The sequence below is a fragment of the Stegodyphus dumicola genome, chromosome 5, assembly GCF_044657685.1.
Source record: "Stegodyphus dumicola isolate Sdum_Otavi_A_Nest chromosome 5, ASM4465768v1".
NCBI classification, from domain to species: Eukaryota; Metazoa; Arthropoda; class Arachnida; order Araneae; family Eresidae; genus Stegodyphus; species Stegodyphus dumicola.
The window spans coordinates 8,294,268-8,366,356 of NC_140772.1; positions in this window are offsets into that span (position 1 = coordinate 8,294,268).

A 72,089-nucleotide genomic window follows, 5' to 3' on the forward strand; every position below is an offset into this window, starting at 1 on the left:
GCCCGGGACGTGCAGTCCTTGGGAAGGGGGCAGTGTTACGAATTTGGTATTTAAAAAGCTAATGTTAGTTCAATTAGAAATTAAATGGTTTTATTTCTCGCGCAGTGCAGCGCGTGACGAATATTAAAAGAAAGCTAAGCCGGAAAATTGAAAATACAAGAGCGCGTGCATTAAATAAATAAATATCTCTTTTTGATTTCGAGAAAGTACTGGAAAATTCTAGCGCGTGATTTTAAAATCTTATAAAAGGAGGAAAACATCTCAGTTTGTAGTAGTTGCTTAGTTTGTTGTTGTTTAGAAAACTACTGTTGTTGATTGTAGCGAATTCGCGGATTAGCGTTCTTTAGCTGTTTTGAATTACGTTCTATTGGATATTTGAGTAGTTAAAAGATAACTACTGTGAGATATTGTAATACTGCATGATAATTTGAGAAAATTTAAGCATTTTTGTTGTGATAATAATAAATTTTTGTTCATTTTTCATCGGACTTGTGCATTCATTTCATAACGAACCCGTACGCACGCAACAATATTAAACAATGTCTCTCTGAAATGATTAGAAAGACGAGATTTGGAATCGGCAATGGTCGCTTTAAAGAGGTTGTTTTATATTTAACTTTATATTTAGATATTTTTATAAATGATTTAAAAATATTATTACAATTTTCCAAAGACCTTTTTTTTCAAAAATTTTTTAATTATTGTTTGAAGTTTTACAGCTAAGTGCTCAGTTAGCCATTTCTTTTTACGACCACTTTTTAAAGTCACAAGTATAACTGTAAAATTTTGCTCTCAAATTTCATCTTTCTACGATTCCCCCATTCAGGAAATGTTTATCACTGCCTTGTGCGAAATAAAGGAAGTATTGTAATTACGATAAATTTCAGGTACCACATAACTGCGAGAATATCCATTTTGTTTATTTCTGAATCCATTTGGACGATTTTTTGTGTGTTATCTCATGCGGACAGAATAAAGGATTCATTCTTTCCAAAATTAGGTTTTAAAATGAATTTAAAAGATACTTTTTCGACGACCGTCTGTGCGTATGTAGATATGTGTGCGCGTGTGTTTGTGTATCTCGCATAACTGAAAAGCGATTAGCGTAGAACGTTTAAAATTTTCTAAATATATACATGCAGTTGTTCTCCTCCCTTTTATATTGCACACAGCAGTACCAAATGTATATGATATACACACTACATGTACACCCACAACTATTATTCGGCTTCAGTTTTATCGAAATGTTTAAAATGACGAAAATGTTGATGTTTTGGCAATGTCAGATATAAATTCCTTTTTTCCCCCACAAATAAGTAAATCCAAATTTTAGTGCAGTCTCCCGGTTCGTATACTCACATTTGGGAGTGTTTTATGCTCGTTATAAAAAAATAAAATTAGAAGAAATTGACACCACACTAAAAAAATTGGGCAGTATATTTAATTTCAAAATCCGCAATTTTCGATGTCCTTTTCAACTTTATTTTAGGGATCAGTTATTCAAGTTAAAAAGTATAATTCGAAGAAATAAGTTTAAATGATGTGCAGCAAGAAGTGTGTATAATTTAATAGGCCGTACAAGGAAGTTATGTGGTGTCCGCATCAGAACATTTACGGTAGAAAGCATTAAATGTTTCGATTTTTTTATTTGAAAAAAAATTCAAATGTTTCTTATATTTTCTTAACATACAGTGAATTATCTCCTAAGGGAATTTCCAGAAAGTGTTCAATAATCAGTTTGGATACATATAGACATTCTCAAACTCTGGTTTCCTCCAGATGTAAATTACCTGCTTCTCAACCTAGCCCAAATAACGTTTTACATTTTGTTAATTGCAAACAGTCACTCGCGTCACTGCATAGTTAAATGGGAAATGTTCCAAAAGATGGTTTGGTTAATGGTTTATGTGATTACGGCAAAGCCTCGGAAACTATCTGCACAAAGGGATGGACGAATTCTTGGAGGACTGTCTAAGGAAAACTAGCTCGTATACATTTTACGCATGGCGAAAACCACGAAAACGTCCATGAAGCCAGCGTTCTCGGGGAATTTAACTTAGGACCGAACTACCTGTGTTCAGCGGCTTTACTGCTCGGCGCAGGAAATCAATTAAACATTTAATAAATAATTAAATTCTAGTCTCTAGTTTCATTTGACTAATATTAACGTTTCTACCGCGAAAAATTAATAACAGAATTTTTTTCATCGAAATAAATTATTTAATTACTTTAAAACTACTAAATTTAACGCAAAATACCGTTAAATTAAATGTCAAACACACAAATAGAAAATATAAAACTGGAATATAGATGGACAGAAATAATAAACAAACAAGAAAGAAAGAGAGAAAGATAGAGAGAGGTGAGACTAATCAGAGTAAAATTATTTATGAGGAATTAAGATTAAAAGAATTATAAAATGCAATAATTCAGCAACCTAGTTTTATTTATCACTATCAAGAAGAAATACCTCATATGGGGAAAATATTATACTTGATAAGTAAAGTGCTAAAAGCATACATTACCATGTTTTTACTATTTGAACATTTTTAAAGATCTGAATGATAAGTTTATATCAGTCAAATACTTTATTAGTTACTTATCTCAATCTATCTGTACATACGTATTCACTGCTGGACACTACATATCCATGCTCGATGTATAGGTCCACCGTCCCACTAAAAGAAAAAACTTTCACTTATGAAACTTACTAGCAAGTCTGCCAGAAAAATGAAAATAGGTTTTACATCTAAATCTTGCACATTTTCATGAAACATTAAGATTTTTATTCGGACATTTATTTTTTTTTATTTTCTCTTGAATTTTATTCAAACAATGTCAGAAGTCATTCCTACATGTAAATGCATGTTTGTTTCTTGTAAACCTGAGGCACACCATTGATCATGTGGATAAGATTGCAGAATACTGGAGGTTTTATCGAACTTATCATCCGAACTGTAATTTCCTTTATTTAAATACAAAAACGTTTTAGATCTTCAGCTCGTAACTGGTGATAAAAAACAATGTACAATAACGAAATGTTACTGTACGATGTTTACTATCGCTTAAATAAACAACATTCTGTTTTTGCTCAGCCACCAAATTTTCATTTGAATTATTATTAGTATATTATTACATCATAATATTAGTTAACAGTGGAAAAACTAGGTATTTAAAAAAACCGTAAACTAGTTTTTTTATAAAATGACAACAGTTCTCCTTTGGTCACGTTTGAATTATCCATTTGACATTAGGTATTGAGATGGTTGCAAGAAGCCTTACTGTTCAAGGAATGATTAATACTGGCAAAATTTTACAATAATATTATAAGATTAGACATAATAAATTTGACAACATGGATACATTATATGAAAATAGCACGGAATTTGCATTCTTATCTGTAGAATGTTATGCTATATTCTCGATTATCCGTATGAAGAATACCCGTCCTGCAATCTGGACCTAGAGGCCGTCGAAGCAATCTTACTCGACCAGCGAATATATTTTCATTCAGTTAATTTGCAGAAATTTTAATCTCTTTAAGTGGAGTCTTACATTATTTTGATTACCAGTAAAAACGAACATAAGTAACTCATCTGAAAAATCTACAAATTGTCGTAGAAATCATATTCAAAGATTTGAGGATACAGATGAGACTAATTATATGACCTTTTGCCTTACAATCGTTATTAGGATATTTTATTTTCAAAATTAAGTTTTTGCTCTTATTGAAGCTTGTATAATGATCAGTGAAATCGCTGGAAACTTCCGGTAGTAAATCAGTGCAAACATTGATTACAGACTTGTTAATTAAAAAAATTAATTTAAGAAAACAATCATGTAACAGAATACGGATAATGTTTTTTATTCAGAATCAATTTTCCGTACCTAGTTGAGTCATTTAAATTTGTGATAACGCTTTACTAACATTTAAAAAAATAAATGAAACTTATACAAATTGGACTGCCAAATACTTCAGAAAATTATTTCTTAAATTTAAAAAAAAAACTGATTTTTTCATGAGATATATCTGACATCGAAACAGGTTCCGATTCGATAATGCCATGGATTTTTAAAATTATGATTACAGTTTGAAATTATACTTGTTATATGAAATATTTTAAATAAATGTTTAATGACTAGTTTCCTCGTAAACTATTGTATTGTATGAATTTTAAAGCACAAGAGAAAAGTTGCAGATCTACTTCTCTGATTTATTTACATCAAACTACACTGCTTACTAAATGCAGAGCGGTGGCTTTCAAATTAATTTTAGTTTTCCTTTACTGCTGTTCATTGAAAAAGCTTTTGAAAACTTATTTCACAATTTTGATTTACAGTGTGTGTCACGATGTTTCGACAATTGATACCAAATTGACGTCATTTTAAAGAATTTCCAAAGTCCTTATCTAACGATGCAATCAAAAGTACATACGTAAATCTGATTCTTTATGTAAAAAAGAATTAGAAGTTCCAAGATTTTTAAAACTTTCAAAAAACATTTATTAAGCTTTAAAAAGTTGAATTCAGGAGCTGGATTCATTTCATTCAGGTGATCTTTTCTTAAATCCGACAGAAAGGTTATATCAATTAAAATATTTCAGCAATAGTAAAGTTTTTCTGCTAAACTTTCAGATGTTAAAACTGTTGCAAAACATTTTATAGCCTCGAAAATTTCACAACAAATTAATAAAAATAGAAGGCAAAATGATTCTTCTTACCTTGTATCCAGCGCAGCATCAAGCGAGATCATACCTAATTAACAGTACAACTTTGAAATTGTTCATAGCCAGGCAAATTACACGGTAATACAGATGGCTTGAGTCGTGCCCTAGTCTAGTGACTGAATATCACTAGTGGATAAAGAGTAAGGTAAAAAGTAATGAAAATGATTTTTGTAGAGTTTTGGAATTATATTTGTGTAGATTCAAAACTGTTTGCATTGTGTGTTTCATTTTAAAAAAATTGTTAGAATTAAATGTTTTATCTTAAGTATTAGCATTGTGTAAAATTTGAGGAATATGCTTTGTATAAGGCAGACATTAGGAGTAGTTTAAATTATTTTTGTTGTATTTATGCGGTTATGTTATCTAGAAATAAGTGCAGGGTAATGTAACTGGCTTCTCTATTATCACTTAAATGGTTATCACTTGTGTTTTGAAAGCAGTGAAATGTATTTAGAATTTTTCCTTCCATACTCAAGAAAAATTTCTTTATGAGGGAAGGAGTTGTGATAAGGTCACGTAAAAGAAGAAGAGACTGAAGATTAATAAGGACAAGGATTTCTCGTGAGCATAAGCTGAAAATTATTATTATTTAACTTACAAATACGTTTTCAATAGTTGTTAAAATAGACTTTATTAAAATAATTAAATCGTTGGCAATGTTAAAAGGGCAAGCTCGAGAGCCACGAATTGCTCTCGCACGTAAAATGTATAGAATTTGATTTTAAGGAAAAGATTTAGGTTTTTCTCTTCTGAATTGTACGTAGCCATTTTTTTGGGCGTTCAATAAAATTTTCATGTGGTGTTCCGTCATTAGCGTTTTCATTGGAGTTCAACATCACACCGTTGAAGCATTAACACTACACCACACTATGTTTATTGTTCTCAAAAACACTGTTCCTCTTAGGGAGGTAGTCACCAAGAAGGTTCACTGCAAGTATACATTATTTCTAAGAAACAAAACAAAAAAACAAAACAAAAAAAAAAAAAAAAACTGCGTGAAGATTTTCGTGATTTTCCTAAAGTATACTGTGCAAATGAACCAGTTCCTGAGCATGTACTCGAAGTAATCCCACCCTTTAAGCAGATAGCCGTGTTTTCTTTGGCATAATCTAATAAACCCTACTGAAATATCATATAGCTGACTTTCTTCCTAACTAACAAATCGATATTCAAGTAACTGACTGCACGCTGTGCATGAAAATTTTAATGACATTTTAAGAATAAACTGAAACAAACAAGAAATAATTTTAGCTATAAGTGTATTAGATTAACAAAAGTGATGAAAATGATCTCAAATTAACTTTGCAATTTAATTTTTTTATAATTAAGATCATGCAGTTACTTACCTTCCTTTTTCTAATCTTTTTAGATGATATTTTTCATGAAAAATTGCCAGTAAAAACTTTATAAAAATGATTTATTAATGCCTTTTGTTAGTTAAACATGTCGGTTTAAAATTCTGTGAAATGCTATTAGTTGCATTAATTTTCTATGCTCATGTCTCCTTCTTACGTTTTCAGCAAATATTTATTAGTTTATAAAAAATATGTAAGTAAAAATTATCCTTCTTTCCATCTTGCGCTTACAAATCACTATGGGAATATCTATTTACAGTTATAAAAGTCTGAAAAGAGCATGCCTGCGATGTTATCGTCATGGGATAATTTATAGGCACTTTATTTTTTGCCACGATATTTTCGACGACGATATTTTTAAACTGCGAAATTTTTTAACCGCTTTATTTTCGACGACGATATTTTGTACCGCGATGTTTTAGATCTGCGATGTTTTCTTTTTGCGATGGTTTCTCCCACAATGTTTTGTGGTACAACGTTTTCGCTTTGCGTTATTTTCTCTGCGACGTTTTCGTCCGCGAGGTTTTTGCCGCGATGTTATCGGCGGACATCATGGAACGAATAAGTGTGTAATATAAGGGAATAACATGAATTCATAAAACAGCTGAGAAGTCAAGATGTATAATGTACTTCGCGGGTGTTTCAATTGCGGAAGCTTAAAGAGACGGTTCCGGACACGTAAAATATTGGCTTTTGTTTCCGACGTACCTTACGAAGAAGGTCTGAGCTGATATTTAGCGTAAGAGAGAAAATGGCTGCAGTCTGTGAATAATATCAAAATGTGTTATGTGTGACTGTATCAAGGACAGGTTTCATATGCCTAAAAAGAAAAAAAAAAAAAAAAAAAAAAAAAAAGGTACTGCTTCCTTAAATTTGTTTTGTTCCTTGGTTGGGAGGAACTTTGAAGCCTACAGTCATTAAGTACACTTCATCTTTTCTTAGTTACAGAATGATTATGTAAATCTGAATCTTATTTGAATGGTAAATATTTATTCTGGAGTTTAGGATAAAGTTTTTATTTGTATGTTTATTGCGAGTTTAATATGTTATTGGGGAATATAAGAAAATATATTTTAAAGAGGGAAAAAAAAGGTGAATAATAGCTAGGATATGTGTTTATTTAGGAATATGGCTTTTGTACACGACGGATGGAGATAATGAACTGTAAATAGCATTATATTGATCGAACCTGAGTAATTTTATAATTACTGGTATATTGGCACTAAATTGTCAAACTGTTCATTAGCAGTAAGATTAAAAATTTGTAGTTCCTCAAAATTTTGTATCGGATTATTTCACAAATGTCATCGCAGCAAACGTTTTACACAACAAACTGGTGCCTTGACCAGTCGCAATGGGAATTGCGAGTATTATTAACTGTAACCTGGAGTAGACAGATGAAACGAATTCCTTATTTTTCAATTTTTTTTAGTCCAAAGGGATTTGAATCCCGAAGGACTATTAATTTCGTTTTGGCATTTTGCGTCGGACGGATAAATGTCGGTTCACTTTTCAAACTGTTGCCATAAAATGTTAGAGTCCTGCATTATATTTGAAGAAATTAAATAATGAAAATCTGCGTAAATGTATGTATATTTCTCACATTGTCATAAAATAACGGTACATAGAGTCATCGAATTTTGAATAGCGTAATCCTCCAACGAATATGAGCATGTGGAAGACCAAATTTGAAACTTGAAATTTGTTTTATGATCGATTTCCTATTTTTTAAAACTTTGACGAATTTTTGATTAACAAACTCAAGGATTTCAAAGCGAGCAATGGCAACGTTGTGCAGAAAAAACATTTTTATCTCCAGCGCGTGAGTCTCTGTATTGGAAATTCTAAAGATATGCTCGTTTTAAAACTATTTTGCGATATTGCTGTTGCACTGGATCTTATGGTTTAAGTGCGAGGAACATGATATTTAATAAAAAAAGGTAACACACAAAATGTTAAAAAACGCCCCTTTGGACGTAATTTAAAATCTGAAACATTTCAGATTTTTTTTTTTTTTTTAGTTTAGATTTTATAAAGATTATTTATTACTGGTTCTTATTCAATTGAAAATTATAACTTACTTATAACTATTGATGCTAATGAAAGTTAAGAACGGAAGTCTTCATTCATGCATTGTCGTAACTTTCGTTAATATATTTTTGTAACTCAAGATTTTATAATATTTCAAGTCAACAAACAATAATCTAATCTTTGTTCGAAACCAACCGCTTTCCTTCAAACAAACAAAGCAGTTTTATTTAAAAAAAAATGTTTTCTTTAGCTGCTGACTTTTTCTGACTAGAAGTTTTCAATTATTTATACCACAAGAGGGTACGCATAAAGTGGTGATTAGCAATTTTGCAATAAATATTTCATGTTAAATATTCGATTATATTTCTTTATATAATAGTACTTTACATCTTCGAATCAACATTGTTTGGAAAAATTCGATTTCGTAATCTTCATCCAAAGTAAAAGTGCATATCTCGTCTTCAAACTCAAAAAGCGAATTTTTCCCAGTTTTTCATTCACAGAATAGTATTAACTTACTTTTCTCTGGTAAACCGTTAATAATGAAAATATATATCTTACATCTTATGTATATTTAAATATAGAGAGAAAAATTTAAATTTAAAGCACTTTATTGGCTAAGCCTTAATGAATGACTTCACTGTCCGTAGAAGCTGGTGAGTTGTATAGTGATTTTGCTTCCGTGGACAAGGTAAAAAGGAAGTATTGTAACGGCGAACAAATTTTGGTATCATATTTCAATGAAAATATCGATTTTGACCGCTATCGAATGCAATTTAACGATATTTTGGCGTGACATGTATAAGGACAAAATCTGTAAGGACAGAATAAAGGTCTCTTTTTCCCAAACGAATTATAAAATCTGATTTAAAATGGATTCAGAAGACATTTACCCCCTCTGGCGTCTGTAACGGCCCCTGGCCCTCAGAACGTTCACATTTTGTATATAATGCTGCTATAGCACGTAGACGTGAGACTCGTATTTTGGTTGCAATCGGCTCAATTAAACGTATATATATACAGTGGTGGCCAAAATTGTGGACACTTTTGGAAATTTTTATGTTTTTGAACTTTGTATGCTTATAGAAAACGTTACTTTTCACAAAATGCAAACTCGTGTATATCATTTTAAAGAGAATTTATTACTGAATTCAATACAAAAAACAAAATTCAATTATTCGCAATACAAAAAAACAGTTAAACGATAACATTAGATAGTGATGATTGCAGTGAGTTATCAGTACTTAGTAGGGTACCCTTTATTTTTGATTATAAGCATCACATCATTCATTTCATTGAGCTAATAAGAGTTTTAAGCTCTTCTTCCGTTATTACATGGTGCCAGGAAACAATTATAGCCTCAATTAGTTCCCTTTTATTTGATGGGCGCCTCATTCGGACAGGAGTTTTCAAACGGTGCCACAAATTTTCGATAGGATTGAGGTTAGGACTGTTTCCTGGCCATGACAACAATTTAATGCTCTTTGTACGAAACCACTCTTTCGATATTTTGGCCGTGTGGCAAGGAGCAGAATCCTGCTGAAAAATAAACGAAGCGTTGTGGAGAAAGAGATCTCTGATGGAAGGTAGAAGTTTTGGTTCTAGAATAGTGTCAATGTATTTTCTGGCATTCAGTGTCCCATCGATGACATGAAGGCGACCAATACCATCTGCTGACATGCATGACCAAATCATAACACTAACTCGGTTCTTCACAGTTGCTTGAATGCAGTTAGTATGTAGCTCTTCTCCTATTCTACGTCTTACATATTTTCGCCCATCACTACCGAATAACGATATCTTAGTTTCATCACTCCATATAACTTGTGACCACTGATCATCTGTCCAATTAATGTGTTCCTTTGCCCACTGTAGTCTTTGTTTTCGTTGCTGAAAATTAAGATAAGGCTTTTTTTGTGGTATTCTACCCCTCAGTCCAACATCTGTTAATCTTCTCCTGATTGTTTGTGAATTGACAGAAACACCAGCATCATTCAGATCACTTCTGATGGCTGCTGATGACATTTTTCTATCTTGGAGATATTCTTCTGTCATCAATAGATGTGGTGCACCTTTTTCGGCCTTTTGCTTCTTTGTTTTTTTATTGAATTTGTCTCCTGATATCGTAAACAAAACTTTCGGACTCCAGATGTATTCACTGAACCACCCACCTGTCTTGCAATTTCAGCATAGGAAAGACCACTTTCTCGTAACATAATAATATTACGTCTCCTTCTGGGTGTCCAATCTACTCTTTTATTTGATGTCATTGCTTCTTGACTAAATATTAAAAATTTTTACAAACATTCCTTCCTACTTGTAATTGCAGTGTATAAGAAACAGGTCTTCCTTCTACAGAACAAAGCAAAATAATGAATTGTTTCAAGTGTAAACATGATGTCAGCTTCTACTGGCAGTTACTAACATTTGATTTGTTCTCAGAACGAGAACAGTGATTGGCCAGGAAAGCTAGACATTACAAACCATTTCATAACTGTTTTTTTATATATATTAAAGTACATATATCTTTTTTGTATTGCAAATAATTGAATTTTGTGTTTTGTATTGAATTCAGTAATAAATTTTCTTAAAAATGATATATACAAATTTGCATTTTGCGAAACGTAACATTTTCTATAAGCATACAAAGTTCAAAAACATAAAAATTTCCAAAAGTGTCCACAATTTTGGCCACCATTGTGCATACTACCTTCTAGAAGCAGTTCGAAACATCTCGCGCACAATAATAAAAGATTATATTTAGCCCAAAAAGGGTTATTAGTCTCGAAATAGGCTTTTGAGTCGGTTCACTGTAAACAGAGTATCACCTTTCAAATTGTTACTCTCAAATGTTAACGCCCTGTATTATTTTTAAAGCACTAAATAATGAACAATCTATTTATATGTACACTGCTAAAAAAATGGGACAGTTCTATTTCTCCCGTTCTACTGGGCCGATTCACGAAGTTCAAATTGCGTTCTTCCTGTCTCGAAAGCGAACTTAGGATATGTATTAGATTTATATATAGCACTATTCTAACATAGGTATTTTGAAACAAATCAAATCTCTGCCGGTGGTTGCCGGACTGAGCTGTGTCCGGGCAGGATGCTGTTCGTAAGGTAGCGGTGAACCCGTCTACCTCGCTGTATATCTCTTGCAGAGATATTAGTATCGCTCTACGCAGAGCGAAGCAAAAAATTGCTCGTGGCCGAGCTGGAACAAAAAACCGAGAGAAGGTTTCTCTCTCTATTTACTGCAACTAACTCTAACTTTTTCCTCTCTTTGAAAATGCGTTCCATGATTTTGTTCAAGTTGTCGGGAAAACTTCCAGGATCCTTATTTGTCCGTAATTTTTAGAAGCGCCTCTTAATTGGCGAGAGCACTTTGATTAAAAACTGGATATGATGAAGAGAGCCTGGGAAAAAGTCCGTGGGAAATTTTCGATTCCAACTGGGGCTCTCAAACCGGGTGGTCTGAAACACTGAACCTATAAACTGATGAAAGGGAACTGAACAATGTCTCCTTTCGAAAAACTACAAGAGGAACAAAAAGCTGAGATTGTTTTGTGACTGCTGGTCACTTCCTCTTTCCGAAGATTCGCTAAGGAATACTCTGTCCGTGCGAACTTTCGAGGTGGTCATTCCCTTTCTCAGAACTTCGTGGTGGTTGATAAAATAGCTTAAGATGTTATAATATGTTGAAGACGTATATTAATAGAGTTTTATAATATATGTTCAGTGGAAAAAATCTACTAACATATAACATGCATTAAAATAATTGAGTCACACGATTAATAAGAAATCATGGTTATTACCAAAATAAATAAGGACAATATACAACATAATAAAGACTACAGAAATGAATGAAGACAATGTTTAAAATAAGTAAGGACTATGTACAACTCCTTACGCTCTCACATCATCGCCACTACATAAGCATTAAACATGTTGCAACAATAAAATGAACAAGAAAGAGGGAGTCTGAGCAATTTGTATTTTGAAACAAAAGCGGACTTTTTCTGAAATAACATACCAATTGTTTTCCATATTTCGATTTTACAACTAAAATTATGCCAGAATACGAAGTTTTGTAAAAATCGTACGAGTAGTTTTTAAAATATTAGCTCTCGAAATTTCAGCTCCTCAATGTTAATTGAATTTAGCAAATATTTATTAACATCTCTTTTTTTATTAAACTTTTTTGATTTTTCCTTTCACATTTCGAAATTTAGGTTCATTCCAAATAAAATTTACCTACTTTTTATGTCCTATTTTTTAAATTTCTATTTTTAAATAATTTTTATGAATTTTTCGAAAAATATTTTGAATTATAACCTATAAAAATTTTACTCTCATCTTAAAGTAGGTGTATTTCTAAGCATACCTGCAAAAAATTAGACATTTTTATTCAAAATTTTCGAAGATCTACACGAATTTAGATATTTTCGCGTTTTGAAATTTGGCATATTTTGAGCGATAATAACGCCAAATGTGGTGTATGGATTTTAGTTACAGTGAATTGTCACAGCTATTTTTAACCTTAAATTTCAAGTAAAATTGTACGGAGAATTAATTATATATTAGATTTTTTCTCTCAATGATGCTTAATAAATATTTATTAATACTATATGAAAAACTATTTTTTTAAATTATAGATGATATTATACAAATTTTTAACCATTTTTTAAAAATTTCTCTCTTTCTTCCTTGTTTTGAAAAAATATTTGTAAGAGTAAATTTTTATCTTCGGCGTTTTATCATCTGCTACTTTAATTTAACTTCGTTTAAATCGAATTGCCTAAAACTGAGAATTTTCGTTTGATGTTTATTTGAATTTTACGAAAATATTTTATGACATTAACTGCATAATTTATTTCTAAACAAGCTGTTTCTTAAGTGACTGAAAGAGCGGATAATATTATCATCCATATTTTTAAAGCACAGTATATTTTTTATAGAAACATAAGATTTAGAATAATCATTTTTATAAAAGTCAAATTATGATATAAACATACAACCCTCTAGAGACCGAATTAATGGAAGTTCAATGGTTATGTAGAAATGATCTGCAGCTACTTAATGGCTGGATAAGTCAGCAGGTTCTGTGGACAAGTAAGAATAATTAAATAAACGACACCCAACATTCTGGATTCAATTAACAACGAGGGTACGTTGTTTATTAAATGAATTTAAGAAGTTTTTAATCATAAAAAATCCAATCATTTTTTTTATCCTAAAATGTATTTTTATGCGTAGCGTATTTTCATTATATCCTTAAAATTCTATTTTAGTATGTAATTGTCAAGAACTGAAATCTAATCATCAGTAATATAATAAGTAGTTATTACGGTTATTAATAAATCCTTCTTATAAAGTAATTGCAAATATTTCAAAAAACTTTCTGTCTGAATGCAAACATTTCTAATTTTATATTAATTAAGATTGCACACGATATTATTTATTTACACTTCAGTTCTTACCGTCAGCTCTAGTAGAAGTTAAAAATCAATTATATCTAATTAAGGAATGATCATCTAAGTTTAGAAATAACGTAGCGTAACAGAAATTCAAGAATTAGCGCCGTATCTTTCATGTTACTCCCGATTAGCAAGCTACATAACGCTTAAACTAGGTTAGTTGGTTATTTGAACATAGAAAGAACATGGGAGCTATTTGGTTAAGATGCTTTTATAGAGAGCCTTTGTAAAGACAACCTAGAAAACTATGAAAATAAACCATGCAACCTCGGTTAGACTTCGCAACAAACAATTAGTAATTAACACTAACAATTAAAACAAAAGTCTAAAAATTTAAAAATTACCTAAAATAGTTAACTATGACTAAAAATATGGTATAAAGAAAACTATTTGAAAAAATAAATAAATAAATAAACGTTGCACCTTTGATTTAAACTACCCAGCTCGAATGAGCAAATAGAAATTTTTAAAACAGTTATTTTTGAATTTCTCCGTAAATTTCGCACCAAGTTTTACAAAATTTAATATTTAGGCATAATTTGTGCCGTAGAATCGAAATATGTAAAAAAATTGGTATGTTATTTCAGAAAAAGTCCGATTTTGTGTCGGAATTCCTATGCTAGAATAGTGCTATATATAAGCCTAATATATATCCTAAGTCGCGCTTTCGAGACATGAAGAACTCAATTGTAATTTCGTGAATCAGCCCTGCAGAACGAGAGATATAGAACTGTCCCCCTCTTTTTTTTTTTTTTTTTTTTTTGAGCAGTGTACATATGCATGTGCTATGCATTGTGAAAAAACGACGGTACGTATAGTCGTCAAATTTTGAATAACGTAATCCTCCAACCAAATGTGTGCAGCAATAAGGAGTAAAGCATTTGTTTTCCTCCTGCGCGGTACTGCAAAAAAATTCGGAAATTCTGAAGATAGGTTGTTTTTATATATGTGTGATTTTGCTGTCGAATTGAATTTTATGTGGCCTAAGTGAGAACAATAGGATATTTAAATAATAATTTGAGCACAAAAAATTTTAATAATAAAAGAAAAAATCAGAAAAATGTGTGATATTAATCTTTCAGTTTCGATTAAAGAACTCGGATCTGAGAAAGCAATGGGTTGGCTTGATCGGAAATAAAATCATTTTATCTTCAAATCGATAACATATTGTCATATAAGAAATCTTACGATCATTTCAAATTTAATTTGGAATGTTGTTGTGAAATTAACTAAGCGGTTTCAATACAAGCCATATACACAGTTCTTAAGAATATTTTTTACTTTTTAATGTGATTAACTGTGTGAGTGTAAAATATTTATTAAATCATGAAAAAATTAATTATAATTCCATAATTTTATGGAATTGCACTATTTGGAAGCACTAAAATCCTTATATGTTATTATTTTTTATGATAAATACTTTAGGTGACCCGAAGGGCCACCCGGAAGTTTTAAAACACATAATATACAGAACATAAAAATATGTTTGGCAACCTCTAACACTCTATTAGGATTTCTAAAAATATGCGGTTTTCAAATATTTTGTGATTTTGCAGTTGAACTGAATTCACGCAGTGTCAGTGTGAAGAATGTACTGTTTAATAAGTAAAGTTAACACATAAAATGTAATAATTAAACGACAAAAAATTTATTAGCTACCGTAAGAAGAAAAACTGAATGCTTTGCTGAGTGAATCGTAACTTGGTTTTATATCTAGTCTAACTTTATTTTCCGAAAAAATTTCCCAAACCGACAAATTGCTAAATTTATGCTAATTGAAAAACCGCGGTAGTAGGCACATTCTTTTGCAGACAAAAATGCCCGCAATAATATTCTTGAATTTTGTTACAATTTCTGACAGTCTTAAATTAAGCGAATTGCAGTCAATCATATCAGAAATCAAAATTCTCGAGCAATTATTTTACTTTAACCACCGCTTCGTTCCAAAGAACGAACGCGGTTCCATTTAAAAGTATTGAGTGAAGCGACAATGAAAATTTTCGAAAAATGCATTTTCAAAATTTTATACCACCTGGTGGTCACAAATTTGCATTAAGTATTAGATTGGATTATATTTGATTTACAAAATCCATTAGTTCTACATTCTTCCTTTTTTCTCAATCTTAATATCTATTACTTTAATTAGAGTTTGTTTTGAAAACTTCGATTTTAAACTTTTCATCTAAACGGAAAATGCATATCTCCACTGTATGTACCTACTTACATATATATAGGTGGGGAGTTGATAATGATATCTTTAAGTAAATAACACTTCCACACCACAGACATTTAATGAATAATAATAGAAAAGCTACAGATTTGAATTTGAATAACAGTACCGTTGCGCGTTCTTCCGTTTGTTAGATACAAATACAGTTCTGCATGACTTTTAAGTATTGAAATAGCTACTCAGCGCCTACTCACGCTTGCTGTTTTAACAGTTTTCGTTTGTTACCACCTTCGAGTGGAATCAACATCTATCTGCCATCATCGTCTTTCGCCCATGGACCTTATAACAGATAGACTAACCCAGTGGGCGGAGCGTGCGTCACCGACATGTCCGTAAGAAAGAGTAGGGACAATCTGGTTTACTTTAACACGGAAACCTATGGCGTTTGTATCACAAAACTCTTTTTAATTATTAAATGTGATACGATGTATAAGTGATGAGATTATGAAAGTCACAGGTTTTGCAAATAAGATTTAATATATTTCATAAAATTACTTTTTACTGCATTTTGCGCATTTTTTTCAAGCGTAATTCTTGTATAAATTTCTTTACTTTAGTAAAACGGTGAAAATTCTAAACGCAAAACTTATTTTTGTGTACAAATAAAGAAAAGTTAAATAATATTGATAGCATATGATGCTTTGAAGCAAATAAGGTAAAATTAAACAAGGTCAGATAATTTTTTTGATCTTGTATGCATTTTCAAGCAGTAGTTTTTTAAATTATTATAACATAAGAAGACGATCATTTATTTTATTATATGATCATTAATTATTAGCATTACAAGATGAGTATTTATTTTAGTAATTCATAAAATTCGAAGCATAAACGTTTCTGAATGTAATGAGGGAAAAAAAGATAAACTCTGGAAGCACTCAGATTTGATTTTATATTACGCCAAAAAGGAGCGTTTTTTGTAACATTTTTCGTGTTACCTTTATTTATTTAATATCATGTTCTTTGCAAGTAAACCACACAAAATTCAATTCAAGAGCAATATCACAAAATATTTGAAAATGGCATATCTTTAGAATTTCCGCGCTGAAGATAAAAATGTTATTTTCTGTACAGGGTTGCCATTGCTTGCTTTGAACTTGTTGAGTTTCTTAGTTACAAAATATGAAATGGATTAAAACAAATTCGAAATTAGGCCGTCCAGGTGCCAATGTTCTGGTAGAGGATTACGTTATTCAAAATTCTGTCCTTTTTTTTCACAGTGCGAGAGAAACATACATGCATTTATGCAGATTCTTCATTATTTAATTTCTTTAAATATAATACAAGGCGATAATATTTGGTGGCAAGAGTTTGCAAAGTGAAACAGACGTTTATACTGAAACAGAGTAAAATGCCGTTTCGAAACTAATAGCTTTTCTGAGCTGCCGCCCATTTTGGCTAATAAAATAAACTCACAATAAATAAGAAAACATACGTAGAACTAGAAATAAATTTAAAAAATAATCACTATAAAATACTAGCACAATTAATTATTACAGTTAAATACAATTTTTAGCACTAGAATAAATGCATAAAAATTATTAAAGTGTTAAAAGTGTTTATCACTATGATGTATTATATGAAATATTATTGAAATAAAACTCCTTTGTAGAATATTATGCTATAATATTCAGATATAATTTTAAAAAAGCAGTACAATTAAGAATTTTAAACTAAAACGTTCAAAAATCCATTTTTGGATTTTAGTATTTTTTTTTACTTATTTACACAAATAAAAAGCATAAAAATTGTAACGGAAAATTGTTTGTTTGAATTTTTTATAAGTTCAGATTTTAAATATTATTTTTTTAAAAGAAATAGATAAAAAAATTTTCTTACAGCATTGGAAAAGCTAAACAAATATCCAGACCTCAAAGCATGCAACAGCTTTATAATTATTTAGAATAATTATGCTTGATAAACATGCTAAACTTTTAAAAATCAATCTCAGTTTTAAAAATAAAAATATCTAAAAATTCTAATTTGTGAAATGAGGCGCTATCACCATCTTTTTCTTGAAAATTATACGCGTTACAATAGCCAAGTAGTGTTAAGTTTCTGCAAGTCGTCCCTACTCCTCCGGATGTGATCAAGGTGACAGCCGGGAATGCTCCAGGGCAAGGGTGAAAACCCATTTGGGTTAGGCTATTTATTTATTTTGAACTGGTTACAAAGCAGTTTTGCATTAGGAGTGCTGTGTTTTCTTTCGAAGATGTGTTTATTACTCCTATGGAATGAAGCATTGTGAAAACCCTGTAATGTCTATTTAAAGAAACGTGATATCACCACAAGCAAGGCGATCTTTCTTCACAAGCAAGGCGAAAACTTTTACTTCGTAATTACAGCATACAGTCGGAAAATTTATAAAACATAATATTTACATACTTCATAAAAATGGCGTTTTCAGGGCTTCATTTGAAGAATACACTTTGCAGACCCTAAAAATTACTTGTATGTTCACACACATTTTCCCTACGTAAATGACTATCCACTTCGATCACTGGGTTGCCTACAGAGGGTCTCCTAAAGGTGAGTACCTATTTTATGAAATGAGACATTTAAAAACTCCCATGCATAAATTATGTTCTGGCAAACAGGTTGACTGCATGGACGCTTCGATGATTTTCCTTCTGTGGTTCAATACCAGCCAATTTCTCTTGGAAAGTTCTCACGAAGACATGCTTTCATTAGTAAGATAACACTTTCTTACTTTGCCATAATGAAATAAACTAAACTAAACCTAAAACTGTCATATGTTTTGCCGCCTTTTTAAAGGAAGTTTCACATTCAACATACCTTACAGTAATGAGATAATTTTACTTGTTCGCATATGCCATATTGACATATTTTACCCGTTCAAATATTCAAGAGGATAATTATAACTCTATTTTAGCTGATCATAGAATAGACAGAAACGAATAATAGAATATATGGAAATAGACGATAGAAATGCATCTTTACGTAGATCTTGCGCAGTTGTTATATTGTGTTTTAACTGACTGCTTATGAATACATTTAAATAACATAACTTTAAGAATATCAAATTTATGTATAGAAATATTGCTTTAGATTAACTATAGAATGAATATTACAAAAAGTATTTTTCAGAAAGAAATTTTGCTTAACAGAGTTTTTGAATTGCGTGAGGAAATTATTCAATTACTCACTAGTCAAAACTGTTATTTAGTAAAAGATTTTGAGAGTAATGATGCAATGCTGAGGCTGGCCTACTTAGCAGACATATTTAGTACTAATTGGGTGAGGAAATTATTCCATTACTGACTGATCAAAACTGTTATTTAGTAGAAGATTTTGAAAGTAATGATGCAATGCTGAGGCTGGCCTACTTAGCAGACATATTTAGTCATTTGAATGAATTGAATTTATCAATGCAAGGAATTGGTATAAATATAATACTATGTAGTGAAAAATTATCTTCATTTATCGCAAAATTGGATTTTCATCGCTTTTGCATATAAAAACTAAAGCGAGAAATCGCTTAAATGCAAGTGATGACTTACGCGTATGTCTTTCAAGAAAGGAACCTCACTTCGCCAGTATGATAATGAACAAACAAAAACATACTAGTCATTAATAAAAATATTGTTTTGTATTTATGTAAAATGTACAATGTTTTTCAATAAACAATAAGTTTCGCAAAAAATGTATTTTTCTAGACTAAAAAAATTAAAACACATTTATCAATGGGGTGATATATTTTCAGTATTCAATGGAGAGCGACTCGCTAGAAAGGTTAAGAAACACTGCTTTAGATGAACTATAGAATGAATATTACAAAAAGTATTTTTCAGAAAGACAATTTAAGACGGAAATTATTGTGCGATATTCATTTTAAAACAATACTTTCCTCCTTATAAGGTATTTTCCTTATTAAATTAACTTATACCTTATTTCTCCTTATAAGGTATAAGTCATAAGGTATTTTCTCCCTCCTTTCTGCATGCCTTCGTGGTGTAATGTAGTGCATTCGGCGTATATTCGAGAGGTCCAAGGTTCGAGTCCCGGCTAGGGCTTTGCTCATTTTTTATGTGTCTCCTCCACAAACAACCTAATGTTCTACAGTGTCGTCCGAACTAAAAAAAGGGGAATGGAGGATGATTCTTCACCACCAGGATTTGGCAGTTGTGTCTCCTAATCACCAGCCGGTTTTTAAAAGGCGGAGTATATAAAGTATTTTCTAACTTCTCACTGCATCATTCGTGGTGTAATGGTAGCACTCTCAGCGCGTATTCGAGAGGTCCAGGTTCGAATCCCGGCGAGGGCATTGCTCATTTTTCATGTCCTTAGTATCAAAAAATCCTAATCACTCTACGAATTGTCTTTCTGAAAAAAAAAAATATCTGGTTTCATATATAACATTTTACAAAAGGTCTTTAAAGAAAATTTAATCAGTTATTCTTTAAATTTTGCTTTAAAAAAGTGTATTTAATGTGTTTCTTTTCAAGATATGCTATTAAAATTACTTCTTATCTTTCCTGTAAAATATTTACAAACAAATAAAGCTCATATATTTCAGATCGTTTGATATTCAAACCATATATTTATTTATTTTGAAACATCTTAAAAAATCTGATGCGGACATCACATGACTTCCTCGTACACCAAATAAATTAAACACATTTTTTGCTAAACTTCATTTAAACCTATTCCGTTTGAAATAAAATAGACTCTTCCCTTTCAAAATGCCCATTCGGAACTGCCGATTGCAATAAAAAGGGAGGTGCACAACTAGATGTTATAGCAACCGCATACAGAAACTTTCAACATTTTACGGTTTACCGTTTTTGAGTTATGCGATATACATCAATTCATACGTACGGACACACGTCGCGCTAAAACTAGTCATAAGTTCCAAATATAAAATTTCAGCATTTTATGGTGAAGTTACGCGACATACGTAAGTGTAAGCGTCATGATGGAACTAATCAAAATGGAAATTTCCTTTGAAATATGAAAATCGAAATTTTTCACGATTACAATACTTTACTTATTTGTCACAAGTCAAAACGTTGTCATAAATAACTAACTTCTAATAAATTTGTCATGCAATCTAAAGAATTACTTAAATCTAATACTTTAATCTGGAATAAACTTAAAATATTTGAAAACTAAATATAAACATAATATTAAAATAATTTGCGAATAATTTGTATTCGAAAAATTAGAGCATGAGGGCAAAAATTCTCACAAATTCCCTTTGTATATTAAAAAGTATTTTCTAAGAAAATAACTGTAAAGAATGCAAGATAAATTTTTCCCCATCATCGAAGCAATTCCTTAAAGAAACTGGAAATTTAAAGCATTTTACGTAGTTTCTATTACTGATGCATATTTACTAACTTTCTTATTCGGCACATATCTTGATTAAAGTACGAGCAATATACAGCATACATATGTGTTGGTATGCAAACTATAACGTAGCCAAATAGGAGATAAAATAACATTTTAGCAACCAATCCTGTGACGAAGATACCATAAGGAGAAAAACTAATTTCACTCGCTAAATTCAACGGAGGAAAGAATTAGCTTAATTATATTCACATGGTAAGAGGGGCTCGCTTTTGAAGTAGTTTGAGTGAAAATACTTGCCGTTTTTGCGACAGACCAGATGAGTACACAGGATTATTTTTCATGCCGTTTCCTGAAAAAGCCGTACCGCTCGGGGGTTAATATTTAACGAAATTTTTAATATTTATATATATATTAACATTATTAATATTTACCGAAAGGGAAGTAAGCTTGCATTGCTTGTTGAATGCATAAATAGGCAGATTTATTCTTTAAGTCAATATACGCATTCTCACCTTGGAGGAAATGTCTGTAACCTAATTTTTCAATACAAGCTTAGATTCCCGAAGAAAAAAAAATGGATCTTAAAATTAAATACAATCCAGTGTAATACATAATACAAAGCATTACAAAATTGCTCACCACCAATTTTTTCGTCACCATTTGTAGTATAAAAGACTGAAAATAATTATGAAACGCATTTTCTACCCTTAAATACATAATTTCTTAAAATGAAACTGCGTTGCCTCTCCGAGGCGAAGTGGGCGTTTAGAATTTACGTTATATCATTGTTCGCTTTGTAACTATGTTGTCTTTATAATGGTGTTGCATGCTAAGTGTGTTCCAGATATATTTAGGGGGTTTACCTACATTTGCTGGTGTACGCGTCCAAATGTTTTCTCTTTGAACACCCAAATTCCTTGAAGTATTCTGAAAGTATATTCAAAAGCATCCAACTTTTCGAAACGCCTTGTTATTTCTGATAGCCAAATTTCCCTTCAAATTTTTTATTACATTTCTCCCTAATTTTCTTTTCTTCCACATTTATTTTCAGTCCTCACCACAAGAAAATTAGGATTTTGTTACACTTCCATAGATTTTACGTACATTCTTGTCAATTTTTTTAAAATATCAATTACATCAACTGCGCTTCAGTTGAAGACAGCTTTTCATTTTCTAAGCATTTTATCTATAAATAAAATTTAAAGCAAAGTCCAAAAGATAAATATTTTAATTAAAAGATTTTTTTTTTTTTTTTTTTTTTTTTTTTTTTTTTTTTTTTTGCCAAATGACAAAGGAAAAAACAGTCCAGCAATGTTTATTCTGTACCACTGAGTGACCCGATTATTTTATCGGCTACAAACAATCTAAATCATATTAAAGATCATGTTTTTTTTATGCAATCTTATAACACCAGAGAAACTTAGCTACTTAAAACATTCTTTCGAAGAGGATTAATGTAAAAATTCATACTTGTATATATAATTTTTAAAGCTGGGACATGACCCAAACTGTCAACGTCCTGTTTGCTTAAAAACATTGTGAAACTAAACATCAAACGAACTTTCTCAGTTTTAGAGAATTCAATTTAAATTCAATCAAAGTAAAGTAGCAGACGATAACACGGTGAAGGTAAAAATTTACTCTTACAAATATTTAAAAAAAATAAATAAAGAAAGAAATTTTAAAAAAAGTTTAAAATTTGAATAACACCATCTAGAATTTTAAAAAATAGCCCTTCGCATAGTATTAATAAATATTTATTACGCATCACTGAGGGGGAAAATTTCATATAATTAATTCTCCGTAAAAATTTATTTCAAATTTGAGGTTAAAAATAGCTGTGACAATTCACTGTAACAAAAATCCATAAACCACATTAGGCGTTATTATCGCTCAATTAAAAGATGCCAAATTTCAATACGCGAAAATATGTAAATTCGTGTGCAGGTATGCTTAGAACTACACCTACTTTGAGATGATGGTAAGAATTTTATAGGTTATAATTCAACATTTTTTCAAAAAATTTATAAAAATTATTTAAAAATAGAACACAAAAAATGGGTGAATTTTATTTGGAATGAACGTAAATTTCGAATGTAAAAGGAAGAATCAAAAACGTTTAATAAAAAAGAGATATTAATAACTATATGCCAAATGCAATTAACATTGAGGAGCTAAAATTTTGAGACCTAATTTTTTAAAAACTACTCGTACCATTTTTACAAAACTTGACAGTCTGGCATAATTTGAGTCGTAAATCGAAATATGCAAAAAAATTGGTATGTTACTTCAGAAATCCGATTTTGTGTATATTAGATTTATATATAGAACTATGTTAGAATAGTGCTATATATAAATCTAATATGTATCCTAAGTCGCGCTTTCGAGGCATGAAAAGCAAAATTTGAATTTTGTCAATCGGCCCAGTAGAACGGGAGATATAGAACTGTCCCCCCCTTTTTTTAAGCTGTGTACATATTTTATAACTCACACCTTGCGGCCTGCGGTCACCTAAGAAGTATGAGTGGGTTCTAGCGACACTTTTGTTCATTACTAGCAATGAAATGCACTAAAAAACCAGAGAAGTCTGAATGGGTTCAGATTTTAACGGTCGCCCAAAAGGGTTTGTTAAAGGTTTTTTACGCTATCCCTGAGCTCGCAGCCTTCCATTTTGTTGTTTTACATGTAGAGCCTCATTACTATTTTTTTCAAGCAAGAGACATGAAAAATGAGCAATGACCTCGGCGGGACTCGAACCTGAATCTCTAGAATAAGCGCCGAGTGTGCCACCGTTACACACGAAGGCATGTCAAAAGGGGGGAGAAAATATGGTCATCCTGGTAACCCATTCCTTTGTATGATTTTAGCTTTGTTATTAAGCATACTTGTTTCTTCCGTATACCCCATAAACTCAACAGAAAAAATTTAGAACGTTTAGCAGTGTTATGCGTCGGTATAACATTTTTCTATTTTCTAGTCTTAATTCATGATATCAATGTCTAGTATATCTACTAAAACGTCTCTCCCGCAAAATGTTTTCTTTTTTCCTTTTATTATTGGAACATTGTGTATTACATTTATTAATTACATATCATATCTTTCGCTCTTAGGCCATATAAAATTCAAACTAGCAGCAAAATTACAGAATTTTTTTAGAATTTCTGATTATTTTTTTACTGTGTCGGAAACTAAGGATAAAAATGATTTATTCCGTAGAGTGTTAAAACTGCTCGCTTTCAAATCGTTCAGTTTCTTAATGCAAAATTTAGTGTAGTTTTACAAAATATGAAACATAAACTACGAAATTCAATAATTGGGCTCCCAGGTGCACATGTCGATGAATACGTTATTCAACACTTGGACGGTTCTAAGTACCATCGTTTTCTCCCAATGCGAGGAAGATACATACATACATGCATGCAGATTCATCCATTATTTAGTAATTTGTCTAAAAATAATACAGGTCGATAATATTTGGTGGCGACAATTTGAAAAGTGACTCGCTGTTTATAGTGAACGACGCAAAATCTCGTTCCGATACGAATACGAATAACCCATTCAGATCAACGCCCTTTTATGGTAACAACTTCGAAATTCAAATTTTGGCCTTTAGGCAGTACATGTTTAGATGGAGAAGTACGTTACTCTGCTTCCAATCATACGATAAAAACGTTCTCTCTCAGTTTGCTGCTTTCCATAATAGTGATAACTGCTAATTAACTTTATGTACACATTAGCAATTACTTATTAATTCCATAGTAATGCTAACTGCTAATGAACTACATCGCTGTTTTCCAGAAAACCAGAAAGGTGAATTAATATTGCCTATTCCAAACCTGACCAGTGCCATTCAAACCCTCAAAATTACAGACCTATCAGCCCTGAAATCTTTGTTATCACATATATACGAATTTATGTTTCTTCAACACTTAAATGTGTTCCTCCGGAACCAAAATTTCAATTATGATGAAAAGTTTGGATTTCGAAAAAAAAAAAAAAAATACTGTACAACTCACCAGCTTTTACAGACAGTGGAGTGCATTCATGAAGGTTTCCGCAATAAAATGCTTTAAATTTTAATTTTTGTAGATATGTAAGATGTTTGAAATATAATTTATTTATTAATATGTAACGAAAGAGAAGCAAGCATACACTGTTTGCTGAATGAAAAACAGAGCAAAATTATTTTCAAGTTAAGTTATGCGTTTCTACTTTCGATTAACAAAGTGAAATTGAATTTTTCGACAAAAGTTTGGATTCGAGAAAGTAAAGAATTTTATAATCAAATATAATCTAAACAATTACTACCCACCAGTTTTTTCGTATACTCTTGCCATATAAAAAAAATTGAAAATCACTAGAAAATGGAACACGTTTCAGAACATTTAACTTATTTTTAATAAAACTGCTTTTCTCTTAGGAGCAAAGTGGTGCTTTCGGAAATGTGATTAGCTCAGTATATACTTTTTAGCTAAGTTGTCTCTAGAATGCGTTTGGCTACCGAATGTTCTTGCGTTACGTTCCGAAGCTTTGATTTGCAACCTGAGTGACGGCAATTCAATTAATTTAAAATTGACGGAAATTGTAACAAAAACGAAAAACGTTAACTAGATATTTTCCAAAGAAATATGCGTAAACCAACATGGTTTTCCGATTAACAAACAACAAGCAATTCGACAGCTTGGAAGCTTTAACGGAAAATGAAGTTAGGCCGAATAGAATACCGAGTTACGTGTTATTCTGCAATTTGTATAACGCTAAACAAAATGATTTATCAATAAACATAGTTAAATAACAGTACAGCTTATTATTAATTTCACCCAAATATAAATTTGGATTTGTAATAGGCTTTGCTGCATTTAATTCGCAGGCAAATTTCCGCATTTTAATTAGGAGATACCGATTGTTATTGAAATGATGTTTAATAATGCTAAGAATCATCAACAGGATTCAAACTCTCTACACCAGCACTGCAAATAAGGCTAGGAAGCGTCCATACATATTTGCACGAAATTTACTTCTCAACATCTCTTTCAGTACCAATATTTTGGAAACCTTTATCTAATGAAGGTAATGTACCATATAGAAAAAAACAATAACTTCCCTTCCGAAATATTTTATTCGCTGAAGAAAGAAAAAGCTTTGTTATTAATTATCGCTGCATTTTGTTTTCAAGTTAAAACTTACGAATTCTTTGCAACATTTCTCTCGTAAGTATTAGCTGCATTCGACACATATTACTCCCACTTACACTCTTTCTTTATTGGTTTTAAATTCAGCATTCAGCAAAGTAGACGAACTTTTCCGGGAAGGATGCCTTCAAGAAGGACCTTTCTGAGACTGTCTGAATCACATTTATGTTGTATGTGAAACAAATATAAAACACGACAATGAACATCATACAGACAGCCGGCTGGATTCAAACTCCTGTCACACAACCTGTATTCGGAGGTCTTTACCACTCGACCAAAACAGTCTTCTATACTCGGCCACTTACACTATTTTCCATCACTTTACATTTGTTGTATATATACGATATAGCGATTCCTTATAGACCCAAACGTTTAGTCGTAATAAATATTGAGACCACGTAAATGTCGAACAAAACAATACAACATAATTCGAACATTCCACATCACGCTATAAATCACAGAATTTTATTATTCTTGTGAATATGAGCAGCCCATATCTTTCTTCAGTTACAGATCATTTGCATAAACTATTCCCCCAATAGCATAAACAATTACATCGAAGGCATAAATAACTGAAGGAAGTGTATATTGAAATGTATCATACGAAAGAGTGAAGCAAAATGAAAACACTTTTAAGAAATAATTAATTTTCAAAGCACCACTCCATTAAATATTCTATTTAAGTCATATTTACACAGACATTATAGAGTACACAGACAAAGCACAGACATTTTATAGGAAGCCGCTATTAAAAAGAAAAACTACGAATCGTTTTCATTATAAAATTTGCTATTATCTCTAGAAATAGTTATGATTTATAAAATAAAATTATTGCTTATTAAATTTGCTCCTTCTCATCTTTTTCATCATAAATAAATAATCTTATTATTTATTGAATCAAACCTTAAATATATTAGTTTGTTTAACAGGAAAAAGAACATATATAAAATTGCTTCCTTCATACAGAATTTTCGGTATGCATGCCAGATTATTTTAAATATAAATTTATTAACTCTCAGGTTGTTGAGATAAATACCGGAATCGTACATTCAGAGAAACTATAGATGCCGCCCAGTCACTCGGGAGGCCTTCTCAGCTCACAATTCATTTAGTGCACTGGCGAATGGGCTGGCTGCATGGGCGTTTTCGTGGTTTTCCCCATGTGTAACGTGTATACGAGCCAGTTTCCCATAGAAAGTCCTTCACGAAGGCATCCCTTCCCTTAGGCAGTTAGCCCTAGTGTGCTTTGCCATAATTAAATTCACCATTTAAGAGCACTGCTGCCTCAGAGATTACCACAATTGCTTACTAACAAATGACTTGCTTATTAAGAGCTGTAGGATTATTTTTATTAAAAGCTCTATATTAAGAGTTTAGTAGGAGCTGTATGAGTATTTTTGTAGAATGTTCCAGAAATGTAAAATATTCCTTCGGGTGAAATACGTTTTATGACGTTATTGTAATGTGTTTCTTCTGCGAAGAATAAATTTTACCAAGAAATTATCGGTTCTGCGTCTAATCCATTCAATCCAGTACGAACCTTTACACACGACACAATATGGCACTGGAAAATGAAGTATTCGGCAAAATACGATATTTGAAAAATATATGTAAAATTTATGGAGAACTTCAAAAATAGAGGTAATGACGAAACATCTATCGATAAGGGTTGGATTCAAATTTCAAGTTATTTATTTCACAGAAAATAATTCTATGATTCTGTGATTAAGGATTTTCCCAAAAAATCATTTTTTCTTGTCCGCATCTCACAAAAGTTGTAGAATTTGAACTTTGTTTATTTTTTATCCAATATCAATGCAACTGAAAGGCTTTCATTCTGATAAATAATTTATGTACTACATAAAGTTGGCACTGAAACTTTAATACTGTGAAGAGAGTGGTTATTATTAAGTGCAATTTCGAGAGCAATAGTTGCGATTAATTAACAGAACAAATTTAAAATTGCTATGAGTTACTTGAAAAGGTTTATCCCATTTCAAAATGCAACTAACCATTTGTAGGAATTATTTATACCTTAAATAAAGTTCTTACCGTATTTGTATGTTTCATTTGATAACGAAAGCGATAATTAGCAATATGGTTTATCTATAAGCAAAGACCGTGTTCTTTATAACGACTGTCTGAAGTGTTGGCCGTCATCAATAAATAATACTTGTGGCTGAGGGACAGATTGTGACAAACAACAGACAATATACGTATAGAACTCGGAAAAATAGCCACCGTATATCGACTTTTAGCATCCTTAATGATGTCGAATGCGGGGATACACTTGCAAACTTCAGTCAACACCACAGCTAATAATCTCTTGGACTTAGTTGTGGGAAATCTGAGAGTTAAGCATGACGAAAGTGGCGACTCAACTCGCCATCCTTGCGAAATGATGTATGCAAGACACAGTGCACAGCCACATGAGGTGGTGCATCATGTTGCAAAAAATCATAATTTAAACAAGTGATTATCCTGTGTGATGGGGATTATGCGACTTTGTAATATATTGTGGCACTGTACACCCATCACGCTGTCAGTCTGAGAAGCAGAATTCCTCATTTCCTGAAAGAAAGTAGTCCGAACTCAAATCATGTGGAAATTCCACACCACACCGTGTGTTTCTCGTCATACAATGAGTTTCCCACAAATCTAGAATTTTTGGTATGCTACTCCTGTGGGATTTCAAAGAATACAAAATTAGTCAAGAATTCATGTTGTGTTTTGGAACACAATGTTCGAAACGAGAAATATTGTAAGAAATCAGTTATTTCTTAATATAATCATCTTAATATAATTTTTTTTTCATATTAGTTAAAGCTCTGTTCTCTCTTCCTCATTCGTCAGGAATATATATAAGGAATATTTCTAATGAAATGAATGACTAATGAAAACTTTTCATAAAATGTCTGATGACAATGAATGAAAATAAAAGTTTTTCTACCAATTCTCCAGAAGACTACTTTTAGTAAAGAAATAACGCAATAGTTAATGGGAACTGATTTTGCTGTTCCTCAAAACTCCGTTAATTTAATAACAATCTAGTAGCGAAATCATGAATAAATACCTCCCCTGTGTCTCTTGTGCATAAGGCATTATGAAATTACCCTATTGAATAAATGACAACAGTTGTGTGTAAATTGCATACGAAATGAGGGAAATACCTTTATACAATATGTGTGTGTGTGTGTAAAAAGAAAAAATGAATAAGAAAAAAGTAAATTTGATAGATCGCTATAAAAATATCAATCTGGATGTTTTCTATTTTTATATGTGTAGGAATGTTAAAAAGCAGCACTTTAAGTTGAATTTCTGATAATTAATAAGAGAATAATATCATAAATATCATGAATAATGATATTTATGATATTATAAATGATGTAAATGATTGAAAAATGCGAATATGAATTCTTCCCCAGGCTTCCTAGAAATGTTTCTTGCGTAAGTATTATGAAATATTTTTGCTCCATGGTCACTCTGTTAAATATCCATTTAAGAGCATTTTACGAAGTAATTTTTACATCGTTGCATATTTTCAGACCACATAATGAATACACATCCGAAATTCAAAATTGAAAAGTAGTGTTACAAAAACCGAATTTAAAACATTTTATGCTGAAATGTTGTTACTTGAAAAAATTTCATTTACACGTTGGGTTCACTGATTGTTACTAGCATTTAGGAAACAATCATCATTAGCAGTTACTTTTAACTCGAGAGTTTTACACACATTAACATATCTCTGATATGTTTACATATTATAAATAGTATGTCTTAAAGAAATTAATTGCATTCAAATGTCAAGAAGTGTAGCAAACTATAATGAACATTTGATAATCACTAGAAATGCCTAAATTTTAAAACTTGACGTTTCACCTCTCTAAAAATAACTTTGTTGGAAAAGAGAGGTTGGTAGATTTCTGGAATCGAATTAACGAATCCAATATCCAGTTAACGAATAATTCTGAAATCTAAATTTGCAGAAATTTCTAATTTCAACTAGTGGGTTGATCAAATAAGTAAGTTTACAAAATTTTCCTTAATCGAATTCCTTTTTATTTCGCAAACCTAATAATAGGTTTAGATAGCTATTATTAACCAATAAAAATAAAGCCAAACCAAAAATCAATCAATCTGAATCAAGACTTCATGTTGATCGCGTCTCATTCTCTTTCTGCCTCTCGTTTTCGATTTGGCAATTTGTATGCTGTCCACTGTTGAGCTGATTTTACTTCTTCAAAATTAATTTCTATTTCAAGAAAAAATTTTCTAATACTTACGAAACTGGTTTTATAGTGAAAGCCCCAGCTGGTATCAAATATTCTAAAGGCAGACTAACGAATTTGGAATTAGTAACGACAAATCTGCGGCAACCGCACATTTTATCAGAAGGCGTCCATGCAATATCACCAATGACGTCACAAGAGGTGTGGTTCCTACTGCCGCGAGTTTCAATTTCAGTCGCATTTTGTTTAATATTGGCAGCGAAAATGCGGCCAAGAGAATTTTTGCTCCTCGCGCTTCTTTTGAAGAGTAACAAATGCTATATGCTTTAGACTTGGAGTGTTTCATGTCTATCGTTTAAATGATTCAGTATTCGTTTCTAAATCGTGATTCGAGATGATTTAAATCGAAAAGATTCTGTACCGGGTTAAGAATAAAGAAATGTCCTTTATTAATTAAAATATCCTTCAGATGGCAATAAGAATTATCTATAAACTCGAAGCAAGAAAATTTTTCATATTTAAAATAGAAGCACGGAAAATAAAATAGTTTTGTAAAAAAAAAAAAAAAAAAAAAAAAAAAAAACTATTTGTCTTTTTTTTTTCCAGTTAATAAAACTAGATCTAGGTGGAATAGCCCAGGAGTAGGAGCCTTCGTGTAAGTAATTATATACACTTTGGGAACTAAGCAATAAATTACCATTTAATGCTATTATCATTTTGCATCATAATAGAAGAGGGCATCGTAAGACACTGAAGTGAGTGCTTCTCGAAAGTGAATTAACAAATAATAAAACGATTTATTCCATCACAATTAATTATGCGCACCATATGGGGACATATAAATTGAGTCCAACTTATAAAGATTAATATTAAAGCAGTATTTATCCGCCTGCACAATAGAGAACCTTCCAAATACTGCGCTTTTCTACCTAAAGAAATATATAATATTCCTATGATTCCCATTCATAAAATAATCATTGACAGCTGGTAGGTATAAAATATATATCTGGTAACCTTTAAAAAAATTTGACCAAATAAGAAAACAGCTTACAGGTTTTGCAGACAGCAAAAACTGAGAAATTTATAATTTCAGTTTTGTATCAAGTTTTGCCCTTCCTTTTGGGTTTTCTATTTGTTCATAGTAATTTTGTTAACAGGCATCGATTCGAAGAAGAATGCGTCTTAAAACAAAATGATGAAATATATTTATTCTGGAAAAATACTACCGAATTTTTATCTACCAGTTTCTTATTGCGCAAATGTGTTAAAAAAGATTTAAATAGCCTAATCCGGAAGTTGCATTTTATTCTTCATTGTTCCTATACTTAAAATTCATACCTATATTTCTCAGTTTGTCGTCCGGCCCCAAAATGTTTCAACATATATACAAAGTTTTCATTTATTACACATTTACTGCATGTGAAAAAATCCTTCACTTAACCCATTAGCCGCTGGTGTTGCGTTGACGCAACGGTCAAAATAAATGCGTATATAAATATAACTACCTAAGATATTTTGTACCAGCAGATGATTTTGTGTAGGGAATATTATGAAGATTATTTGTGTAAAAAATATTTGCCTTCAACAATTATTTTGTTTATAATAATTAATCTTATACTTTAAGCAAAATTTAAGCAAAACTTTCGACCGGGTATTTTTGCTGCAAATATCTAACGAAAGAATTGCCGTCTTTATGAGTGATCTATTTATAGTCAAGGTCACCGTTTATCAGAACATTACATCAGCCAGATGATTATATTTGTATTGGAAAGAAAGGGAAAACAGGTGTTGCGTTGACGCAACGTCAGCAGGAAACGGGTAGTCAATCTCCTTTTCAACTCATTCCTTTCGATGTTCTGGTTCCTGTTCTGTTTGTTTAAAAATGCCTAGAACGAGGTCTCTTACATTAGAAGAAGCCCTTCAAAGATTTTTTGATGAAGAAACAGATGATGATAATGTTAATAATGACCAGAATGAAACTGATATTGTTGTTGTTCCCCCAGAAATTTCAGAGGCTAATGTCGAAGAAGAAAGGAATGGCAATTATTTTAAATAATGATAATGATATTTTACCAAATGATACTGCTGGGGAAGTTGAAATTCACGTAAGAAGTAAGTTTCAGCTTTCTAAAAGCAGTTATAGTCATACTAAAAAGTTTTAAAAGCGGAAGACTAAAATCTTGAAGTGGATAAAAAAGGAACTGTTAGTTATGTCTCAGGAAGAACATGAAGAAAGAGATAGAAGAGAAATTATAAAAGACAAAACACAAGGTAAAACTAGTGCTCAGATTTTCGATTTTCTTTTTGGTTTAGATATTTATTCTCTTCTCATTGAACAGACAAATACATACGCTCAGAAAAAAAAAAAAAAAAAAAAAAAAAAACCCAGAATTTATTGCATCTGAAGCCTATATGAGAAGATTTATTGGAATATTATTGCTTACAGGATATCATTCTTTACCTCAAGAAAAATTTATTGGTCTTTTGATAAGGACATTTCTGTTCCTGTTGTACGGGAATCGATATCACGTTTGCAGTACAGGAATATGAAGCACAATTTGCATTTGACGATAGTAAAATTGACAATAATGATAAATTATATGAGGTGAGACCATATCTAAACTTACTAAATATTACTACTTTTTACTACTGGAAATATAAAGTCTCTTTTAGATTTCAGACGCGAGAATGCATTATTCCTTTTGCAAACTCCTATTGAGAGTATAGAATCAGCCAGAAATAGATCAGCAAGGAGAAGACCTAGTAAATTCAGCATTCAAAAACCATTGCATGGAGATGGTAGACATTTTATCGTAAAGTCCGTTGATAACAAAAGACTTTGTAAAGAGTACCATAGCCAGACTGTTTATAGATGCAAAGTATGTAATGTAGCTTTACATCATGATTGTAATGCTTGAATCTTTCAATTGAAATAATCTGTATTTGTAAAAGAAATACAATGCATATTTTAACATTAAATTAATTACAAGTAAAGTGATTTGTAGATTTATAAAACGTTATACAGCTAAAAAGTAATCCTGCGCTCCACTCAAAAGAAACATCACACGAGTACAATCCTACTCACTAAACATCCGTAGTCTTATTCCGCTGACATTGCGCGAACGCAACACTCGCTTTTTCTACAGGTAGGAACAATTTTTTAATTAATAATGTAAATTTATGTTATAAATGCTTAATTTAATATTTGTTATTATTTTCATGAGAAAAGAAACATTTCTTGTAGTTTTGGCCGTTAATGAGGTAATCTTTTCACGACATCCCAGACATACCTGTCCCGCAATCAACTGAGTGCTTCTGAAAATTGTCGTGTTCGCAGGAACAAGAATTCTAGCTAGAAGCCTGAAAATTTTACGCTTCCCTGAAGAATGCGCTATTAGGCTGTATCTAATTAATTACTCGGGAGAATTTATATGCAAATTGTATCCACTTCGTATGTTTGCGAACTTTTGTTGTTTTTTTTTTTTTTTTTCAGGAATCAAATTGTAATTTTCCAGGAAGGCCAGTTAGCAATTGTCACATTTAAAAATGATCTATGAAATAAAATAAAGAGATAATCCATTAACATACAATAAATAAAGTGAATAGTTTTATTTTAATTTTTCACTCTATTTAGCACACCCATAATTCTAAAAATCACAGCTTTACCTATTCAAGCTTCCGTTTCTACGGAATATACACTTAAGAAACAATCAGCGTCCAGGTGCCGTAAGGTCCACACAACATGAAAGTTGATCAATTATCATTTGAATAACGATTCGCATTTGGTAATTATAATGCCGAAATTTGCCGGCAAATATAGCAGAATCTTAGAGGAATTCCACATTATATTTGAGAAAAAATAATAACAATCTACACCAGGGGGTTCTCAACCGGGGGTTTGCAAGAGAAAAATGGAAGGTACGCAAAGAAGCAAAGAATTTTAAACTATTAAATTCAAAAATGAAACCCCAACATCTCGATTGAGTGTTTTCATTAAAACTCGTAAATTTATGCGTCCTGAGCTTTGTTCATGGTCAAGAGTCGCTTACAGACCTTAGCAAGAGCCGAACGATCTGTCTGCATAGCAGTTTTCGTGATTCTTCCATGTTGTAAGTTTCACAAATATTCGTTTAGCCGTAGACATAGCAACATTTGACATAAATGATGTTTTTAGAAGGCTTGATAGAAATGGATGCTATTTTTAATATGAAATAAAATGAGTTCCTATAAAAAAGATCTTAGTATCTCATTAATTCTCTTAGAGTTTATGGATTTAATAGTACGCCAGCACTTTATAACGCCATTTCCGGGCTCATATCGCTCCATTTTCAATGATAATCATTTCTTACGTCGGTTGTCTTGTCTCTAACAGTAGGTATTTCGTCCTCTTGTTGCTTTGTATTCCTTACTTTTCTACGCGATTTGAGAATATCGTCATCTGTTTTTGAAGATATCGTGATTTATTTAAATATTTGTGAAAAAATAATTAACAAACCCAGATTTTCAAAACAAAAAAATGGCTAGGATTGACTAAGCGGAAAATTGACGATTCACAGGGGGTGGATAACACTAAGAATATTGAAAAGTAAAGAAAAATTGTTTCTAGAAAATATAATGAAAGTTATTTATCATTTGGATTTACTTGGAATGGAGATAAAATGTACCCAGTAATGGATAATAGTTCACTTCAAACAGCACACTGAGGTTTGCTCAATGTGTTGTTTGAGGTGAAGTATTATCCAAAGTATGAACACATCGTTTCTTAAAAGCCATCTAAAATCTATGCATGCCAATGTAAACGATAAATCTGAAGAATATGTTAAAAAGAAGTTATCAGCGTTCAAAACTAGTAGACGAGTAAAGAAAGATTTCGTTACTTCAAATGAAAAAGCTTTGGAAGCAAGTTATCTAAATTAGTCAAGGGATTGCCAAGACAGGGCAGGTTCACGCTATTGGAGAAAAAATTATATTACCAGCAGCTAAAGATATCGTTTTAACATTATTCATCGAAAAAGCGGCTAATGAACTTAATAATATTCCGTTATCAAATGATACAGTAAATCGACGAATTTATAAAATGACAAATTCCATAAAAGAGACACTTATTCAAGAAATAAAACACAGTGAGTATTTCGCATTGCAATTGGATGAAAGTACTAATATAACGAATTTTGTTCAATTATTCGTTTACATACGTTTAGAAGAAGATAAACGAATTGCTTAAGAGTATTAATTTTGTGAAGCTCTTCATGATAGAGCAAATGCAAGTGAAATTTTCAAAGTAATTTAATTTTTTCCCCCTAAATAACATGCTTCATGGGGAAAAAAATTCGCAACCATACAATGTGGGTTCAGTTTACATATCATTTCTCGCGAATCACTAACGGAATGCAGCAAGGAGCGCATTCTCCTTGAGGTTGTAAAATAAATTTTCTTCAAGCGTTAAGCCGTAGAAGCTTTATTTCTGCGAAGGATGAGAAACTGCCCCGAGTACACAGTAGGCATACACAGCGTTCTGAACGATAATATCCGAGCACTCGGAATACATTAAATGGTGGATTCTTGTCATACATGTATTCAATCAGTTATGATTACTCTACGGAAGAATTTGGCTGAGACACTGGAGAATAGAAAACAGTTACATACAATGTATTCCAAAGCCATCGCTTAGCCGCAAAGGCACAAAAGCTTTTTGGTTGATGCTTGATACTTTGGTTGCATATTCTGGTTTGCAGCAGGAATTAATTCCGCTCTTACCAGAGCTTATCAGAGAATCCCACGAGGGGCCTCAAACATAAGGGCTCATCAAGTGGGTCCACCACAAAGTGTGTACCTTAAGATAAAATATAGTAAAAATAAGAAAACAATAAGACGCATTTGTCTCTGAAATCTCACTGGCGGATGAGAATCCTTAACGACGACTGATGGAAGCTTCGAGGTTTGCTTCGGAAATTCGAAGTTATCATTACGTGATTCACATGAGTCTTGTGCAGGCTACAGATTGGCTGGCTGGACGATGGCTGTGTTTGGCCTTTCCTAGGGTACCCGACAGTTGCGTCGGTATTTCTTCCCGTGTTTTACACGGCTTGTTACCAACATAAATTAATTCCCGTGGTAGTGGGTTGCTTGGTTGGTTGGTTGGTTGGTAGCGGAGGACGGGGACGCCTGATGTCTAACAGAGGTAAACAGGCATGTCTCCCGCGCCCTCCACTAACCAGGAACAACTGCCTGAGGCCTCAAGAGGCCGCCTCGGGAGCTGTTTAGGATGTTAACAAGAGCATTTACATGGCCAGACAAGGGCAGATTGCATTCGTTTTGCCGTTTTGACATTTGTTGTTGCAATTTGCTATGGTAATTTTGCATATTCACAATAAAATTCAAATAAAAATACAAATTAAATATACAGATACAAAAATAGTTACAAAATAATAGGATTAAAATACAGGCTCATAGGGGGAAAAATAAAAATAAAATAAAATAAAATAAATAAAAATAAAAAATTAAGTATTATGCATATACAGAAGAGGAAATGTTAAATACATTTGATTGTATATTATTTGATAAGTGTCTGTAATAGGGACTTATGTAAGTTTTAGGAGTAGACTTATGTGTCTGAGAATGTGGAACTGCATGCTGACTTAGTTAGTGTATCATGCCTTGAGAGTTTTGGTTAATGAGGAGAGCACATATCTTGGCCCATTCTCTTGAGCTTGTTAACAACTTTGTAAATTGTGTTTACTGCCGGTTTGTGCTTTATAAGGAAGCGGTGATAAGCTTCACTATTGTTGATGGGAAGAGGGAGGTGATTTCCTGCTGTCAGATGGCATTCAAAAACATAGTGGTCTAGGGAGCCTTCAGCTCCGCAGGCGCATATGTCCGTGGTTGTTATGCCATGTCTATTGAAGTAGATCGGGAATGGGCCGTGTCCCGTGATATAAGCCGTAAGAGGAGCTATTGCAATGTTGCGTTCAGTGCTGACTTTCGGTATGTACGTCTTCTAGTTGTGCAGTGCGTCCAGTCTTCCTGCCAAAGATTTAGGCCTTGACCCCGTAATAGCCCTTTGAGGTAGGAAGGAGGGGCTGGGATTGTGATTTTTTTCAGCTTCTGGATCAGTGGCTGCTTGCTTGGCCAGGCTATCAGCTGCTTCATTCCCCTCATTTTCTGCATGTGCCTTGATCCATGTTAAGCAGAGATGTTTCTGCGGGTTGCACTGTAAAAGTTTTTGTAATCTGATAATCAAGGGCGAGGTGTGGTTGTGATTATCTAGTGCTAGAAGTGTTGACATACTGGCAGTGAAAACTTTCGCCCGTTCTATATTATTATTGAAAATGTAATCTACCGCGGTTGAAATTGCCTGCACCTCCGCCTGGAACACACTGTTGTTTAAGTCGAGGCGTCCTTTCCATACATGGATGATTCTTCCTTTGTCATAGTGTGCAAAGGCGCTGCCTACTCCGTCTTCCTGCTTAGAGCCGTCGGTGTATATTTGCGTATCCCTTGAAACTCGCGTCTCGTTTTATTAGTTTAACAAAAGACTGAAATTTGAATGTCTTTTGCATCATCTTATGTATTTATGTATTTAGAATTTTTAATTTATTATAACGATCAATAGCATCCTATAAGAAAAGTTATCATAGGTGAGGTTTACAAAGCGAATGTTTATTTAATTTTAAAGTGTTAACTGAATGCTCAAATCTTGAACAAGATTCAGGATACAGAAGGTCGCACTAAAGCGTTTTTCCGCCATTGGAATCGTTCAAAGCCTAAATTAAAAACATTAATCATTCTAGTACTAGACATTTGAACAAAAGACTATTATTGTCGCAATGTCAAGCGACCAGGAATTTCAAAATATGATTTCTATGGAGCTGAGACTTTCAACTCTCCTGGACGGAATTGAATTATCTAAGTTAGGGTGTTCCAGTGAAGACTTTTCTGCATTCATACTCCTGCGATTTCAGATGCTCGGGCAAAATGTAAAATTTAGACTGTTTGTAAAGTATATTTGATGTAAAAAATGTATTAAAAAAGAAATTTCCAGATTTCCGATTTTTAAACTTATTACCAATTATGAAATTACGAGTTTATCCTTTTAATAAATATCGGTAATTTTACATACTCCTGTCTGATATTTTAAAGAACAGTTCTTAAAAGTTCAAATAATAACCTATACTATTGATTAAATATTTGCCCTTTTTTCCTTTGCTTATTGTAATTATTCAAATTTTGTTAAATTTGAATAATTGAATTATCACCAGTTTTTAATGTGAGAATAAAAGATTAATAAAAAAAGAAATTATTTAATAATTAAACTAAATGTCTTCAACTTTAAAGGTTTCACGAAAAGCCGATATTTGGCTGGTTGTAAAATAGTAATGGACAAGACACGATTCTATTTTCAAGCTCTAGGATAATGGTTGTCAATCCTTAAAACGTAACAGACTACTATATATATAATATTTGGCAGACCACTAATATGAATTAAAAAAAACCCCGCGAAATCAGACCTTAAAAACAACATATTAATACGCAAAAAAAACAATGCTTAACTTTCCAATACATGCAATTCTAATTTTCATTTGTTAATATAATTTTCGAAACATTTGGTGTTCAGCAGCATGACTTTATGGAAATTTATGCTACGCCGCTGATTATCAGTAACAATTGAAACACTTTTAACATCTCACTGATACACATATTTCTTTCACAATAAAAAATTACATGAAAAGTACAAATATCATACCCTCTTGTTCAGAGAGCTTCACATTTCCATGTCACTGAAAAGGAATTTCGCGAAAAGCAAGAACAAACCGGCAAACACAAAGCAACATCAATAAACTGAATGTGTTACGCCGCCAATTTTTAATTATTTTAAACATAATAATCATTGCTTACTCAGCAATGGCGTCATCGATCAACAGTTAGACAAAGAAAAACGGAAACTTTACACTGTTCTTATAGTAATTTATAGGAAGAGAAACTACCTTTCAGTAAAATAACGCAAACACTAAATAGTCGCTACGCTTCAATTTAAGAAACTACTTTTCTTTAGTTCAGCAAATGAATGACATTTGAATGAATTTTTGTATATTTTAATGTTTCAAAAAGTTTTAGAATTTTGAGGGGTAGAGTGCATTTTAGATTACAGATGCATTTAATACATTTTAGATTACAGATGCGTGAATATGCAGTCAATATAAAAATATTTGATATGATATTCAGCAAAATGATATCATCTTATGCGAAAGTTTACTGAACTGAGACTAGTTCAATAATGGTTATACAGATGTTCTCTATATTATGATTCTCACTGCCATACAGGAAAGCAAGATGTATGTGAGGGCGATAAGGCGAATTTTTTTTTTTTTTTTTTTATTATGGAATAATCAAATCATCGAATACTCCAGTTCACGCTTTTTAAACCAATCGAATCATTGGAAGTCTAATGAAAAACTAAAACTAATTTTAATGGCGCTATAAATATTTTTAATAGTTAGTCAAGATAACTGTTCTGTAAGACAGTGGATTCAAACCTTTGTTTCCTTCTTGCATCCCTCGGACTTAATCATTCCGCTTACCCCTCTATGAGGCAATTTATTAACTGTAAATTGCCGTAATCTACTACTGACCCTCCATATGTAAAACTCCTTCTAACATTAAAACCCACTGGCACTTCTTCAGTATTCGTAATATATCTTTACACTGCTTTTATTTTTAATACGATAAAGTTAATAACTGTAAATAACTGTAAAGAATAAATTCAAAAATTTATAAGTTTTTCCCCGAGGGGGATTTCGAAAAAGTTTAATTTCGAAGATGTTTTAAAGAGATTTTCATTGATAGGCTCTGATATCCATTTTTCCTTATCAGTTTGAGTAAACATTACTTGAACGACTCTTCGAGGACTTTTTAAGTGAAATATTATGCTCACTTCGTTTATAAAGTGTCTCGAATATCTTTGACAAGAGTTTGTAAACTGTCTCGAATATTTTTGTCTCATTTTTGTTCAATGAAGGCTCCTCAGAAATGTAACTTTTCGATTACACTAAGGATAGTTTTGTCACTTTTCAGACAGGAGTTTTGGTAACCCTCAACTTAGTTTATTTAATCTTGAGAGGGTGAAATCTTGAAATCAAGTACTTGCATGGCCATGCAAGTAACATAACGAAAAATCGGTTCTCAAAATCCATTTTACAATCCGTTTCGGAAAAAAGAGTCACTTATTTCCTTCATACGTTACAGGTGTCTTCCATAAGCATCGTTTAAACGTGATGTAGGAAGTAAAGGTAAGATCCGTCAATACTTCTTTGGGTTTGTATAAGGAATTAGAGAAGAGAGCAACATAATTGAACTGATTATTCACTAAATGCTGAAAATACGGTTTCCTTATCCGATAAGATGGGGCATAGAGGGAAGGAAATGGCAAAATATGGTGCATACGAAATCGAATAACGTGATATGCATGGCCGAAAGTTGCTACGCTTTATTACACTGCCTTTAAAAAACATTTCGGTTAGTAATTTTCACATCGTAAAAAGTCAAACTTTCTAACCAGTACGAAATTTAAATTTCCAGTACATTTCGGTTTTGGTCAGCATTTATTGCTTTTTTGAGGGCTGCTGTGCGAAATGGAAGACAAAATCACCAACAACATCACTCTCTTTCGACATCGTGTTCCCAAACTCAACGAGGCTGTTTACCTAGGAGTTATGTTAAATCACTAATTCATCTGGTTAACACACATCAGACGAGCTCGTAGCAATGGCTGGGGAGTTGCCATGAGACTATACCCCTTCCTTCAAGATCAACTGCTGACGCTAAATCACAAATAGCATATTTACCTTTCCGTTATACGGCCCACACTTACATATGCCTCTCCAGCATGGACAAATGCCAGCAAAAAGGATATCCAGTCTCTGCAGATAATGCAGAATAAGATTCTCAGGATTATCGCTAGAGCACAGTACTACATACGAAATACAAATCTTCACGATGATCTCAAAGTTGAGCTCATCTCCGAGTTTCTGCACAGACTAAACTTACAATTTTATGATAAAGCCATCAGAAATACGTTCATATGTCTTTCGAACATATGAAACTCGAACATTTGCATATGAAAACTCGAAGAGGACAGAAATATCAAGTCCTATGCAGCATTTCTTCAGGAATGTCAGAAAATGCAGGGCCATGACATCAGCACCAGATAGCTTTTCTCCCAGCCCGCATGCTAGGAGTATATCACTCAAATTAACTGTATTCAAAAGCATACTCAGGACTTTACTACTTAAATAATTTACGTTGAGATTTAGCTTATCCATCTTCGCTAAAATTTGCTGACACCAAACTGAAAAGTAGCCTTTTGCATAATTATCAATCTGATACTTTAAAATTCACATCTTAGCGCAGAATTTCCTTCCGCCTTGAATACTTCTCGCGATTACCTTGCTTTGTTTGCACTACTATATCGAGCCACATGCCAATGTGCGTATTAATCGTAAAATTTTTCTTATGCCCTTTTTGCTTTAGTGTTTGAATTGTATATAAAAAACTATGAAAAATACAAAAAAAATCTTAAAATATAAAACTACAAAAAAGTTTAAAATTTTGCAAAGTGATTATAAAAACTAAATTTGCTTTTAATTAGTTGTTTATTTTTATCTCTATCTCTAACCTTTCTCGAGCATACGTGGCTCTCTCTAGCTTGCATCAAGTAAACTAGCTTATGCAATTTTCTTATTTCTGCTTACTTTATTTAATTCTGATGAGGAGTTAAATGGTTTAAAGCCATCAGAATCACTTTGTAATTTGAAATCATTGGCATTGGTTGGACAGTTAAAGACTTAACATCTTCTTGGTATTAGCAAATGCTAAGAACGCCTTTGCCGGCATTTTGGTCCAGGGAGTGTATTACCGTAATATGTACTGAAATTGAATAAATGAAATTAGACTTTCAAGTTCCTCTTCAGTAATTTCGAGAGGCAGAAAGTACTAGAAATATCTTCGCGGCTGTGTGAGAACTATGCAAGACCGGATTAGGAGTACTGGCATATCTCTGGGTTTCTTTACGCTTTAGATGCGGTTTGTAAATCGAAATTAAAAATTGTAAATTACTTAGAAATAATAAGCTAAGTTGATTTTCAATTCGTTACAAAAGAAATTGTAGTAAATCGCAAATAACAGAGGTTGCGTTTAACTTTCGAAAAATGGAAAGATTATCTTAGTTCTTGGTTACCCCAATCTCTCACTGCTATTAATGCTTTAATCTTATGTGCCAGAAATGAACATATATTCCTTCGCTGGTATCCGCATTAAACGATGAACTTCAGACTATTACTTAATCGTTAATGTTGCGTGAAAGAAATGTACACATATTCCTTTCTTAGTATCTCCATTTAACGATTAAATTTAGACCGTTGCTTAATAAGCTAACGTAAGGTAACACGTGCAGAAAGGATATGTTTCCTCATCACATGCGATTGCAGGATGCGATAAAAACAGCAGGTTGTTAGAAGCATATTGCATTTAGTTCCCATGTCATAACAGTGTCTGTTTATGGGCATTGCCATACAAAATTTTGTTTTTAATTTCATTTATATGGAAAGCATACTTTCTAAAGAAATTTTTTGATATTTGCCTATTTATATTAATTTATGTAAAAATAATTCAAAAGCGAAAAATAAATTTAAAAATGTTAGATATTCAATTTGGTGTTTCTAGAAACTGTATTTATTTAACATCTAAAATGGATATTTGAACAGATTTTCATGTCTTTCAAGAGATTTTAAATACTTTCTTAATATTATGATATCTTGCTATGAATGTTACTCTACGTTGAGAAAAAAAGAACTGAAGAATTGAAAGAAAATTCTGCAAGAGAAATGCTTTACGCGTGGAACTTTATTTTCGGTACAGATAAAGAGAAATACTTTCACGAGCTCCTAGATGTAGACATAAGATTTATTTGTCACAAAAAAACCAAGGATTTGTATATGATTTTATATCTTTAAGCCTTTTTTTCCTCTTATAACCGTTCCTTTATAATCACAAATGCAGGCTAGTTCTAAAGTTCACAGAGCATAGGAACAGTTGCAAAGAAAATACAGATCAGAGAAACAACATACACCGAAACGAAGCACCTAACATTTAAAATTATAATTCACAATTAAAGTTAGAATTACAGAAATATAATAATGGAGAACCTATCCGCCTCGCAGCCGGTTATCGACTGTGTAAAATTGTTTTTGCCGCCACTAGATAGCGTTCCATAAAAGAGTTCGGCTACAGCCAAACAGTTCCTAGCCACGCACGCATACGAGGAATGAGTTAGTTCAGACGTCGTCAACCCTTAGAACTTCATGGACCACTACATATATAATTTTATATTTCGCCGACCACTAATATGAATTTAAAAAGACGGTAAGTACATTTATACGATAATAATCATCAAACCACACATATTTCTTATGTGTATATTTCACACTTAATTTCTTATATCATTTCTTATATTTCTTATATTTCACACTTAATTTCTTATATCATTGAAAAATTACATGAAAAGTACAAAATTCTTACCCCCTTGTACAGAAAGCTTTATTTTTCCAAAAGGAAAAGGAACTTCGCGATAAGCAAGGACAAATCGGAAAACGCAAACAATATGAATAAACTGATAGTGTTAAGCCGATAATTTTTAATTATTGTAAACATAATAACCATCTCTTACTCAGCAACGGCGCCATCGAACAACAGTTTGACACAAAAACGTAAAATTCCAGTAATGCAGTTTTAAACAAGAATGCAGATGGTTCTCATAAAAATCCAACAAGTTGCCTATTAACACGGAAAAAATGGTGTTATTAACGACTAAAATAGCATATGTTTGTAATGTAAAAGGAAAGGGAATTCTAAGTTCGCACTAATATTAATAACATCAACATTTCCATGGATGCCAACTCTCACTTTCAAATGTCGCTAAATACATGTGCAAAAGTAGCTAAAATGTTGCTAATTTCAGAAGGAATTGCGCTAAAAGTAGTAGCTAAAATTAAAACAAAAGCTATAATCCATATTCCATAATAGGTTTTTTAATCGTCATTTTTTTGACTGAATCTTCATAAAAACGTAAATAATGCCCCAATTTTTCTGCGGACCAGCAAAATGTTATCACGGACCACCGGTTGGCGACCGTTGAGTCAGATGATTTAACCAAAGAATTCACGAACTAGTTACACTCTGCACTCATAAAAAACAGCAAGGAAGTTGCACAAGGAAAACGATTTAAAAATCTTGCCACAAAAGAATTAATTGAAAGAAGAATCAATCCTTGGAAAACGTGGCAAAAATCCCGTTGTCTGCAGGACAAAAAAACCATGCTTAATTCTCAATCGCCAGATATTGTAAATTGGTTGATTTGCATATGGCTACAGGGCTTTGATTGCGTATGGCTTTAAATGAGTGTGGCTACAGTGTAATTACCCTGGGAATCCCAGATTGCATCATTAACATAACTTATTCCTATCTTTAGGATAGATTGTTCGTCGATCGTTATAACATATTCCACAAGCTGGAAAATCCTCGTGGGAGTTTCACAAGGTTTCTTCTGTCCTCTTTCCATTCTATGCGAACGATATCACGCAATTAAATATTATTCTAGCCAAGTGCAGAGACCTAACAATAAATGCGTCTCTCCGTTCAATCACGCAGTCACTACAGGAACATATACATTCACTGGTGTCCAGGATCATCAGATGAGAAATAAAAATTAATGTAGAAAATTCTGAAGGAGTTATATTCACCAGAAAAAGAAATATCAGTATCGGCATCAATATGTAAAATATTATTATCCCATGGACCAAGCAATGAAAATACTTGAGCGAAATGTTAGACTAAAGAGTTACATGGATCCTGCACATTACATTACTCCCTCTTGATAATATGTTACTCCTGTATAAGAGCATGTTGCAGCCCATCCTCGCCTACGCTTGCGCCGTCTGAAGTTTTTCTTAATAACACTTAGTTTAAATGATTACAGACTCTTCAGAATGTCACATTGAGTCAAATTACCAAAAGCAGTTAGTTAATTAGAAACACTGCCATTCACGACGAACTAAGTGTTGAACTTATCAGTGCGTTTGCAGCAATAATAGTTAAAACATTTCGTAAGATTAGTCATACTGAGAACGAATCTATCCCATTCATTATATTACGGTTACTCTCAATAGAAAACGGCAGTAGGTAGTATACTTATTATTCATTGATTTTATTCTAATTTCACACTTAATTTCTTTTTCTTGCTGTTAATTTACTGTCTTTGAGCCAACTTATTAAAAAGTGTATGACTCCTCTAATACCGTATGTTCGGTTTACGTATTGGTAAGAGATCAGTCGTCAGGTTGTCAGGTTGCTATTTATACCCAAGGCGAAATTTTAAAGGAAACACTCGAACATTTCAGCAATGAAAATTCAGGTTGCTATTTATACCCAAGGCGAAATTTTAAAGGAAACACTCGAACATTTCAGCAATGAAAAGCCTAAAATCTTTTTAAAAAAGCATTTGAGTGAAAATTTACATTTAGATTATAAATTCAATGATGAAAATGTGAGATTTCCATTTTTCTGAGAAACAAATAGAAACCTGATTTCAAGAAAATGATTGCTAAGAAAGAATTCGAGAAAGAGTCTAATCACTAAATGAAACTTTTTCTAATTAATTCTTTCTTTTTTCAATACTAATTTCTTTCGTTTTCACTAAATGAAACTAAATGCCTTAGAGAGCGAGACAGTTACGATCATAACAAAGCAAAAACATGTTAACAGATATTAAACACCTCTCTCCTTTCTCACAGTTTTATGATATTTAATTCGAAAAAAAATGATTGAATTTCACTGAAGCTCTGCGAAACATAGAGTGAAAGTGGAGAAGCCAGAGAAACAGACAGCAATATTTATTTACTTGTGATCTGTGTCATATAATTACCTGACATGAATTCAGAGGACTCTATTTTCAGGCAAAAATGAAAAGAAATTTAATTACTAAGTCCAGAAATAAATTTCGACGTCACAAGTGTTTTAAAGGTATGCCTCGTGAGACTGAGGATTGCATCATTCTTCAACTACCTTGTCGTCTAAGAAGCAATATTAACAGAAGCAATTATAAGCTACGTTATTTGAAAGATCTATCATATGCACCGAATCTTGAAAACAGTGTTTAGTACTTTTGGATTTGAATTCTTCACTATAAATCATGAAGATACGCTTTCAAAAATGATGATACCAGCACAGACACTCATAAGTTAAAACGATATTAAAAATTTGGAATATCGAAAGAAAATTCCACCTGACAGTATGCGTTCATCAAGTATTGTACAGCCAAGACTGTTATGCAAGAAGTCAAAGCATTCTTCTTTTTCGCAGATATTCTATACAGAACTGAGAATTTTAGCCGTCTTGAAATAAGTAAGGAATAAAATTCATTCAAACATTTAAGTAAAATAAAATTAAAAGAATGCTTTCAGTAAAAAAAAAAAAAAAGTTCCGTAGACTCAAAAGTCAGCTGTTGATCAATTACGTTGATCTAAACCATTATTTACTTTAACAAAGTTACCGAAGGATGGTGAGTAATCTTTCTTGACTTTAAAGCATCATGAAATCTCTTGTGCCCTGTTGATATATAAACACCCAGAGCATATGTCTAAACACCAACATTCAAGTGGTATATTTAATACATACTCAAGTATACATCTTTAGGTAATTTAAAGCGAAACATATTTGTGGAGAATTAAAAAGTTTAGTGTAGGCGAATGGTAAGATACTTACCATCATTATTACTACTTTAAATTGTACTTTTGTTTCGAATTTCAATGGACATAAGATTTTTCTTAATCAATCCAAATATGTTTTCTGTTAAAAACATATGTTTTTTAATTTTACGAAATATTTGGAATTTGTTCTGCCATAAATATCAGTGGTAAGAAAGAAATCTGGAAAACTTTTGCAAAAGCTCTATTTAAAAGCACTCAGTATATTATGCTGTCTCTGACTGATATTGGTCCGAGCTGGAAATTCTAGAACGAGCGGACAAAACGTGTTTGGTCATATTTTACTTTTGTGAAATCTAAATTCAACCCCTTTTCCTAGTATATTTGCGAAAATAAAACATCATTGATCTTCCGTATTGACAAAACATTTTAGCATGCTCTAATTAAACGCACAAAAGAAATTCTTTCCTGTTGTTCTCTTATGCATCTCCTAAATCTAGATTTATTAAAAGGAATGTGTTGAAATCTTTCTAAACATACATACAACTGTGGCATATAACAGTGTATTTATTCTTTGATATATAAAGACTTCTGCTAAAAACATAAAATATAAACTAGTTAACCTGCTGTTTATAATTTTCAGAAGATGCTTTACTTGCAAATTACTATTATGTTCGAAATGCACCAACTTACATATCAAATCTTCCGCTTTTGATACATGATAAAAATTCTTACAGTTTCATTTAAGCAGACATTCTTGCAGGAAACAAAAAACTGCTTTTAAATGTCAAAGCACATTTTTTGTAATATCTTTGAAAATAATTTTAAAATATTTTTTTTAGGAAATTTTTTTTAAATCGTGACTTCTGCATCTTCTACACAGTTTTGTCCAATAATGTAAATTTGTAATGCTTTAAATATCTGAGTAATCAATCCATAACTCTGAGTGCTGACCTCTGATGAAAAATGCAGATTTCATCTATAACGAACTAATAGTGGCTTATGATAGTTAAATGATTAACTGAAGTTTTACGGTTATGTAAGGCAGATTTGATCAAACCGTGTTGAAATGTGTTTAACTGTTGTTTATGTTAATTAGACGCTCTTCTCCCAAAATATTTTAGTAATATTTCTCGCGCATAAATTGGTCTTTTCTAAACGGTTACTTCAACAGAATGGTTGTTCATTTTAGCTGTTCAGCTGTTTGCATTTTATTAGTGCGTTAAGGAAAGCTTTAGGGTCTCCTGTGCTATTCCTCTCGTTGTTTGAGCCGTGTTTGGCACGCAGTATTCGGTGTTAGGTTATTCGAATACGGCTAAGCAAACGACTGCTATTTGCATAAGAGATAGTGATGCCTTCCTGGCGGACTTTCTAAAGAAACATTTCTGGTATTCTCCCTGCATTAGAGGAAATCAACCAAGCAGACATTCTTTCGCCCGGGTTCATGCCATGATCGGACAACAGTATTCAACAGTCCTAGTGACTCGGCCACTTTAATGTTTTACGTCCTATATAGGACAGCTCGAAAAAGTTATTTCCGAGCCGTACTTCCGGGATCTCTTTCAGATAACCACAATCCAAAAGTTCATTTTCATATTCAACATTTTTAATCTTAAGTTTCATTTTCTCAACATAGTTTAACGGAAAATAATAAAGGAACGTTTGAATACTTTACATTTTCTAGAATTTTCTGAAATCATATGGCAAAGAGGGAATACAGTTTCGACGCTTACCGTAGATTATAATGAAACATTGAGGAGTAAACCGATATTCGAGAAGTTTAGATTGGAATGAGAAATTTTGACTCAGCCGGAGATTTAGCTCAATAAAAATCACAGCAGTCACTATCTTTTCTATCAAAACACGTCTGTTGGACATCAATAAAATAAATCTCATCAAAGATATCGTACTAAAATACCCGGGCTGATTTTGAGCCCTAAAATATTCCCAAGATTAAAAATAAGTGAAAAGCCGATTTTGCACAATCTCGTTTTTTGCAAGATTCATAGGGTGCGAGGTTTCGAAACTGCCATCCCTAAGTTTGGCCTTCAGAACAATCAGAAGAAAATAAGAAATATTATGACCTTCTTTATTGCCTCAATTAGGTATGTTTCGACCGCTATGACATCATACATTTAACAGCTTACATGTTCCAGGGAGAAACTTCACATAGTAACGGTTATGTAAATCGAAGCGCAGGAGCAGTTTAGCACTGATGGACTCGTACGTTTTTCTGTTAGTTGCATCTCTTCAAGTTAAAACCAGGACAGACAATCAATACTTCTCATTCTCTTCAATAATAAAAAAGAAGAAGAATGCATTTTTGTACCTTTCTATTTAAATTCTCATCGAAACCAATCATAATTATTATGAAAGGTTGTGTATAAAAAATTTGAATTTTTTATCAAGGCCAGGGGCTCTCAAACTTTTCAAATTTTACACTACATAAATATGAAACAAAAATATATGTACCACCATATAATAATTTCGCCTTTAAAAAACAATGCATCCTAAATGGAGTGTATATAAACAAAGAATAAAACGCTTTAAATTTATATTATTTAATTATATTCCTAAATGAAACGTTTACATTACAATGAAATATAAATAATTATACTAATACACTAAAAAATTGTTATATAGAGAAAATTTTTACAGCACCTACAATTTATCCTGGTCACGGCACCAATTGTTACGTAGAAAAAATTTATGTTGTTCTAATAACTTAACTTTTATAGCTTAAACTTAACTGCTAACTTTGCTGTGGTGCCGGATAAATTAACAAAAAAATTATCAAATATCAAATAATTCAAATCTAATTCATAATATTCATATATCATTTCGACATTCTTATAAATATTCCTACCTTTCCTTTAAGAGTTCGCCCTGTCATTGAGGAACATTCCCTCTCTGATATGCGCCCCCAAGCAGTACAGAACTTCGAAATTCCACCTTGGGAAAATTCACGGATTCAGCTTCTTGATGTTTTCAAACATCACGTGAAGGCAAGCACTAATGAGATCGTTTACAGACAACTCTTTGCTGAGCACAGGCAGAAATATAGCAGTTATTATCCGATATACACTGATGGATCAAAGTCAAATGATCATGTCGGGATGGCTTTTGTATTTGAAGATTACATTGAGGGCAGATGCCTGCACCATGCTTGCTCAGTCATAACATCTGAATTAACTGCAATATATTATGGTCTTTTGTACATCTCGAAGCTCTGCCACAAGAAGTTCATAGTTTATACAGACTCGTATAGTGCTTTGAAATCTTTGGAAGCTTTTCCCAACACTCAGAATCCTGTGGTAGTGGATGTTCTCAAAATTCATATAAACTTAACGATTCGAGGATATGAAGTCCTGTACTGCTGGGTTCCTGGACATGCTGGAATAAAGGGAAATGAGCTTGCAGATATCGCAGCCAAATCTACTGTTGAACTGTCTAGTCGCCTTATCCCTTTTAGAGATATCTGCTGTGTCATCAAGGGAAAGGTCCGAAAAAAATGGCAGCAAATTTGGGATGTTCAGCTTCAAAACAAGTTAAGACAAGTAAAACCTAGAATTGAGCATTGGGAATCTACCAAAAATCGTAAGGAGGAAGTTCTTTTGACTCGCCTCAGAATTGGTCACACTAGAGTGACACATAGCTACCTTTTAAAAGCTGAGAATGAGCCTGTTTGTTCAAATTGTAATGTTTGTCTATCTGTCCGTCATATTTTAATTGAGTGTCCATATTTTAATAATCTTCGTCAGAAATGTTTTAATGGCTGTAACTTACCTCTCGACTGTTTAATCGGAAGAGAGGTCAATTGTAATTTATTTTATTATTTAAAAGAGACTGGCTTTTATTACCAAATGTAATTTGTTTTGAAGACTGTGTCTTGAATTTTAATGTGTGCTTTTAACTTGTGTTTATATGACTTCATCCTCTGGATTTAATACATTTGTCTAGTTGTTTTTTTATTGAATTTTAATGTCATCAATTGTAATCATCCCATCTTGTGTTTGGCGCGGTATAATCATTTTTGGTTTTTGCGCCATAATCACTCACTCACCCCCCTCTTATAAATATTCGTATAGCAAATCTATCAATCAATCATATATCTATCAATCAATCGTATAGTGGTAGTACAATTTAACATTTAGGTTTGCGTTGTGAGTACCCTATATAAAAGGAAATATCAAAAACTCCAAATTCAATTAAACTCCACGTTTCTTAAAGCCTTCCGGCTCAAACAAATGGAGGGACATGACAGACCACAGTAAATTATACGCTACATAAATACACAAATACTATTAAATTTTAAACACACATTTATTAAATTCTTGAATATATTATATAACCCCCCGCAGGAGGTAAAGCCGCACCGAACGTTTTCTTTTACTGCCTTACATCTTTGCAACTCAATTGTCTCCAAATCCGACGCAACAGCCGGCGCCCGCGAGAGCAAGACCCGCAAGGGGTCAAGCCCCCACTCCTCTTCTTACTCTTAGCTTGAAAGAATCAGGAAACAGAATCAGAATGAAATCTAGCCTGGTGCAAGCACCCAGGAAAACTCGGTTTCTCCGCCTCTGTGAGTTCATAGGATTATAAAAAATCATAAAATTAAATCTTACCAATCCCGGAATTTTATGTTATCTAAATTGAGAAAATGACACACCCATGACGAATCAAACACCAGAAAATCTGACAATGCAATCCGAAAAACATCTGCACATATAACGTGAGAAAAAGAAGTAGACTCCCCAACTAACAAGTGAAACTAGCTTTTACGATCATCCAATTATCTAACTTAGTACACCTCCCACTGTCTTGAAGTAAGAAAACACCAACCTTACAAAGCGACAGGAAAAACGATTTCCGTTTCACACGCATTAGCTAAAAAGCGACAATACATACCCTACTACCTTCATTGTTGGAAAGGCCATAAACCAGATGTGTGTCCTCGCAACCGTCTCTCGCCTTTGTTACAATTCCAACTCAAGAATAATGAGTTAAATAAAACCTTAAGAGCGTAAGAATACTTTTTTTCCAGATTAAAATACACATGAATATAAATAAAAATATTAGAATAATAATAACTTAAAACACATATTAAAAATTGAAATTCGCGACATAACAAAATACACACACACACACACATATATATATACTGTTACGAATTTGGTATTTAAAAATCTAATGTTAGTTCAATTATAAATTAAATGGTTTTATTTCTCGCGCAGTGCAGCGCGTGACGAATATTAAAAGAAAGCTAACATAGAAAATTGAAAATACAAGAGCGCGTGCATTAAATAAATAAATATCTCTTTTTGATTTCGAGAAAGTACTGGAAAATTCTAGCGCGTGATTTTAAAATCTTATAAAAGGAGCAAAACATCTCAGTTTGTAGTAGTTGCTTAGTTTGTTGCTGTTTAGAAAACTGCTCTTGTTGACTGTAGCGAATTCGCGGATTAGCTTTCTTTAGCTGTTTTGAATTATGTTCTATTGGACATTTGAGTAGGTAAAAGATAACTACTGTGAGATATTGTAATACTGCATGATAATTTGAGAAAATTTAAGCATTTTTGTTGTGATAATAATAACTTTTTGTTCATTTTTCCTCGGACTTGTGCATTCATTTCATAACGAACCCGTACGCACGCAACAATATATATATATATATATATATATATATATATACTTATAGTATCTAAAGTCAATATTAAATTTGAATTAAAGCAAAGTATTGTAAGATTCTTCTGCAAGAAGTGTAAATAGTATTCAAATGTAAACATCCGTTATTCTACGCTCCGTACAACAATAGTTATTAAATCATAAATTCTATAAAAAAATCTCTTAGTTATGTATTATTATGCTACTGAAACTGCACTTAATTTGTAATATTTTCAATAAAAAGGATTACTCTATAATACGGAAAAATGAAATAAATCACGCTTAATTTTTAGAATAGAAAGAGATGAGCAAATATTTCAAAAAATGAAAGATTTTTTTTACTTCATTTGAAAATACCTAAATGTTCCTATTTAATTGATCCATTTTGCTTAGCATGTTGATAATTTTACAAAACCAGCATTTATTTAACATGCAGTTTCTATACAGTCGGAAAAGAGTACAGATGATTCCTGCTTTGTCACTGGATAGAGAACAAGATTTACCTTTAAACATGTCAAGAAGATCGCACTTATAAAAAACCACAAAAGGAAGACGAGCAGTAACACAAGAGCAGTGGCTAGAGACCTACAACATTTAATGTTTGACTGGATAATGATAAAGTAATTTTCAGCATTTTATACCATAAGAAGGTACGAAAAGCTAGTGATCAGCAATTGCTTGGATTATATTTGTTTATAAAATTTTTACTTCGAATCAAAACTTATGTCCAAAAATTCAATTTCATATTCTTCGTCCAAAAGATATTATTAATCATCATTTCAATGATAATTGGTATTAGCTAATTGAAATGACGAAATTTAGCTCCAAATTAAATACAGCGAATCCTATTAGAAATACCAATATAGATCTGTGGAAAATAAATAATAATCTTTAATGTTATTTAATTGGGTTGATTCACAAATCATTTTGTTTAGCGTTATATGAATTCCAGAATAAAACGTAGCTCGGTATTATATGTAGCCTAACTTCATTTTTTCTTAAACCTTCGAAACTTTCAAATTACTCATTGTTTCTCAATTGTAAAATGCTGATTAAGCATATTATTTCTTTGGAAAAGTGTCTAGGTTAAAGTTTCTTATTTTGCATAGAAGTTCCGTCAATTTTGAAGTAAATGAATTGCCTTCAATCACGTTGGAAAACAATTTCCGAAACACAACGCAAGTACATTTGGCAACCAAAAGTATTCTACATAATGGACCTTATGAGAAATAGACTAACCCAAATGGGATTTCTCCCTCGTTTGACGCGTTCCCGGCTGTCACGTTAATCACATCCGGAGGAGTAGGGACGACTTGCAGAAATTAACAGTGGTTGCCTATTTCAGCGTGTATAATTGTCAAGAAAAATCTAGTTGTAGCGCCTCATTTCACAAATTACAATTTCTACATATTTTTATTTTTGAAACTGAGGTTGATTTTTAACAATTTAGCATATTTATCGAGCATACTTAGCTTCCAAATATTTATAAAGCTATTGAATGTCTTCTGGGCTACATATTTGTTTAGCTTTTCCTATGCTGTAAGGAAATTTGTAACTACTTCATTTAGAAAAAAATATTTTAAATCTGAACTGAAAATCTGAAAATATTTAAAAACGAATTTTTTAAAAGCTTTGTTTAAAATTCTAAATTGTGCTGCTTTTTTAAAATTATAGATGAATATTATAGCACAATTTCTATAAAGGAAATTTATTTCAATTATATTTCATAATACATCATAGTGATAAACACTTTTTACATCTTAATTTTTATACATTTAATTCTAGTATTTAAATTGTATTTAACCGTAATAATTAATTTTGCTTGTATTTCAGAGGGATTATTTTTTTAATTTATTTTAGTTCTGCATAAGATTTTTTTATTTACTGTTAATTTAATTTATTAGCTCGAAGCGGCCTTTTGTGCTGTTTCACTATAAATGTTCGTGTCTCCTTGCAAATTGTTGTTACCAAATATTATCGCCCTGTATTATATTTAAAGAAATTAAATAATGAAGAATCTGCTTGAATACTTGTATGTTTCTCGCACTGTGACAAAAACGACGGTATGTCGAGCCATAAAATTTTGAATAATGCAATCCTCCACCCGAGCAAGGGCATCTGGACGGCCGAATTTCGAATTTATTTGAATCTATTTCATATTTTGTAAAACTTTAACGAAATTTTGATTAACAAACTCCACGAGTTCAAAGCGAGCAATCGTCACTACGGAAAATAGCATTTTCATCACCAGTGCCGAAAGTCTAAAGATACGTTGTTTTCAAATGTATGTGGTTTACGAACGAAGAACATGATATTCAATAAATATAAGTAACACACAAAACGTTAAAAAAAGGTTTCTTTTGGGCGTATTATAAAATATCTGAGTTCTTCTATATTTTATTTTATCTTTCCCCCTCCCCTTCATCACACTCAGAAGATTTTATGCTCCGAATTTTATTAATTACTAAAATAAATAATCCACTTTAATGTTAATATTTTAATGATGACATAATCAAATAAATGATTGTTTTGTAATGTTATTATAGTTTTGAAAATCACTGCCTGAAAATGCTCATTAAATTAAAAAAAAAAAAAAAGAGTTATCAAATCTTGATTAATTTTACCTTTTTTATTTCAAAGCATACTAATTTTGCTTTATTTTTACGCAAAATTAAGTTCATAAAATTTGTGCTTAGAGGTTTTACAGTTTTACCAAAGTAAAGATGTTTCCTATTTGGAAAACACTGTGACTTTCATAATCTCATCACTATACTACGTATCACATTTAATAATTAAAAACAGTTATGTGATACAAACGCCATAGGTTTCAGTGTTAAAGTAAACTAAGTTCGTCCCTACTCTTTCTTGCGGATATGTCGGTGACATGCGCCCCGCCCACTGGGTTAGTCTATCTCTTATAAGGTCCATGCATACGCTCACATACTCGAAGATTTAGCGTCATAAAAGCAATAACAACTCACTGGTTCATTTTCGAAACCCCTCCCTCAGTGGCTACGCTGATGTGCACTTGTGAAATATGCTAACCGGAAGATAAGAATAACATAATTCAACCATTTTTAAAGCAAAAAATGCACAACTTACAAACATATAGGAATAAAGAAACTGAGCTCACTATGCTGAGTTACAAAGTAGATATATGTATATATATATATTTACATACTCTGTGTGCGGCCAAAATACGAGGTGTTCATCTACGTGTTATAACAGTCCTACATACAAAATTTCAACGTTCTGAGGCTACTCGTTTTTGAGTTATGCGAGATACGTACGTACGTACGCACAAGACGCCACGAAACATTCTCTTCAGAATTCATTTTAAATCAGTTTTATAATTTTTTTGGGGAAAAGAGTCCTTTATTCTGTCCTTACTTGCGGAGGTCAAGCAAAAACATCATTAAATTGCATTGGATAGTGGTCAAAATCGATATTTTCGTTGAAATATGGTACCCGAAATTTTTCGCGATTACAATACTTCTTTTTACTTCGTACAAGGAAGTAATGAACTCGAATAGATGAACTGAAAATTCAAAACGTAAATTCAAGTGTGTGGTAACATATACCACATGGAAAGGTTTTAGGATGTATTTAAACACTTTACAAGTTATGAACGTTTTTGAATTGCGAAACTATAAAATGAACTACATGCTAACTAATTTGTATAGCTAATAATATTGCTTACTTATTACTTAAAAACCTAAAATTCTGGTTCCGCAAGTGACAAAGACAGTTCCCATCAAGAATGAAAGAATAAACCTGTAGCGCCATCTAGGTGTAAAACAAGACGTTAAATGTAAATATTATAATATTCTTAGACTACACGGAGAAAAACTGGGATCCGTATTGAAAGTAAGAGAAATAAACTCACGGACGCTATTTTCATATTTCCCGTATTACGAGACGGATTTCGCATCCCGTGGAAGTAGCGGGAGCCGTACGCGAAGGGTTTTAATCCACCATGACATGCTAACGAGTTTTTATTTAATTTTTGTTTTACAATAAATATCAATGAATCGATCAGCGGCGCATCCAGCGGTACTTGGAACTTGAAATTAAATTTGAATCCAATTCAAACATTTATTTTTTTAATAAAAATTTGTAAATCTAAATACTTACTAATTTATGTTTATGGTGCATTTTAAAACTTTTTGGGCCACACTTTAGACATCCATGTTTTAGGGGGAAGTTAATACTGAGGGAAATAAAATCTTACATAACACTAATTTACGAAAGAAACTGACTTCATCTATTTTGCAAAACATTTCCTCAATTTGTTTTTCAAAAACTACGTTTGACCTTGGAAAGAGGCTAGGACATGAACACCCACTTTTATTTCTTAACCCCGCCTATTAGGATGAATTTTAAATTGTAATGGGTTTTCAAGTGAAATATAATCCAATACAATGAATTATTATTGCATCCCTAACCACCGGTTTTTCCATATCGTGTTGTGCTACATAACTTTGCTAATTGCCTAACGTTGAATGACGATTTTATTTTCAGCTCCTCTATTTAATGATGCTGCGTTTCCTTTTTGAGGCGAAGCGGTGATGTCGGTACTAATGTTAGATTACTATTTGCATTGAAGTTGCGTAGTTGTTAAAACGCTGTACGTTGCCCCATGTGTTCGTGACATAACTAGTTGTAATTAAAGGTTTTCGCCAAATAACGTACATAATAAAGTTAGGGATAAAACAAGAAAGGTATATACTTGTACTTTAGTGTCGGTAGAAATCATCATCCAAATCTATGATTTTCAAAGTCCATAAAATAATGGACTCGAGTTCAAAAGCAGATCAGTAACATTTCGGAGTTTTTCTGCAGAGTCAAATATACCACCAGCAAGGTGTAGTTGCAGGTGTGAAAAAAGGTAGACGTCCGAAGAAGCAATTTCGCTGCCATATGGTGGGTGCGGCAAAAGTTCGCATTCGAGAACATACAGAGTCCAGCCGGTGAATGCAGATACATATGGTCTTGCATTATCTTGATGCAACATTACCTTTTTGACCCGGAACTCAGTTCAACGTTTTCCCTTGACAACAGCGTCAACACGGACTAGCATCTGGCTGTGCACCTTACTACTCAGGGTTTTACCGTTTCCCAGAAAATCTTTGTGGACAACAAAGCATATCCCCACAAATACAAATCATGATCTATTTGTTAGCCAAACTGCGCTCTGCGACGCTGCCGACGGGGTCAAGGGTGCAGATCAACCTCCTCTTCGGCCTGCATTATTGAAGTAAATCCACTTTTTATCACAAGTGACGATCCGGTCCAGAATTTCGTCCTTCCACTGATATTCGAGCAGATTAGTGCAGTCCCGAAGACGTCTGTCTTTATCTGCTTGTGTCAGCTTATGCGGCATCCATCGATTAAATTTCAACTTCTAGTTTATACGACGCATTACGCGACTAATGGACATGGCTCTTAGGAAGCTGTGGAGTGGTTGGATACTAATCTTCTTCCATTAAGTTCTCGCAGGCCAACTTCAGTAGCTGAGACAGAATGCTCTGCTTCTTGAATGCCATAGTTTTAATTTTTTTAACAGCTTAGCGAAGAGTCTGGATTTCAAATTTAACTCTTTGAAATCCAGACTCTTCGCTAAGCTGTATCCTCAAAATACCCGAACCGCATGAAATACTTTTCCAGTTTCACAGCAATTTTCTCCACTCCACGGCCATTAACGCAGAAAATAGGTGTGATGATTTCCAGTGACATCCTTTGTACTTCCAGTGACATCCTTTGAACGGGGTCAAAGGCTAATGGAACAAAGATTCCATTAGCCTTTGACCCCGTTCTTTATAAAACTATTCTGAAGGTCAGATCAACAAGCCTTTCCGGCTTTGTTATGATCGCGACTGAGATTTGTTTATTTCCGTTATTTTATATAGGAAGGAATAAATTGTTTAAAAATACTAAATATAATCCATAAATTTTTAAAATGCTCTTTTATTGCTGTTTAAAGCTTAAAAGCACACTGTACCACAAAAGAATCAACAACTAAATGTCACAATCATCCAAAAGATAAAAAAAACCTCTTAGGACAAGCTGTCTGCAGTAAACTGATACAATGCATTTGGGGAAAGTGCACCTGCTATTGCATACCTTAGGGGGAGGGAAGAAAAAAAGATTACAATCTCGGCCGTTTTCGGGCGGTTCTGGTTGTTTCAATGTAGGGCCGTGTCGGGCGGATTGGATGTGAAGGTGCATTTAATTACGGCAAAGCACACTAGGGCTATCTGCCTAAGAGGGGGGATGCCTTCGTGGAGGACTTTCTAAGGGAAACTGGCTCGTATACACGTTACGCATGGGGAAAACCACGAAAACGCCCATGCAGCCAGCCCGTTCGCGGGGTTCGAACATCGGACCGAACTACCAGTGTTCAGCGACTGATTGGATGTGAAGAAGTCAAACTTTCGTTACCAAACCTTCGCAGTGTCCTATGATATATCATTAGTACCTAAAGCTGTGCCCATGATATGGCGACATTCTGTAGCTGACTTGTTGCAACAGAACTGGAAATAAATGATGGTTTTGATCTTCTAGCTTGATAGTTCCATTTCAGAAACCTCCATCGACAACCGTCATCGACGTCTTACGAACCAGGTGATAGAGTATAGGAGACGAGGCAAACCAAACCAACATATTTCTGGCAATTCGCCGAGACGTCGTACGAGCGAGAGGGGAAGTCTGCAACTCCACGGCTCAACGAGGGAATAGTCCTAGCGGCCTAGAGGCCGCCGGAAGAAATAGCGGCCAAAACGTCGATGCCTTTAGTCGATATACGGGAGCCGTGAACTGAGCATGCTGTTTTCCCAAGAATTACTTTATAACTTAATTGGAATGCTTTATCTTAATTGTGTTTTGTTAATTAAACAGTTAAAAAGGCCAAGTGTGTCTTTTGTTTACGTTAGTTTTGGTTATAGCCGAAAAGAGCGTTTTTCTAACATTTTGTGTGTTAGCTTTATTTATTAAATATCATGTTCTTCGCACTTAAACCATAAAATTCAATTCAACCGCAATATCGCAAAATAATTTTAAAGGAGCTTATTTTCCGATACACGGTCTCGCACGCTGGAGATAAAAATATTTTATTCCTTACAGTGTGTTGCCACTACTCACATTGAAATTCTTGAGTATCTTAATCAAAAATGCAGGGCTCTAATATTTGGTGGCAACAATCTGAAAAGTGAATCGACGTTTATAATAAACCAAAGCAAAATGCCAAAACGAAATTAATAGCCCTTCTGGGTTAACGCCTTTGGGGCTAAAGGAAAAGAATAAAAAGACCCTGCAATTATGTTGCATATAAATATGTAGTGAAATATTTTTTAGGGATTAACTTCCTAAGACTTTCACCCTTTAAAATATGACTAATATTTCTGGGAGTATTAACATCAATATTAAACCTCTCTTAAGATGACCAAAGAGGATTGATATAACCTGGATCCTTGTTTATCATCTTAGTGTTGACACTAACATTGTAATAATACTGTTATAAATTTTGTATATAGGTAAATAATTTTACTGGAATTACGTGTCAGTTAGTATTATTTTTTGTTATAATGTAATACAAAATGGTTTAAAAGGCAATGTTCTTCCGGAAAATTAAGAATACAGAGGCAAGTCCATTTAATATTGAGTAAATGCCTATCTCGCTAAGTTAGTCGAATAATAATTGCTTTGCTTGGAACAGCTTATCTTCATTGTTGAAAGCTGATACGAAAATAATCCGATTGGGAGAGAGGCATCTACAAACCGTGATGATGATAATTTCTAGCAATTTCTCTCCAAGCCTACAAACTTTACCTGAATCGAAACGCCATCGTTGTAGTCAGAAATAAATATGTGCACAATTATTTTAAGTCATGCGTCAAAGAAAAATTTAACAAATAAGAGAAAGAGACTCGGCTGTCATTATTTAAACACCACAGCCTTAGGTTGGATGATATCTCGACATCGAGAAGTAATTAGGAATAATGGTATAATCTAAATTATTTACTTCGCATACAGTAAACCCTTTCAAAGAGAATTTTGCGGAAAGCGATACCCCGTGTAAGAGCTAGTATAGTGGTTTCCATTCAATTTGCCCATCTCTGAAATTTTATTCATTCGCGGGGTGAGCGCTCGTTCAACAACACTGGATACTTGTATGCTTAAATCTCGTCAAAAGTTAACAATTTTTAAGGATTTCCACGGATTCAAAATGTCGACAAAAGACTAGTGCACAAACCAATTGGCGGCGAAGGAATTTCAGATATGGAAGGAGGAGACGTCAAGGACTAATACAGAAACGAAGACAAAGAAAGCAATCATCAAGAACTAGATAGTCATCAGACCACAATGAAAAGAGAAATAATGAAAAAGAAGATAAAGCGCTGATGAGAATTTTAGAGAATTAACTTATGAGAAGTTAAATGAAGTGTTCAAAAAACACAGGAATCATCTGATTTTACAATGCAGCTTCATGCAAATAATAAAGCGAGTGGACACTTTAAAGAGGATTTGAAAAACTCTATGCTTCCTGCCGCAAAACTTTTAAAGATCTACGGCAGCCATTGAGCCAGGCGAAATCCACCACCTTAACAAAAATATTTGTATCACGTAGCAGTAATAAAATCCTTTTCAATTAGTACTATTTCTTTTTTCCAATTCGTCCAACTCCTCGTAAGTTGAAAGCTTTTGATTTTCTTCCGTAATGCTTGGCCCTTATGCTTTTAAAGACGGAAAATTGGTTGTCTGAAGCTATTTGAAATAAAATTGCATAGGCACCTAAACGTACAACTAGAAACTGAATCCCACAAGAGTAAACCCAAGGATGGTGGAACATGCGAGAGACCGTGGTCTCATAGTAAACCGGGAAAGCTTATCTCAATGAAGAGGCAAGAAATGTCATCCCGGGGAGTTAAACAGAATAAAGGTGGTTTTTTTTTTTTTTTTTTTTTTTTTTTTTTTTTTTTTTTAATTCAATCATACATTGGATAAGTAACTTCTTGTGTTTGAGACTAATTTTCCAAAACAATTTCAGGTAATGGTAATATGGATTGTAGCTTTTTAGTTACTAATATCCAGTAACTGCATATTTTAGTGAAGTATTGTTCCTATTCTTATTTCAACGATGGTGTCATATTTATTTAGTTTATTGAGGATATTGTACGATTTGCTTTCGAAGAAAATACACATATTTATTTGTATAGCCACCACTATCACAAATTGATGCTTAAAGAATTCCTTGCATTCATCATCGTAGCACTTGCAAACTTGCAAGCTGGTCATACGGTTGGAATATGGAATCTTATTAGTTTTCTACGTCGTTTTGGTTTGGTTTGGTTTATTATGGCAAAGTACACTAGGGCTACCTCTCTATTGGCAGGGAAGCCGTTCGTGGAGGACTTTCTAAGGGAAATTGGCTCTATACAGTTGCCCATGACGAAAACCACGAAAACGCCCATGCAGCCATCCCTGGATTGTTCTACATCGAGATAAGTTCTAGAATATATCAATGAGATGAATCAATTATAAATGAAGGTTTGAGCAAGACATATGGAAAAAAAATGACATAAAACTGCTTTCTAATTTACATCTGCATTTTAAGTAATATGCTTCTCGTTTCCCAGTACTTTTATTTTCGGGTTCTAAGCATTATTTGACTATTAAGTTAAAGAGAAATTTTGTAAAATAATCATTCCTATGCAACATTTAGAGCAGTGATTCTCAACTTTTTTTTTGTCGCGGCGTACTTTTAACGATTTCAAAATTTGGCGCCTCACAAAGAAAAGGATAACTTTAAAAGTTATTTATTTACCTATAATGCACTGTGTAAAATAGTTTATGATAATAATTTCGAATGTAAAATAAAATAATATGTACTACAAAAAAAGCAGTCCGTTTATTAAAGGATTAATTACAAGTTAATAATAAGAATACTTTTAATGAGAAATTTGAGCTTGATGATTTTGATAATTTCATTTATATTTAACCATAAAAATGACAATGCTACTATCATATCGTCTTCTATGTTTAAGAGTCTCAATCGTTTTTTCGTTTTTATGTTGGCTTATACTGAAAATCCGAATTCACACAAATAAGGTGTAGAGAACTGTAATAATATTTTTAAAGCTTTTTTGGCCATCATGCGATAATCTCATCTAATGTTAATCCAAGTTGAAGTAATTGATTCTTCCAAATATTTAAAATTAAATTTCTATTATCAGAAAGTGAAATTAGTTGTTCCTCTTCTCTCAAAGTTAAATCAAATACAGAAGTCTTCCACACCAAAATCAGCTTGGATGCCACAATTGGGGGAGCTAATTAATATCTTGAAAATCGAATTTCGCCAATTCACATGTGCACCATATACTAGGATTAAACCCACTGTAATTTTTATTATATACATTCCTAAAAGTCGGCGGAACACTTTAAGAATTTTGCGGCACACAAAAGTGCCGCGGCACAGTGGCTGAGAATCACTGATTTATAGCAAAAACAATTTGAAATAGCACATGAAATTCGTATCACCTTATACACACGTGACTTATTTTACCCAAAATAAAAAAACGCAAGATATGAGAGAAATATTTAAGGAAAGTGTGGAACATAAGCTGAAACATGTATATATTTCGTAATGAAAGCACAATGAATTTAAGCCACATCTTCCGAAGAGGATTGGATTGGATTGGATTATTCAGTTATGGCAAAGCACACGAGGGCTATCTGCCTAAAGGGAGGTATGCCTTCGTGGAGGACTTTCTAAGGGAAACTGGCTCGTAAACACGTTACACGTGGGGAAAACCATGAAAACGCCCATGCAGCCAGCCCGTTCGCGGGATTCGAACCTCGGACCGAACTACCAGTGTTCAGCGTCTTTACCGCTCGGCCGCTGGTGGGCTTTCTTTCTTCCGAAGAGGAGTTATGCGTTAACAGGAAAATATTCAATGGGAAATGCACTTAGTTCGCCAACAGATAAAACCTTTGGGTCGTTAAATTTAAAAGGAAACAATAATGTATAAATGTTAACTCATGAAAATAAAAACTGTTTTTTAAACAACCTGAATAAATGTCTGCCCTCAATGCAAATTCAGTTTGCGGCTAAATTTTGCAATTAATATTGCGGTGAGTTTTTGTCGTAGGAGAGGGAATTTTTTCATGTTTTATACTAAAATAAAATATGAAAAGATAAAGAGTGGAAAATGATTCTAAATGTAAAAATATAAAAATTTAAGATTCGTATGGTTTGCAAAATTAAGATTATGTTTTTAATTTAAAAATATGGAACTTAGCATAAGTTAAAACATTGCAGTTCTAGGAACTATGTGTCTGTGATTGATAGTTCCTAAACAAAGGCCGCACGTTCGGCCTTTGCCGCGAGGTATAAAGTTACACTATGAAATTACTACCAAATCGCTGACCACCTGTCTTTTGCGGTATAATGTTTTTATGACTTGACTTATGACTTACTTTTTTTTGGTGATTAACTACTAAAGAGTTTTCGCCAGTAGATCGCATTAAAGTGCACTAGGCTATTTTCAAATAAATTGTTCAAGGGAAGTACCAACACCCGTGGGCGAAGAAAATTCAGCTGCGTGAGCAGGCATATCTTAATACTTACGAAATAAGGCTTTCATCATAAAAATTGTGCAGTGGTAAGCAATGGCATTAAATTGAAGCATGCAGACAGGTGCAGTGAGTTGTATGGCAAATGCAGGTGGTGAGTGCAATATAGGTAGTAAGAGTGCAGGATAAGCAATAGTGAGACATCATGAAAATGGCGCGAAGACAGTTTGAAGCTGTGAATGGTATAAGAGTTCAAAGTCCTTCAGAAGTATGCAGTAGCTAGAAAAGCCGTAAAAAGTTCGAAAGTTCGTAGAATCATACGATAAAGTACAAATTCATACAAAATAATTTTAAAAATGAAATAGTAACATAAAAATCTTAAATAAAAAATTTTCTTGATTAACATAAGATGCAACACAAATAATAGGATAGAGTTCAAGTAAATTTTAAAATTAAAATTTACAAGTTACCACCATGACGAATTGTGATAAATTGTCCTTAGGCGTTTGACAGTCTATTCAATGGTTGGATCATAATCCAACATTTGTTTAATTGCGTTATACTGACTATGCTTCATCTTCTCGAAGAAGTTGTGAGCTGTCATGACTATAAAGTTATGCACAGATGGAATATCCAGGTCGTTATGAATTATAGAGTTTCTCGCGTACCAATGCTACGTAGAGTTTTATTTTGAAGTATATCTACCTTTTGCGGTCAGTTTTATTGGCGATTGCCCAGGCCGGCACTGCATATAGCATGATCTGTCGAATTAGAGATATGTAAAGCATTTTCTTTATTTTTAGACTGAGCTTCGATTTTTTTGCCGATAATAGGATAAACTGCCATGTAGGCTGCAATTGCTTTGTTTAAGATATAAGAAATATGATCTTTGAAGTTGAGAGACTTATCTATGTAAACACCTAAATATTTATAGGAATTAGCTACAGGGATTAGACTTCTATCTAAGTAGATATCAGTATTAACACTTAATTTGGTTTTATATCTCCGATAGAGCACAATACAACATTTAGAGGCGTTGAGCTTAATTTTCCAAGTGTTGCACCAGTGATTGATCATATTGAGATGCATTTATAAATTACTTAGAGCGAGCTTGGGACTTCTGGATTCAGTCAGTACTACAGTGTCGTCAGCGTATTTGAGTATTTTCGTGTTGAATGGGTGCGGGAAATCATTGATATAAACATTATAGAGCCGGGGGGAAAGAACGGATCCTTGCGGGACCCCGCTATGAATTTTTTTTCTGACAGATAAGGCGTCACCGCAGCGAACTTGAAAAGTCCTGTTTTTCAGATAGGAACTAATGGGTTTTACGAAACTGTTTGGAAGCAAAAATTTATTCAATTTATGCAGGAGGTCTGCATGCCACACTCTATCAAAGGCCTTTTCCAAGTCGAGATAGCATGCAGCCACCCCGTTTTTCTTAGTAAAGGCTTGCGAAACAAATTCCACCAAATTGAGAATTTGATGAGTCGTGCAGTGTCCACTGCGGAAGCCGAATTGCAGATCATCTATTAAATTGAGTCTTTCGAGATGGTTAGTGAGCCTTGAGCAGAGGATTTTCTCAAATACTTTTCCTAATGAAGGTAAAAGACTGATAGGTTCTGTAGGAAGTGAAGAGCTTAGGATCTTTCTTTGGTTTTAAGATATTGACTATTATTGAGTGTTTCCATTGCTGAGGGAAATAATTATTTCGGATGCAGGCATTAAAAATATTGACTATGTTAGTAATACAACGTCTAGGAAGGGCTTTAAGTGCTTCATTGCTAATTTGATCATACCCTTTGGCTTTCCTTGTTTTGAGTTTGTGAATAATTTCTCTTACTTCTCTTGCTGAAGTAAAGGGAATGAAATTTGTTATAGGATAATTGTTAATACTGTCAATGGTAAAATTAACTTCTTCTTCTTCTTGGGGGTTATTCTCAGGTGGGTGAGATTGAAAGATTTTCTCTAATTCATTAGCCATTATATTAGCAATCTCGTCCTCAGATTGATAGGAGATTCCCATGTGATGAATTGCATGAGTTTGATTTGGTCTGCTATTTCTTAGAGATTTAGCAATTTTCCATACTGCTTGATCTTGAGGATCCAGTTTTGATAGGAGAAAGTCTCATTTCTTGTTTCTGAATTCCATAATATCATGCTTGATTTTACTGTTTAAATAGTTGATGTGCCTTTTGGTACGAGGGTCTCCGGACCACTGCCATTCCTTGTGTTCTCTATTCTTCTCTGCTATAATATCTTTTATATATTTAGGAAGGGAGAGAAAATTAGTGCTTTTGCAGGGATAAGTCGCATTATTGATTGCATCTTTCATTTTAGTGGTGAATTTATAAATTTCATCTTCGATATCACCGCAATGATTATAATTATTTCTGCAATTATAGTCTTCAAAACTTCGCCGTTTCCGTTAGCACCAAATCTTGTTGGAGAAGTGGGAGCAGCAAAATTGAGGTCGTTGCTAATTAAATAGTTATGTAAAATGTTTCCATTGCTGTTTGATCCTCTAGAATTCCAGGCATTATGCTTTTGCGTTCAAGTCTCCTGCGATGATAGTCGGGAAGTTGGTGAAGGTTAAGATATCCAGGTGATTATTAGTCATCAGATTATTAGGAGAATAGTAAATAGAAATAAATAGGTAGGCTTCATTTAAAGCAGTATAAATGATAGCTGAAGTAAATACGAGCAGACTATTGTAAGGAAGATCATATTCAGTATGCTTTAAGTGATTTTTAATGATAATTGCATTACCACCCCATCTACTTCGGGTTCTGTCTTTCCTTATAATATTGTAGCCGTTAATTTTAAATTTATTGCAAGCTTTAAGGTGAGTTTCATCTATCATCATGACATCAATGTTGTACTTATCCAAGTAATCTTTAATTTCTTGATATTGTTTTATGACACCGTTCGCATTGAAATAGAAAATTTTTAAGAAGCTATTGGTAGCTGAAATCATCGCGTTTATATTGCTATGAGGTCTAAAAGTCATAGTCTAAAGAAGTGAAATATTCAATTGCGGCCATTCCGACCTCGAGTTTACCCATGATGTTTTTTGCTTTTTTAAATTCTGTAAAGAATTCTTTCGCTTTTAGGAGTTGGATTTTTATCCACTCAAAAAATGAAACTTCTTTAGCTTCGCTTTCTTGTTTATTTTTGTTTTCCTTTTGAGTTGTCCAGCTTGGTTGATTTTTAGGTTTTTCGTTTTCCGTAGCTCCAGGGAGAGTAGGAAAATCTTCTTTATTTAATTGAAATTGTTTCTGTTCATGCTTTTTCTTGTTTTGAGTGCTCTTATTGAAGACTCTTTTGGGTAGGTTGTCCGGATGGTATTTACATTCCTTTGAGTTGCTCGGGTGGCAATCGCCGCACAGAACGCAGAGCGCTGGTAGTTTGTCCTTGTTCTTCTTACAGGTGTAAGTTTCGTGCGGTTGGGCGCATTTAAGACACCTAGGTTTGTAATGGCATAGATCTCGAGTGTGTCCGTATCTCTGGCACCTGTGGCATTGCACAGGGCCAGGTCTGGATTTGTAAGCACGGACTATGACGTCTAATCCACGAAGTTGCTTTATTTGGTAGATTTGTTTACCCTTTTCGTTTCTTTTGACCTCGACTAAGAATATAGGTAGTTTAACAATTTTTCCTTCTCGGAATCTTTCGAGCTGAAGTATCTTTTCTACAGGAATTCCGTGTTCAGTGAGTTCTTTGTGAATTATTTCCACGTTTGAGTTTCTAGGCAGTTTCTTAATTACTACTTTGATTGGTTTTTCGGAATTAATTTTGTATGTGTGGAATTGCACACCTCGTTTGGCCAGAAACTCCGTGATTGCGCGATAGTCATCTTTATTCCAGACTTTGATGTTGAGTGTATCTCCTGTGAGAAATCCTTTGACTATTTTTACTCCTAAATTTTCGATTTCCTCTTTTAACGTATCCCAGTTGGCTGTAAAATCTGAGAGAACAATTGGGGGAATATGTCCAGTGCTATTTTTGGCGAGAGTAAATCCTGCGGACTCTGAGTTCGATTCCTGCTCCATGCGGTCATCGTCCTGTAGGTCATTGAACTTATTTTTCTGTACGGGTAGTTCAGCTTCCGATGAATTTGAATGCGTTCGTTTATGCGTGATGCGGGGGGTTTTAAACCCGTCTCTGTCAGTAGTAATTTTCTTTTTCTTATTCTTAGATATAGTCGAACGCTCTATATTTTTTGCATCGCTTTTTTGTGTTTTATTAGATGCTTTTGCCTTTAACATAGCATCGCTTTCGTTGTTATTTTCCATAATGGAATTGTTTGTTTGATTTTTATGCATGACGGCCAGATTTAAGAATGCGTCGTAATCTTGAATGATGCGTTCAAGTTCCGCTATACGTTTGAGATCATCGCTAGTTTTGTTTTCAACTGAGTTGAATTTAAGGAGATCAGCAATAGCTTGCTTTTTTAGGGTTGTGTAAGAGCTAACATTGGGTGGGAGATTAGCTCTATCCAAGTGTATATTAGTTCTACCGAAGGCTTGTTCGGCGGCTGAGATTTCATTATCTAAATTTGTGAATGGCTGACACTCACTCATATTTCACCGAGGTAAAGCATAGCGAGGGAATCAAAAAGCGTGTGTGTGTGATTATGGCAAAGCCTCGAGGGCTATCTGCCTAAGAGGAGGGATGCCTTCGTGGAGGACTTTCTAAGGGAAACTGGCTCGTATACACGTTACACATGGGGAAAACCACGAAAACGCCCATGCAGCCAGCCCGTTCGCGGGATTCGAACCTCGGACCGAACTACCAGTGTCCAGCGACTTTACCGCTCGGCCGCTGGTGGGCCCGGAATCAAAAAGCAAAAAAAAATATCTTACCTAAATCCAGAGCAGCAGCTTCGGTGAAATACCGGAAGGCGTACTCCAAAGAAAAGCAAAAATATCCAAAATGAATATAGCGCAACAGTATACGAAAAAACTAGTAAGTAACAAATTGGTTATAATTTTCTTCATAATAAGTACAATCTCAACCTCTAAATTTAGTTTTAAAAATCACTAGCATCATCGAATCGAAACCTGTTTCCATGAGAGATATATATTTCATTAATAAATTTGAATTTCTGAAATTTGAAGAGCTAAACTTTCGAAGTATTTGGTAGTCCAACCTGTATAAGCTCCATTCATTTCTTTAAAATTTAGTAAAGGGTTATTACAGATCTTTAAAACGTTATCAGAGATAAATTATAATATTGATCGATACCAATGAACGAGAAGATCATGCATTTGTTTAGAGACAGAAACAAAGAATTTGTGAGATTTCCTGTTCGACCTAGTCTGAATTTTAATGTTTTTATATTAATCTCTACAAGTCTAACATAATTCACGTGACTCAAATACGTACGGAAAATTGACTCTGATTCTGAAAAAAAAAATCTGAATTTTGTTTCAAGATTTTTTGCTCTTAAATACTGAGACTTCAATCATCATTATACAGGCTGCAATAAACATATTTATGAAAATAAAATATTCTAACAATGATTGTAATAATAATAATAAGTCATATAAATAATCAAATCTGTAGCTTAAATTTTTTAATCAGATTTTTATCGCAGTTTGCAGATTTTTAGAGGCATTACTCATGTTCGTTTTTAATAGTAATGAATATAATGTAAATCTGGATTCAAAACTATAAAATCTTAAAAGGTCTCCAACTGTTTGCCATAAAAAGTAATGTCCTAATAATGCTAACTATCTAAATCGAAAATGAATTCGCTGGCCTCCTAAGATTGCTTCAATTGCCTCTAAATTCAGACCACTAGCATTTAATATTCGTGTTTTTCTCGTGCAGTGAAATGCTAATTTTAACGGAGCTTCAGCTTATTGGACCGTAGACTGTACTGTGTTGTATTATCAGCTCGGAAATTACTTTCATTTTTTTAACCTGAGATAGCGCAAACCAAACAGGAGACAAAAATTGCAAACTATGTTCGCTTAAGTTGAGTAAACTTTATTTCAAACTATCTGTAAACACACAACCTAGCCGCTAACATTCAAACTTAGATTAACCTGTTGAAGAATTCGCGCCCTTAAGAACTATTTAAATGTAATCACAAAGCAAGTTTAGTGAAAATCAAAATAAAAGTTGACTAAACCATTCTTGTATTTTACAAGCGAAAAATGTAACACAAATCTTAGTATGGTTTAGTGTAATAAAACTAGTATGACATGATGATTCCGCTTTCTCTTCTAGTTGAATTTCCAATATTTAATAACACAGAGTTTAATTACATGATGCTTTTTGCAATCCCCTTTTTCGAATTCCACAGTCTTTTATTATTTTGAATATTTGTATAAGTATAACCACCCCGTATTCTTGCTGTTGTGTAGAACGAAGGACACATACATTAATTTTTTCCCAAAACACATAAGAGAAATAGCGGTTACAAAAGGTATTTACGCATTATTAGAATATTTCGAAGTTGTTTCATTGAAGCTTAAAATGTAAAGACTATTTTTTTAAATGTTTTACCTGATAGCATTTTTTTCCGGGTTATTACATCTGCGGACTTTATATTATACTCTATCCGTCCCAAATTAGTTGCTACATTTCAACTAGGTGGAGTCATAAATCACTTTTAATGAAGTTTAGTAGATTGATACCAGTAAAATTATGTATAAATTAAAATTGCTTTATTTGCAGGGTATTTTTATTCTCAGTTTTTACTTTCTACAGATGTAGCACTCATTTTGGAACAAATAATTTCGAAAGAAAATTACAAGGATCGCACTCTCTTAAGCCACGCCCCACTTTTTAAAGACTCTGCCAAAGTGCATTAGAAACATGAATTCACAACTAATTAGCTAGAAGACAGTTTTATGCAATTACTGGTGGAATACTCCTTAAAAATCGGGCTTGCCTTAAGAGTGTGCGAATCCTGTATTTTTTAAACTAATTTGGTATTGATTTAAGGAGAGATTGCTTGGTAAGTAAATGTTGTTGATTTATAATTTAGCACTTTGAAATTTGTTCAAACGAAATCATAAAATCGCCAGTATCAACAATTAGAACAAAAGTATTAAAATATGGTAACTAATTTGGGACAGAGGAAGTAATACATTTTCACACGGTCTTTTTTTGTAAAATTGTTGTCTAGTTTTTTAAGGAATTGAAAACTAGTTGCTAACATACGACTTTTCGTCACGAGCGCTCCAAAATGTCCACTTTGACAGAATATGTCTTTTCAATGAATAAGTAGTCTAAATACACAGCACAATCTAATCATTAAGAGGTTAAGTGGCTGGAGTTTCAAATTAAAAGTAAGTCTAGCTCGAATTGGATGTCAGTATCTTTTTCAAGATGCAGAGAATGAAATTTAGTTTTTGTAAAAATTAATTCATTTCTGAATAGAAAAAAAAAACGCTTTTAAATTATGTTTTTCTTCTAAATTAACATTATACAACAGTTTATTTTACTAAACTTTAACCTTTCTAACTAACGTTTTAAGCGGTAGGCGTGATCAATAAAAATGATATTACAAAACCGTGTATTAAATTCCTTA